The 65,088-nt window shown below is 36.8% G+C and overlaps 2 protein-coding genes across 3 annotated transcripts; one reads left to right on the top strand and one right to left on the bottom strand.

Moving 5' to 3' along the window:
- Positions 1-49,807: 49,807 nt before the first annotated feature.
- cuedc2 (CUE domain containing 2) lies at positions 49,808-55,054 on the top strand. 2 transcript variants are annotated; one of them, XM_077236806.1, is made up of 9 exons: positions 49,808-50,147; positions 50,729-50,819; positions 50,910-51,053; positions 51,165-51,226; positions 52,076-52,200; positions 52,289-52,459; positions 53,310-53,374; positions 53,490-53,550; positions 53,646-55,054. In XM_077236806.1, exons 2-9 carry the CDS (start codon positions 50,746-50,748, stop codon positions 53,790-53,792), a joined length of 849 nt encoding a protein of 282 aa, XP_077092921.1. In that variant the 5' UTR covers positions 49,808-50,147; positions 50,729-50,745; the 3' UTR covers positions 53,793-55,054. The 2 variants fall into 2 exon arrangements, with proteins under 2 accessions (XP_077092921.1, XP_077092922.1); XM_077236807.1 differs by having other exon boundaries at positions 50,064-50,147; positions 50,741-50,819.
- Positions 55,055-56,574: 1,520 nt separating this feature from the next.
- hif1an (hypoxia inducible factor 1 subunit alpha inhibitor) lies at positions 56,575-64,779 on the bottom strand. Its single transcript, XM_077236805.1, has 8 exons — positions 64,067-64,779; positions 62,345-62,595; positions 61,571-61,719; positions 61,261-61,406; positions 60,620-60,726; positions 57,995-58,058; positions 57,786-57,896; positions 56,575-57,495 (listed from the first exon to the last, which is right to left on the bottom strand). Exons 1-8 carry the CDS (start codon positions 64,232-64,234, stop codon positions 57,439-57,441), a joined length of 1,053 nt encoding a protein of 350 aa, XP_077092920.1. The 5' UTR covers positions 64,235-64,779; the 3' UTR covers positions 56,575-57,438.
- Positions 64,780-65,088: the final 309 nt, after the last annotated feature.

Below are 65,088 nucleotides of genomic sequence, written 5' to 3'. Positions count from 1 at the left end.
CGGTTAAGGGGTGTAACATGACAGGAAGAGGGACAAAACAACTTTCTGCATTTTGTCATGTGAAACCCCACAGGAATAGGTATGACAGAAACCATAGACCCCAGCACCATAGGGGTCTTTCCTTTGTTTGAGACAGATTATTTTTTTGGCAATTGGAAGTTTGCATAAGCGCAAGATTTTTCCCCCCTAATTATTCCAGCATATGCTCAGCACTGGTGGCGGCATAAATTTATCTTGCTCTCTCTGTCTCTCTCTCTCTTCTGCTGTAGTAGAGAATGGGTGAAGCATGTTCCCCTCTGGAGAACTTAAGTGAGATTTCATATTTAAAAATCAAGATGACAAGACTTTCTGCCTTCATTACATGCCCACCTGTACTCACCGAGACACAGCGTGCTTCCAGCGCACCTGAATATGGATATCATTCTTGTATAATATTAAAGTATGATTATTCTATTCTATTATATTCTATTATTTGTTGGATAATATTTAACATATATTATTTTATATTACAATTACCAAATCAACAATATGCACTGCTATATTCCCACTAAATATATCCAAACATTATTAAATCAAGATACATTTTCTTGAGAAGCAGCATAAGTTAACATAATAGCATAAAGTTAAGACTTGCTTTCAGTGACTATATCATATTTATTTTACATAATATATTATTTTATTTAGGCCAATTTATTATTTAAATGTTTTTAAAAATATGTATCTTATGCTCACCAAGGCTGTATTTTTTTATTGAAAACAAAACAACAGTAATATTGTGAAATATTGTTCCAAATTTAAAATAACTGTTTTTTATTTGATTATAAGATGTAATTTATTCCTGGGATGGCATATTCAACACATATATTCAGAATTTATATAATATTTAATTACAAAACAGTTATTTTACATTTTAACAATATTTCACAATATTACTGTTTCCTTTTTTTATCAAATAAATGCACCCTTGATGATCATAAGAGACGTATTTTAAAAACATTTTAAAAAGTCTTAATTTTGAACGACAGTTATATATATATATATATATGTGTGTGTGTGTGTGTGTGTGTGTGTGTGTGTGTGTGTGTGTGTGTGTGTGTGTGTGTGTGTGTGTGTGTGTGTGTGTATATGGATAATGCCATTTTTGGGGACATGTTTAACAGGACCACGTGTGTATGTGCGCGGACGTGTGTGTGTGTGTGTGTGTGTGTGTGTGTGTGTGTTTATTTATTTATTTATTTGCAAATGAGAATTTTTTATTCCGTTTAGATTTTTACTGGAAAAATTGTCATTAACAGGGCAATGACATGTTATGTGTAGTAAAATGTGTTATTTGAAGCTGTTAACTGAACGATGTACATGATACAATTTGGTAAAAACTAGTGCATTTATATAGTATAGTCTATTTATAATTATGGCCTGTATTCCTCTTGACATAAAGACTAACAGCACTGCACAATGTGACATAGGTTAAATCAACAAGAGAAGACTTGATAGCAGAAGTTGTATCCCTTGCCGAGAATAACTCTAGAGAATGCAGGTTAAAAAGTCATTTCTGCTGGAAACCAAATGAGTTCATTAAACAGACTTATCCATTCATGTTATCCGTTTACTACAGATGAGGTTCAGCACCTCCGACCACCCTCTCAAAATAAACGTCATATTCCTCATTTTGCTGCAAAGAAGATCAGCGAACTGCAGTTTTCCTCCAGACACAATGTATTCTGGTGTCAGGCTTTGAAATGTGTTAGATATAGCATCACGGCAGAGAATATAACGGGGCCAAAACCACCCAATTAACCCTGTGCTGCACTTCTCAGTGCGCAGAACATCTTCTCTGTGAGAGTGGGGATAAGCACGGGGCATCAGCTGATTTTAGCACAATTTACTCCCCTAACAGGTTACAAATGTGGCATGTGATGAATATAATGAGGCTTGATGTCACTTAGCCTGTGGTCATGTGTGAAATAGCAAAACACTTGCTGTGACAGAAAGAGAGATGGAGAGAGAGAGGGAAGATCGAGAGAGGTCTCACAAAAGTCTTCAGGAAAGGAAGACTTCTCTTTTTGTTCTCCTCCTCCTCTTTCTGGTTCGTCCCATAAAGGCCGGGACACACCAAGCCGACGGTCGGCCATCGGGTAATGTCAGGCCGTTTTTAAGTGTCGGTCGGCTTAGTTTCTTTGGTGTGTTCCACACCATTGGCTCTAGTCAGACACCATCTGGGTTTTTTGGGCCGATTCAGCATGTTGAATCTGCATAGGGCCGTTGGTGAGAGAGAGAACTCTGATTGGCTGTTCATCTTAGCGAATGAGTCAGTGCACGAGAATAAAAGCGAAAGTAATGAAAGCAAGCAAAGAAGTCAAGACGGTGCAGACAGAAGGCTGTTATAAATTTACGTCATCTTACCCAAGCAATATTTTCATAAATACATGAGCCGACCGGAATGAAGAAAGTGATCAGCGTGATTGATATTCAAAATTAAGCTAAGCTAAGCTGAGCTAAATAAGCGCTGCTTTGTTTACGGTTTGTATATCTGCAGTCCTAGTCTCGGTTTCCCTTTTTCAATTACAAAGGCTACTAATACCTGGCCGAGATGCAGCCGACGGGAGGCAATAACACAGTCAGCTTTCATCTCCGCTAGTTTTTTGACCAAATCGCATCACTTTATCACATTACTATGTTGTACTGTTGATGTCTCCAATCATGATTTTTTGTATTGTTTTTTGTACATTTTACTGTGGACTGTATTGGATTATTGTTTACTATACAAAATTTAGTTAATGTTGTTATAATGAAAAGTTAACAGTATGAAAATGTAATGTGTTTGGGGGAAAAAAGCTCTCAAGAAAGCATACAAAAGAAGAAGAAAAGTTTGAAAAGTTTGTCACAGTTTAGAGTGAAAAGCACACAACCGAACACCAGAGTGCATTTAAAAACTTCTGTCAGTCATGAGCAAAAGACCAGAGACCAATACGTTTTTTTTAGCTCTTGAAATAGCACAAGAGGCCATTTGAAGAACTCGATGCTGGCATTCAGGATGCTGCCAAGAGGACAGCTCAATATTTCGTTTGTGCTCAGCTGTCAATGGGCCAAAAGTAAAGGCTGAGAGAGAAAAGCAGAGCTTTTTCTTCTTCTTTTTTTTTAATTATCTCTGACCCAAGCCCACTGTGCATCATCATTAGAGAAACTAAAAGGCACTGGTCACTTACTCAGGTAGTGGTAAACGGCACAATTAATGGGCTGAGAGGGGAAAACTGTATTCAATTTGAAAGCCTTCTCTCCTAATCCATCTCCACTGATCATGGCCTGTGCTGAGCTACACGCTTTTACATTCAATTACAATATTCAGGTTAATTCTGAGTAAAAAGTCAACATTTTAATCAAGGGCTGACAATGGTTATCTAGTGCTGAGACAAAGAAGGTGATGGTAAATGAAGAGATTGGGTAATGAGTTCTGTTTAAATGTGAATTAAAAGCACAACAACCACAAGCTATAAATGAGTGAGTATATAAGAGACAAAATCTTATTTTGATTTAAAAAAAAATCTCTTTATAATTTAACTCTGCACAGAAGAAACTACAGAAGTATTTAGAGAGAGAGAGAGAGAGAGAGAGAGACAGAGAGAACCATTCAAAATAATACTTTAATAATACTAAGGATGCATTAAATTGGTTAATAATGAATGTAAATACATTTATAATGTTACAAAAAATATTTATTTCACATAAATGTTGTTAATTTCAAACCGAAGAATACCAAAGAAATATATATCATGGATTCCTCAAAAATATAAAGCAGCACAGCTTTTTTCAACATTGATAATAATAAGAAATGTTTCTCGAGTTCCAAATTATAGAATGATTTCTGAAGGATCATGTGACACTGAAGACTGGAGTAATGATGCTAAAAATTCAGATTTTCCATCACAGGAAAAAAAGAACCTTTAAAAATATATATTTAAATTAGAAAAAAAATATTTTAAATTGTAACAATATTTTAGCATATTACCGGTTTTTTTTACTGTATTTTTGATCAAAACTTTTATGCTTTTGTATTGCTGTAGCTTTATAAGTTAGCCAAGTGCAACTGGAGCTCACAAAGACAACAAGAGCTCAAATAAATAAATGAAAATCCGATACATATCACAAAAGTTATCACTGAGCACAACATCACGAGAGAGTGTTATTGCAATGCATTCTAATTACAACAAAACAGTAACCCCAAAAGTACAACTATAATAGAAATGGCAACCCGAACACTTTAACCAAAACTTTGAAAGGACTAATATTTGTTTTAACATGCATTCTGTCATTTACTGGCTTGTGCATTTTTGTTTTCGACAGTAAGTGACCCTGAAAACTGGTCCTGAATAACAAGAAAATTCACAGCGATCTGTTTAATTAGACCGGACAGAGGTTAGAACAGCTCAATATAAGAGATAACCACTCTTTGATTCAAACAGCCATGCAGAACCTAAAGGTAGCAGTGTCAGAAAATGTACTGTCAGGAATTTCGTATTTAAATTTAACCTTATTAGCTCCACAGGGATAAACGGAGAAGTAAGGGACTGCAGGATATAACCGATCGGACTCCATCTACATCTTATCGATTCTAAACAGCTACTCAGTGTATTCCTATTAGTTGGCTTTCAGCATATTAAAAATGTATAGTGTTTCTTGAGGAAAACAAAACAATATTGTTAACTTATCTTGTCCACATGTATGTTTACAAAGTATCATCACTCCCTAATACCTTTACCTGACTAGTCTACTAGCAAATACACTCACAGAAAAACTGTTCACTGGGGTTCTATTTAAAACCCTAGGGTTCTTGTCTCGATTTTACAGAACTCTTCAAGCCACAAAGGAGACATATCTTGAATAATTGCATAACACTTTCATGTTTAACAGGTAATTTAAAATAAAAAATCTAGTGATAAAGTGTTTTATGAACACTTTACATTTTACGACATTTCGAGTAATAGAAATAAAAAAGTAGGAACCTATTTTCCAGTAAACCCAAATGAAAAACATATGATATGATAATCCTTTTATTCTAAAGAAGCAACATGTCTCTATAATTAATATTTGCCTTTTAATCATACTGACATTCAAGACACTGTCATGTTTCCTCGTCCTCATACAGTCTGTGTTAATTGCTCGGATATCATTAGCTGTCCAAATCCCCCCGGTTCCTTCCGTTTATCCTCAGGCGACCAGTGTGAAGTTTTCCCTGCCTTCTCACCACTACACCGAAACAGGCCCTCACCAGTCATCTTCTTCTCAAGCACAGCGTCCTCCACTAACACGCACCTCAGGGGCAGTCGTCAGACACCGCTGTTGATTTTCATTAATTCACAGACACTAAATTTGCCAGTTTGGGTCTCACCCTACTCCACCCACCGTGCACCTGTGCTCCAGGGCAGGTAGAGAGCAGAGCGCGCACCATTGTCCCCTGGCAGCCGAATTAAATGAAAGCAACCTGATTGCTGGAAATCACAGGCCGGGTGATAAAGCAATTAAGGTTCTCTAATTCTTTTGCCAGCAAAGGGTTGGCCAGGGCCTGGGAGGTAATTAACTATATGTAATGAAATCCTTTTATACTACTTTTTTGATTCGATTTTTGTTTCTGACGCCGCTCACTGCATGGGAGCGGTGGTCTGTGTGGCAGGGGTCTCTCCTGTCCTAAGTTGTCCAGCAGATGAAAACAGATCTTTAGTTAATAGGCTCTCTGTGGACAGATGAGGTCTATTAGGAGGTTAATTTGAAAATGAATGGGGGGAATGAAAGAGAGAGACCACGGTCAGAGACAGCACAGGACGCTCATAAACAGTGTCCACTACAATCATTCTCATGCTCTCAAATGACAAAATACTAGTCTGTTTAGAAACTGAAAATTAATTTCGGAACATATGTTAGTTATTCGTTTCAGATTGAAACTATTTTATATGTATTATTATGAATGGAAAAAAAAGGATTATATTGAGAATCAAACCTTATTAAAAAAATTAAAATATGAATATTTAAATTCTAAGTTTTAAGTCTGCAAACATGAGACACAAACATTATATTTTACTTTGCATAATCACAGCCATTTTTACACTCTTTTCTGTGCTTTAAGATTTGGGGGCATAAAAACACTCCAAAAATACCAAAAATGCAAATGGAAATGTCGGTACGGTAACATGGGATCTGAACTTCTCCATGGAGTCATTTTAAAAAACAGCAAAGCATTGTTCAAATGCATGGCACCACCCTCCCACCCATTTCCATTTTTTCCCACTGCCCAGGAAAATATGATCCGAGTTCATTGGTGTGTGTATAATGAGGAGGTTACGGTGAGCTGAGAGAGGTCGTGTAATTCCCCGTACCGAGGGACAGGCTTTTTGGGGGAGTTGGCTGAGCACTCCTGCTCTCTGATGCATGCACTCATGTGCGCCGGCGACGACCCCTCCAAATCCAAGGTTCTTCTTAGGCGTTGCCTGCATAAAACTCGTACAGTTGGACTGTATCAATATCTGCTGCTATCCACACAATTTTTCAAATCAAAAAACAGAAACGAAACTAAAATGAATGATGTATGAATTGAGAAAATCAATGTACTATCTAGAACAGCAGTCAATGATCCTCTCAAAACCTGCCTTTGTTTCAGATTGCAGGCTTATTTTGGTATAATTTATATATACAGCATATTTGATATACACAGCTCACCATTAAATGTATCATATATTCATTCTAGATTTGGACTTGGATTTGGAAGGATTTTATCAACAACAAAAAAAATCCTGAACTACAAAAAGTAAGCTACGTTAATAAGTAAACTATATTTCAAACGGTATAGTCAATGATAAACAAAATACTGATAGCTTTCATTTTCCATATTAGACAAATTAACCACAAAAAATATTTTTTTTCCCTAAAATTCATTAAGTGGGCTCAGTTCATGAGAGTAACCTCTCAGATGTGGGAATAGCCCCTCGGAACCAGGGGTCACAACCATTAGCATTTCATTTGACAATATGGCCGGCTATTGTGGAAGAGCTTCCCTGAGGAGGCCTGCTCGTGCCTCCCAATGGACAAGAGGAACCACATCATTCCAGGGTTAAGTATCCCCACTTAATTATGATAAAGACATACGGCACCACGCTATTCAGACTCTGCGGCCTGTGTCAATACCCCGTATGGTCAATGCTCTTTTTCCTTTGACCTCTTAAGAAAGCTTCATCCATCATCAAACTCCTCTCCCACGATCATTGCAAATCATTACGCCCAGACACGGCTGGCCTCTGGTGGTTGCGGCCGGGATTGGGGGGGGGGGGGGGGGGGTGGTGAGATTTGGTGGGTCTGCCGGGGGTGATCAATCATGCCTGTGGCACCCTTACATCAGGACCTTGATGAAATCTTATTGGGCTCTAAAAGCAGGGGAGAAGTGAGCCATTCAACTCAACACATGCCAACACCGTTATACCTCAACTTAAGTCATTGATCTCACATTAAAACCTAGTTAATCACTGCAGTCTGCCAGGATGGAGTCTCCGTTGTGTATTCAAATAATTTCAGATGATTACAAACAAAAAAGACACTTCACTGTACACTTCAAAACATTTTTTTTAAATCTTACCTGTATAAAAGCTTGTTACTGGGGAAGTACCCTCAAAGCAAAACAATGGGAAAGTCAAAACATCACTAGGGTCCAAAACATCACTGGACCCCACTGACTTTCATTGTACGGACAAAAAAAGCTGAGACATCTTTTGTGTTCCACATATGAAAGTTAAGATTTGGAATGATATGACATAAACGATGACTTAATTTTCATTTTGGCTTAACAGTGAACTATCCCTTTAAAAAGACACTTTGTATCTGCTCATTTATCAAAAATGCATATTGGAGCCAAATACGAATGCAAGAAGGACGCCATCCTTCATCCACTCTTCTGTTTATGGAGGAACCCCTCCTCCTCGTCCTCCCCCTCGCGCCGAAGATGTGCTCCTGACCCCGCTTGCTTTGCAAAACTAGCTCAGTGCTCTAACCCGAGGGTATGTGTTGTCATGCAAGCAAGATAAGTTTATTCGGCGTGCGGCCGGCATTTGTTCCATCAGGCGGTGTGGGCTCTGGACCCTGAGTGCTAGCAGTGGGGAGCCCAGCTCAGCACCAGCAGTGCTAGCGAGGTGGCTATGGAGATGCTTTGGCCACAACCCAAATATCTGCCTCTACCTTCTGCGCCGAGCCCAGCCTAGGGAAAGCAGGAGGCAGCAATATTGTGGAACAAATGTCCTCTAATGTGAGCCTGCTGGTCGGAGGCTCCAGTGGGGCCCGCCGTCGCACGGCCTGAATTTACCCTTCACGCAGGCCGGCCGGCAGCATGACGGAGGAGGTGCTAAAGGCAGGTTAACGCTGTGGGGACTTCCAGATGCTCCACGGCCCAGGCACTTTGGCCCAGCAACAAACAGGTGCTGACAGGAAGAGCCAGGCTCGGAGTTTAGGCATGCCAACGACAACCGGGGGTAACTGAAGTCCTATAAATTGCAAGAATGATGTCCACTTGCTCTATTTACGTCTGCAGTGGGACAGGTTTGGAATGTACTTTTGAGACTTTTGAGATCAAAGTAACCCTCATCTAACCTATCAGTTTAAAATGCATCTAGCCAAGATCCGACTGTAATTGAGAAAGGGGAGCGCTTTGGGATCGGAATGGTTCTCCTTTAGTTTAAAGCACTAAACCAAGTCTTTGAAGTTCATCTTTACGACTCTCTGAAGAAAAAACACAATTACAAGCACAGCTGCATACGGAGCTGTTAATGTTCGCCCTGCAAGAGACGAGCCTCTCACTGGAGGAAATGTTTTTGTTTGTCTGCTTGTGTTGCTCTGTGATTTGAGAAGATTCTGAGATAAGGAGCGCAGTCTCTCTAAGGGTTTCTAACAAAAGGAGGGTGGATGTACTAATTTGGAGATAAAAGTGACAGCGTTGACAAAAACTAATCCATATGTGCATGTCCCCCTATTAGCAAAAAAAAAAAAAAAAAAAACGGTTTCTCTAGAAATAAACTGCCAGAACGAGTTAAAATCTACACATTTATTCATAGATCACAGTACAGAGCTCAGCACAGACTGGATTTTCATTATGCAAAATTACAAAATACAAAAACACATTGAGCTTGTGAAGTGAAAAAAATAAAAAATAAATAAAAGAAAAGAAAAAAATTTAATTTAAAACAAAATAAAAGTTAGAATTCGTTACAAGAGAAGCAGAAAGATAAGCCAAATTAAATGTCACTGTTCTTTTAAAACAAACTAATATATTATTATAAACCAGTATTATTCATATAAATTCCAAATTGAATTTTATATATTATAATATTTATGTTAAAAATGCACACAAAATAAAGTTTAATAATACAATTTTATTATTATTATTATTATTATATGGGATTTTAAGAGGCTAAATATTTCTACATTTACAATTATCTCAATAAATTCCCGTCGCAGAACTTCCATAAACATGCCATTCCTGCGGCATTACAAAGGCCAATGCTGTGGGGAGGGTAGTGGTGAAAACTATTTGAAATAATTTTCCTGATCAGTGGCCTCACTATCAATTGGAAAGCTTCCATCTGTAATACTGTGCTCTGTAAGAGAGAGCAATATAAACTGGAGGAAGGATGTCTCGAGTGAATGGAATTTACTTTTAGTGTTCCAAAAATGACTTTCCATTTTTATGCCGATTGCTTTAATTTGTGTGCAATTAAAAGTTGCAAATGCGTGAAAACAAAACAAGTACAGTTACAGCCAAATGCCATAAGCATAGCAGAGAGAGAGAGAGAGAGAGAGAGAGAGAGAGAGAGAGAGAGAGAGAGAGAGAGAGAGAGAGAGAGAGAGAGAGAGAGAGAGAGAGAGAGAGAGAAATGGCAGGAAATGGCAAGAAATGCACCTGCCTGGAAGTTTACAGATCTGCAGATCGCTGTTTCGTGTCTGGGTGGTGGACTGCTTCTGTCTCAAATGAGCAGTCTGGGGCACAGCAATGCAACAGAAGGAGTGATAACCATAGCAACGGCCTAGTCCCCAGCTGTCACGCAGGAGTGGAGATGGGTGCTGCGAGCACGGAGACCACTTAACCTCGGCCGCACTTCAACTTAGGGGAGTCAAGATGCTGTTCAAATCTTCACAGAACCCCACTTAATATGGAGACAATAAGCCCCGTGGTGTAGACAAAGGATGCTTTTGAAACAGCCAATGAATAAATGAGCTATGCAAGGGCTTCATGTACATTAAGTGCCTTATCAGAACATTGGATGTCACCTTTCAGAGCGACGGAGAGAAAGGAACCAGAGGCTGTGCTTGGTTAAGCTCTCAAAGATGTGCACATCACATGTTCATTATGATTCATGAAAATCACCAACATCCTTTTATTTGTCCCAGCCAAGAATAACCTTCATTTAGACGTGCTGTAAGCTATTCATTGGATGGCAATGACAGTACAGCTCATTCAGCAGCTGAGCTCCCTAAGAAATAGCAGCACGTCTGCTGCGGGTATTCAATTACTGACCTGCATCCAATATGGGTAACTAGGTAACTAAGGTCAAGCAATCCCATAATCGAAAGCATGCATAATGTCAGCAATAATAATGTTCATTTAAAAAAAGCAGATTGAGAACTGATCATGACAAAAACTTTTTTTTAAGCCTTATGGGAGTCATTTTCTCTACACTTATAGAGCCACTATGAGTACTGATTTAGACTGTTATGATGGATTTTTACTATTTTATATTTACAGGCTGCCACAATGAATGCAGACAAACATAAAAAGCCTTATGGGAAGATTAAAGAGACAAATTTTCAACGCACTTTGCACTATTTTATACTTACAGCTGGCTGATGGGTCTTTCACACAGCTTGTCTTACACATGTTTGTGTCAGCAAAGCAAGAAGCAGTTCCTAGCAAAACAAAATCTTTAAAAGGAAATCGAATCAAAAATAAAGTGTCTACACAGCGTATGAGCCATTCCACGGCCACGTCTTCGTTATTCTCGCCGTGTATTGAGCAAGCGAAACCAGCGCCAGACCTTTTTGAATCATTTCCAAAAAACACACAAGCCATTTGTTTTCCAAATGCATGTTTGCATGATTAATGCAGCGTAAACAATGCCACCAACCCAAATTCATAACATATGACTTTTTAGGGATCGCAAGGTTACGGGCACCAATTTGAATATGACACTATGATGCATAAGCATTTTGCGGCATATCATAAATAGCAATTGGTATTCATCATAATTTGCGGCTAAGCAAAGCCAGCCCCCTCCTGAGAAGGTCATCTCCATATTAATATGAGAGAACAATACTCAGATGAGTAACGATCCATTCCAAATGACAATGTTTGTTTCTAATGACCACTTCACCCAGGCCTGACTTGTGGAAACTTGCCATATTGCTGCACATCAGCAGGGTTAGTGAGGCAATCGGCTCAGCTATCAGTTGAATCTGATAAATGTACAAATGCCCTTTTTTATTTTTGGTTGTTTCATTTCATCTATGTTCTCGGTTTGAATGAATAATAGAATAAATCCCCCATCCTCACCTTAAAGGGTGGATTTTTGTGGCTAAAGCCCACACAGAGTGTGCATTAATATTCTGTTAGGTAGAGATGAAGGCTCATGGTTCTATCAGATATTTTTGCTCGGGGCTGAATACAGAGCGTCACTCCAAGACTCTCAGCCCGCGAAAGCCTCTTCAGCAGCGCTAGGGCTGCGTTTCCTATCTCTACCCAGCTCAGTGATATACTGCACACAACATGGATATTGAATTCCAAGCACATCTGTACAGAAGAGCTTTTAAGATGAACCCAGGCTGAGGCTTTTCCCTGAACTGCCACAAACCATTTCCCTCTGGTTACTACATGTATAGAAATTCAGCTTAAAAGCATATTGGGAGCTACTAAAATATGACTTGAGTGGAAAAGGGTTTTTATAACTGTGGCGATAGGGGAAAAAAATTTGTTTGAAAATAAAAAAATAAAAAAATAATTTTTATCAATTTTTAACAATAAGAAAATCATTTGGTAAAATTTTATTTTAAGGTGACAGTTACACGTTACTACATGTAGCCTACTTACTATAGCAATAACAGTTAATTCTGCATAATTACAAGTAGCTAACCTTAAATACACTAACTCTCTAGTAAGTACCTACATGTAAGTTCATTAATATTACTCAGAACTTATTTGAGGAAATACAATGTAACTATGTCACCCTAAAATAAAGTGTAACACTTTATTTTGCTGCATGTGTTTTTAATGATGTGAAGGAACAACAGAAATGCCACTATTTTTTTAAACATGATAGAACATCATAATTTAAAATAAATGGACTTTCTAGGAAATTCCTATTTAAACTATAGAGGTGAGAATAAGACCCCAAATGCCAGTAATTTTCCACCACAGTAAATTCAGTAATTCTGTCTGAAATGTGGTTTGTTACTAAAACAACGGAATGTTACTGAATGAAATCCATACCATATATTCCTCAACATTGTCACTTAAATGGCTGCAGATTAAATTAGAAAAAATGTTAAGATCAAATCAGACTTTGATTACGGTTTATATTGACTTAAGATAATTGATCGTATTTTCATTAATACTTTTTGAACTGCTAACTCTCATTTAATATTAGTTTAATATTATAAACTCTCTAATATTCATATCTAACACTCAGGAATGTGCACGAGATTTTGCTAACAAAATAATAAATCCAATATAACTAGATCTAAATCTGGAGGGTTATTTATACCACCGTTATATAATCACCATATCACCAAGAAAATATGCTCTATGTTAGTTAAAGCATTAAGGCAGACATATTAGCATGACTTTATGTAAAGCTACACAAATAAATTTGACTTGACTTGACAAAACAATTTATTAAATGGCAGAATTAGTCTGAGTAAGGTGAAATATTATAACAAATTAAAGATGGCAGAAGTGTACACATTGCCAGGTATAAAATGTGAGTATACATTTATGGCTCGTTTCCACTGAGCGGTACGGTACGGTACAGTTCGGTACGGTACGCAATTATTTGCGTTTCCACTGTCAAAAGTTGTGAATGGTACCAAAAAGCCGAACCGTACCGTACCACTTTTTGGGTACCCTTCCGTTGGGGTACCTAGCACAGTGGTACGGTACTAAAGGGAAGAGCTAGACTCACTGCAGAACGCTGATTGGTTGACAGAGTATCGTCACTTGCGCGAGCTACAAGGGGAATGACAACAAAAGCAGCGCCATTTTTTTAATATACAGTTGGAATATAATAGTATGGTTATTCTTTCACGAAATGTAGTTTTAAGAGTTTTTCAGACGAGAATGTAGTTGTTTAAAGCTCAAATCTGTGGTTTATTTATAATGTTTTATGATAATTTGATCCATTCCAGGCGATCACCGGGCGCTCGGCGCTCATGTTCCCCGCCTGGAACAGCCTTTCCTCGGCTAGTCGTTCTGACGTTTGCCGCTGACTCTGTAGTGGTAATTCGTCTTGTGTATATCTAACGGGTGATCTTTGGTCTCGTGAATCGATAATTCGTTCCCTGGCCAATCGTTTTGGCTGAGGGTTAAGTGAAGTTTCATATATTTAGGCTATTTAACTTTTCCGTTGTAACGTTAATGTTAGACCAGCGCTGAATTTGTATATTTGACTGAATTTTTTGCTTTATCTCTTATTGTATAGCTTCTTGTAACGTTACCTTTTACTTGTTGTGTTTTATATTTCGTTTTGTTATAAATAGGCTAACATTAAACATGCAGTAAATAATATAATCAGGTCTATACATTGCCTGAACCACATTTGTTTGCCTATAATGTTTAAAATGTATTTAAATGAAAACGAAAAGGGACAGAGTGGTGTTTTATAATATATTTCGTTTTATTGTTGCCTAAAATGTACATGCAGAGCTGAGTGACGCTTTCAAGAACGCGCTGTTCCATTTGGAGAATTACCGGACTCGCGTCCTCGGGAGTCATTCTGCTGAGAACTTTGCGTACTTGTTATTGAGAAATGCCTAATGTCGGCGCTTGTCTTCTTGTGACAAACATGCCGAGAAGCAAGGACAAGATCTGCTGTATGCCATCCATTAGTGTTTACTTTGTCGCTTTCTTCTTCGCGCGAAAATGACGTTGATCGCTTCTTTCCTGCAAACACCACGCCTATCAAGTAGGGTACTGTTGGCGGTGGAAACGCTAGCCGGATCATGGTTTACTGACCCGACCCGAACCGTACTGTACCGTACCGTACTGCTCAGTGGAAACGAGCCATTAATTACATGTTGTGACACGTAGGTAGATATTATTCCGCCAATTAAGCAACCCAAAATGTATACATAGATGAAACCTTATGAGGTGCCTTCCTACATAGTTTCAATATGCAAGGAAAAAAAACTCATAAATAATATTTTTTCATAAGGACAAAGAGGACATTATGTGTGAACCTTCAGACTGAGAGCTTCAAAAAACAATCAAACACTGTGTATCATGCAGAGAATGCTAAATAAAATGTGCAGGGTACATTTAGAAAACACATTTACATAATACAAAAACTATTGAGTAAGGTCTTCCTCTGCTTTGTTGTTTCTGACTATGTGTGTGCATGTGTCATCTTCACAGTGACACATTGGTGGTGACAGAGGTCAGACGGGCTGGCCTGTTGTTTAGAAATGGAAAATGCGGCATTGTCCTGCTGTAGTCTCCTCTGGCTGGGAGGCATGCTCTAATCAGGACGCTCCCCTTTTCACTTTGGCTACAGAGGAGTGAGAGGCGGCCTGCTGTCTCCGAAGAGACCTGCCTTCACCCATCCTCTGGGACCCCTCAATGGGCGTTAGAGGCCAAATGAGGTGTAAGTCTATTAAAAGGGGGTTTGTCTGCAGATTTCAAGCCCATTGAGGGTGTTTGCAATGTCAGTCAGGTGCAGTTAATTCAAAATGCATCGACTTTACCTTCACAGAGGAAAAGTGAAAAACAAAGCATTGACAGACTGAATCAAGGGGGGAAAAAATAATAAATTTGGTCGCTTGTTGAAACTTGTAGCCTTGTATTTAAATGAGTAGTAGTATAATTACACACACACACACACACACACAAAACAACTGAATGAATGAGCACTTCAGCGATTGTAGTCCGGACCATATGCCCTACAAAGAGATGAAGGAAAGATAGATTAAACATGCTCTGTTTATTCATATGGAGTATCGAGATGAAGAATGGTCTCCAGCAAGCAGTGCATTTTGGAGGACGCTGTCGTCACACTATTCATTATATAGGAGTGCCTGTGGGTCATCATGCTTTATCTAAATCAGGTTCTAGCCCATTTTCCCCCAATACCGCCAGGCAAGAGCCATGTGTTCTCTGATTAACCTACTTCAGGTAGAGTCTTCAAGACCTGCCCTTACAATGCGATCTCCTTGAGAATATAGTGCTAGCGTGATCATTCTGGGTCATGTGATATAACGATGAGAACAGTCTGCTTCAGTTCATCAAATCTCAAAGACATACACAGAAGCTCATGGTTTGATGTGCGGATACTTCTTACAGACGTGTTTCACCAAATATAAGTCGATTCTAAAGATCTCTATGGCAAATAAGCTGGCTTAGTGGGAGTACATTTCCATTTTGCTTTAATTAAGAGTCTACAGATGCTGATAGTTTTTGTCAGTATTTTCTTGGTTAGTTCCTTACATTGGGACAGATGTTCTAGCCTTGAAGCTATGATAAACAACACAGCCACGCCACAGTTTTCGTCGAGAGGCACTGAAATGCACCATAAAGCGTTGACGTGCCCCCATCCAAAGTAGACTTAAAAAACGGGTTACGTGACAAGAGGCAGCAATCTAATTCAGCCCGGGATGGACTGTCAGGGCTAATTACATGTGATTGTGAGAGTGTGCCTCAGAGCCGAAAAATTTAATTTGCTATTGATTTGCTACTTAAATGCCTCACGTCCATTCTTATCATTATTACATGGAAGCCACATTGCCAATATGCAGAGACCCAACACATCAAAGCACAAGTCCAGGCTCAAGGTGCTTTCCTTAGCAAAGGAAAAAGCATGAAACATTGGATTAATTCCTTTATATCAACTTGCCCCCAGAATATGAGACCTCAGTCTGTCAGTCATACATGTGTGGGACAAGAAAACAAGCTGACTGATATTCATGTAAATTAATTTGACTACATACACTCTGATCCTATTTCTCAGGGACCCCTCACCACCCTGCCATACCCAATTGAGCACAGCATATACAAAGAAAAAACGAGTTAGATAAACTGTTGCAAGAATTATGTATGTAAACTATGTAAGAATATTGTGTGCGGAATTCGTCCAATCAGTGACACTGACACCGCAAATATGCAAATAAGTTAACTACCCTGGGTTTAGGAATGTACAGTGTGAAACGGCAGCGTACAAATACCCAGGATTAATTGTTAACCTCGGGTGAATTGAGTAATGTGAAACATCAATCAAGATAACCCAGGATTCAGTTTACCTAGGGTTTAGAATGACCCAGGGTTAACTAGTTCAAGTGTGAAAATCCCTTATATGGTCAACGTGAATTTGCCAAGCAAGACATGTTCCTGGATCAACACTGATTCTGGAACATTCCTGTCAGAAAATTTAGTAAAACCAAACCCTAACGTATCCCTAAAACCAGAGAAAATTATAGGTGAAAAAGAATGATGCCGAAACCCTTAACCCTTGTTGTAAGCCTAAACTTGACATAAACTGTAAACTTGTCCCTTAAATCTGAGTGGTTGATTTGAATGTTGTTCCAGGATCAACAAAGTTGTTGATCCAGGAACATGTAGTAGTTGGGGAAATCACATTACACACACACACACAGACACACACACAGACACACACACACACACACACACACACACACACACACACACACACACACACACACACACACACACACACACAAAGTAAACACTGTGCCTCTGTGGTGTTATCCAAACTATATGTTTCAGTACCCCGAGCAGCTCAACAGCAACACTGGCTCAACCAATAGCATGACTTTGGGTGCGGGGCAATGCAACCAATGGCAGACAGGCGGAGTGTCAAGTATGTGTCAAGTATAATTTATAAACTTTTTGCACCATATTCTTCTGTTTGATGATGGAGCTTGAACAACTGAAACTACCGTTAATTACACAACTGAGTTTTAAAATGAGCTTAAATATAAACTAACAGTTTCTAATCACGCTCAGAGTTGCAGGTTGCTTTTAAATACTGTTAGTTTCTTCAATTCTTCAGTACTGTTAGTTTCTTCAATTCATACTTGCTGATGTTAAACTTGTAATAAAAAAAGGGATACTATCGCCAAAAATTGTGACTTGTTGGACTAGCATCATTGCTAGCTTGACAAGATGAGTAGTGTTAATTGTACAGCACTGGAGAGGACACAAGCAAGTATGTCAGACATGGGGATGTGTTTTAGAGAAGAGATGAGGTGGTGGGTGACGCTTGGGTGGCTGTGAATTAGAGGCATACATTGACTGGTATAAGAGTACTGGAATGATGTTCTACCTGTTATGAGCCTTAAAGATTTCCCTTAGGCAAGAATCTACCACAGCTCCTTCCAAGTCAACTCTTACCAGGTGAAAACGTTCCTTAAAGGATCAGTTCACCCAAAAAGTGTAATTTACTCACCCTAATGTCATTGTAAACCTTAGAATTTCTTCTGCAAACACAAAAGAAGATATTTTCAAAAATTCTGATAAACAAAATGTTTAGGTGCCAATTGACTTCCATTGTATGGACAAAAAAACACATTTCTCAAAAATCATCTATATGTTCCACAGAAAAAAGTCATACAGTCTACTAATACATATTACAATTTGTATACATTAATGTATTATGAATATTAATAAATTGAACAATAGAATATTTATAAACATTAACTTAGACTAATAAATGCTATAAAAAAGAAACATTCATTGTTAGCTCAAGTTAATGAAGTCATACTTAAAAATATTTTATATTACTTAAATGATCTGTGTAAAAAAGAAATCTGTAAAATAAAATGAGCGTTTTTGCTAATCTGCAGACACAGCTACTACTACAAGAAACATCCATTCAGGACACGTTCTTCTCTTCTAGACAGAAGCACAAAATAATATAACTACTTTTAACTTGACATGGTGTCTACAACTGTGGCACTCACGACAAAAAAAATAGCCAGCTTTGACAGCCAAAGACATCCTGCAGCATGTAGTCCAACAACTTGACCAAAAAGAAAGAAAATGCCCCAAGATGGCTTTGAACTAGATGCTTTTCTCAGAAAATAGTGATTAATTATGGAAATTACAGCCTTAAAATGGTCAAATTGATCTAAAAAAATAACCTACAGAGAACAATAATGATCATTGTCAACAGACTGTAATTAATTGTAATATGCACTACAGTGTGCATGATTTTTCCACCAAAAGTAAGGCTCAAAACATTGAGCTATTTTTGTTTGTGCGTGGTTGTGTTTACCCCTGAGACTGTGGCTGCAAGTGTAAAACCACTCCAGTCTTTGTAGCTGGGGCTGAGGTCACCAGACCAACATTGACCTTTGCAGTCCTATTTCAGTGATGGGCATTTGTCACTCTGTGGAGGCCGATGTGTGGTAATAGATTATTGACCATCGCACAAGTCTCATCTCGGCATGCGGCCAGAGCCCCACTGTTTCCTTTATCACCAGAACGGAAGCCTGCAGCCATGAAGAGAAGCACCTAATCCACATTTTACACTTCAAATGCCGAATTACACACATAATGCAGAGTAGCTGTAACATAGAGAGTGCTCTGCAGAAACACGGACATCATGTTTTAGTTATCAGGTAACGCTTCTTCCAGCATCACTGGAGACATCTACTTGCTGCATTTGACTAATTTAGCCTCATACTCTCAACCTGGCAATGGATTTTTTATGCAAACACAGCCAACCATTATTGGAAGTTGCAATTCAAATGTCTCATTACATTCTATAAATAAAGTAGGATTATGCTTTTTGACAAGCATTATTTATTGTTTGATATAAATAATTTTCAAAAACCTAAAGAAAATAAAACAAAGAAATTAAAAAGATGAACTCTATCATTCAGAATTTACTGAGAAAAGCATTCTCATGCTCATGAATTGAGCAGTCATTTATTACAAATAACGTGAGAAAGCAAGATTAATATTTCAGCAACATTTTTGTTTTTACATAATCTAACGAAACTTATCAAAGTTTCCACTCTCTTTTAGGAATGCATAAGTATGGAAATTTGAGCCAATAATAATAATTAATATTTTAAAGCAATAATGCATTTATTGGCCTATATTCGATTATCAATCTAGTTTTTGTAAGACTGATTAAAAATGGAAAACAGTCACATTAAAAGTCCAGATTGCTATACACTTAAAACTACAGCAAACGTCTACTATGAACCACCAATAAAGAAATGAAAAGAAATGAGAAATAATAATAAAACAAAGAATAAAGCAAAGTGCCAGTGTTCAGTGATGAATATAAACATGCTCTGAAAAAACAATGTGTGTTTAAAAAAAAAGACAAACTAGAAATATTATGGGATTGCATAGTTAATTGTCTAAATATTTATCGTTTTAAATATATCAGCCTATTTTACCGATATATATATATATATATATAAACATTTATCAGTCAATACCAACTCATTTCTAGTTTTTTAAACTTCTGTAAAGGTCAAACTGTACACATGCACACTGATAACATGAAAGTGTGCTTCCACATTCATAAAATAAGCTTTTGATGGGTTGTGATGTCTGTTTTTTTTATTCACTCAATTGTAACTTAGCAACAATGTTACAAGATTAACAAAAATTCTGAAAACAGCAATTCTGTGTGTAAATCACTTAGATTTTGTATGTAAATAAATACAACAAACAAAAAAATTAACTTACAATCTAAAAGTCACGAACAGAGCAATGAAACAGCGATGTGATTCGCTCTATGTTGTGTATTTTGTTTTTGGCGCAGTCTGGAATTTTGATTATATGATAATTCATCTCTGAGCTCCAATTTACCCCCTGCTGCACGCTTTCTATGTTGGACCATTTTGTGAACGGTCCCCCAGAATGCTAAATGAGCAACTCGTTAAAAAAAGCCTGTCTTCCAGCTAAACCACATATTTATGGACATATTTGTTAGCTTTTTATCAACATTAAACCTTTGGGCAAATGAGTGTCCATATGTGTTATTTTATGCTCAAAGAAAAGTTCTGTTCTGAACTTTGTCTTGGAGTTCTCTCACAATTTGGGTTTGCATTGTATCTAATGACTTTGAGTCATACATTATAAACAATTATACACTGAAGGTTTTGACTTTGGCCAGTGCTTTCTATAAGTGACCCCCTGCATTGTAATGGGTTTGACGTGGGCCTGAGGTCTGCAATATGTCCCTCTCTAGAACACTGTATAATAACTACCCGCTGTTCTGAGTCTCCGGCCCTGTCTGTCAAACAATCTGGGGACATTTAGTGTTATTTCACCACTGCTTATTTAGCCACAGGAAGCCTATTAATGTCAGCAGGCTCCATCCTCTCTGAAAGATATCAAAAAGAGAGCTTGTGTCCCATTGTTTTAATATACTGTATGTGCATTTGTGGCCACTACAACTGGTCATTAACTTTCTGTGCAAGTCATATTACATACATTAAAGATTTCAAACATGGATCCCCAATGCAAATACCAATAATGTAATGTATGACATCTAAATTGGCTCTTTTGCTTCTTCAGGGGTGTTTCTGGCACTATCCCAAACATTTACCCTTTAAGTGAACCGCATCCTCGACTGTAGTACGCAGGTAATGGAAGACTATATTCTATTGGATGATACAATCTGCTGGTACAAAACAAAACACTTTGACTGGTTGTGACAGCAGTGCCAACACAAAACATCATAGAATATTAACCCTTTTTGTTGTCTGGCATTAGTAGCAGATGGTGCCGCACATTGGAGCGAGATAACAGCTGTCAATTTCAAGGCACTGCCTCTAGTGGAGCAATTTTTTTTCTTTTTGTTGCCTCATAGGGAGCTGGAGATAATTTTTAAAAACATAATAACCAAAACCGATACACTTCTTCACCCTGACGAATTCCCTTCCCTGAAAAAAGTCAGATGTATCAGTGTACGCGCACAAATACACAAAAGCTGGACCGGAGGTGGTGCACTATGGGGAGAAGCCAGTAGTGGCTGCCCTAGTTGTCTTGAACATCACATAAGCAATGACTGTTCCCTTGAGTCGCCGACTCCTTTTAAATTAAAACTGAATACTCCTAATAAATTCCTCATTGTGGGTTCTCAAAGCACAGGAAAGTTGCATTTCACCCAAGTGGCGGCTTGGGAATTGTCCTCCTAACCCACTCCCGTTCTTCTGATTTACATGAGAAAGGCACAGGGGCTCGGAGAACTGGCCCCAGAGCGGAACTGCTCCTCATTTATTCATTTCTTTACCAACATCACTCGCTTTCCATCAGGGGCTACTGAGGAAATCATAGTAGCAATTTAGATTTAGTTTAACATACTCCGGGGGAAAGAGGACAGGGAATTGCCTCTGTATAGCGTGTCTGCTTCCCCACATTCAGCACAGGCGATATCAGTCGAAAAGGCAAGAGATCAGAGTGGTGTTCAGCCTCAGGTAAACAGAGAAAAACTACATTATTGCTGCTTTACAACTAGATTTAACTCCTCAAAGTACCTCAATACCCACATAATGACTTTAAAACCGAGTGACAACGTAGTTAGGCACATTGGCTGATAGCCGATCATACACGCTACGTGGCTCAATTGCACACCTGGTTTGAGAGCGCTTCGACACACCATAGTCAATTCTAATACAAGCTCTTGAAGCAGATATTCAATCACAATGGCAAAGTTTCCTGATCAAATGGAATGCATCAATTCAGCACTTGAAGGAAATCAATTTGGAATTGACCTCAGCTCTCTCATCATCCAGGGTGACATTCCCTCTTTATATGCCTTTCTGCTTTTGCACTCATCAGCAGCACAGCTCAGTACTGGAGTCAGGTTGGCCTTAAGATCATGCAGAATCAGTGTTTGTTACGCAATGGCTCTCTTTCAAAACCTAGTGAGCTGCCTTGCTATCTCCTGCCAACATAGGGAGCTGCCTTTTGAGAGTGCATCCTAACTGAAATGGAACCTCAAGCGATTCGGAACGCTCTACATAAGCACATACACCCCATAAAATACATTACATGCGCACATAGTAGATTCAACTTACCATTGAATGTATTTACATGCATGTTCTTATCCTTCTAAGAATCTGGACAAGAGGAGAATATGAGTCCATGCAAGATTCCAGCTAAAACTTTGCAATACCGTAGTATGGGGTTTTTAATGCTTTATTAAACATAACAACTAACATAATAAATCGAATACTCAGAGTCAGATACACAAATTATTACATTTTGACATCAGTAATGGAGAAAATCCTAATTTAAAAGAAAATCTTGTTACCTCAGTAACCTGTTTCCAGCATTTCCTTTGTTCCTAGTTTCCCGCCCGTCATTAGTTGTCATGGACACTCATTCAATCATCACAACTGTTCATTATTTTGTCATCATCACAGTGTATTTAAGTTCCTCTTTGTGCTCCATTTAGTTGTCCGGTATTGTTGTGTTCTACACGCTGTCAAGTTGCCTTTCTTCATTTGGATTGCTTGAGTTTGTTTACATACAGGCTCTAGCACTGCGCATCATCATATATATTGTCGACTGTATTATCAAATCCATCCTGATGAAAGAAATTATATGGTCTCTTCACTCCAATTGTAGTATTTTCTGCCACCATTTGTCACATTCGCCACAACTGTTTATACATAGTACAGTGTTTCCATGACTGTCCAAAGCATGTGAATATGAGGCACGCAACTGGTTGTCTTTTGCCAAAGTGGGGTTAACATTGTAAAAGATGAGCTGACCCTTCTCCGGAGCAGGGTTTCATTACGCTGGGTAAAAAGCGTTGCTAACCCCGCTTCTAAATTACAAGTGTGAAACATTCATTTACCCATGGTTAAAAAGCGAATGACGTTAACCCAGGGTTATACACAGTGTGTAAATCCCTAATTAGAACAGTCTTGATCTCATGCAAGTGTACATCATTCAGATGAATCTTAACAAAAACCCAATACTTTTCAAATTAACCCCAAACTAATGCACCATTAAAAAGCAGTATATAAATGGGCAGCTCACAAGGTTTTGTAACTGCTAATATTGAAAATATTCCCAGTGATGTATTTTTTTTTTTTATGTTTGAATACTGGTTACTATCAATTTGCTGAATGTTCAGGAACTTGATAAGCAATGTGACCAGACTGTACAAGAGTACATTATTATATACATACATTATCATAAGCTGACCTGGGTATAAATACTCCCTATGCGGAAGAGGGCTTTGGGCTACAAATATTTATTTGCTGCATAACAATGAAAAAATCTCTCTCTTTCTCTCGTACTTAGATGCACAGTACAGCTTAAAAGAAAAAGCATTTCATTTACATAAAAAAGGTTTTCATTTTCATAATTAGCATACTTTACTGTTCCGTTCCTCAATACATCCTCCTTAGCTCCCCCTGTTATTTATCTTAAATGGTATCCTCCCCCAGAAAGATTAATTGAAGCTGGAATAAAACAAAATGGCTCCCAGGGGGTGGACGACTGTTTGTTATTCATGTTGGTCTGAAAACGGCAACAGTAAATCCTCTAAGTTGTTGTTAAGCTGGGGTATTACCATATGTGTGCCATTTCCATAGAGTGACAGCCCCCTTGGATCAACTGGGGACTATTGATCCTACAGCACTCCATTTCAAGTTAATTGTGCTTGAAATGAGGTGCGCACTCTCGAGCATACCTTTGTTTGAAAGGTGGTTATTTATTTTTATTTGGCCGGATGTTGATATCTGCAAAACAGGAAATATTCTTTTCTCTCTCTCTATTTTTTTTTTAACCATGCAGTCCTGGAGCTGTGATTATCCTACTTCAATCTGTCAATACCTAAAATGCATCTGAAGCTCTTTGTTGCTTATCTACATCTGTAATAACGTAATTTGGCAAAACACTTGTCATAGCTAAACATTCACCCTCCACCAATGGCAAATTTAAAGACACTGTCTAAACAATCTACACATGAGTGAGGTAAAGTTAATTAAGCATAAATAAAAAACTGATTCAACTCATTTAACTTCCAAACTTTTACTGCTTTATTCAATTTTGTGAAAGTAAATGGATCAATTAAAGCTTAAACAGCATTTTAGGAAAAACATCCCCTTACTTTGCAATGCCTTAAAAACATGAGAAATCATTTTCCAGCCATGAGGAACAAATAAATTACACTTAAACCAGGCATTTCACTAAGAGGAAGATAATGTGCAGCCATTTATTGTATACCGTTTCTGGGGATTTTCCTTCTCCAGCCGAGTTAAACTTTAATTTCTGATCAGAGTATAATGTGTCTCATGCAGGTGGTATGAGACACCACCCAGAGACGGAAAGTCAAAGCTCTATACGCTGTATAATCTCCGTCATCATTAAGACCAAAGCCGATTAACGTATGCGCCGCATGTGAGGCTGCGTACCTTTGACTCCTAACAAGGCGTACAGTAACAGGATGCAAAGAAATAAGGCAAACTACACTCTCATTAGTTACAAAAAAGGAGGAGAGGAAAGGGGGGGGGGGGGGGTGGTGTAGGATAAGCTCAGTTACAGAGCAAACAGTGGCACTTGCTTGGATTAGAGTCCTAAGTGGCTGGCGTTTCCTAATCCCCACTGAGAGATGGTGGTGAATAGAAGGGAAATGAGAGTGGATCTAAGAAAAAGAAATGACAAAATATGACTCGCTCCTACATGATGATCAGGGCTCGTCCTCAGGCGTCCTGAGCCCCAAAACACACTTCATTTTCCTGAGCAATTACTGCTGCTCCTCGGGTTGGCTGAAGGTATCGGGGCCGTATTTGAAACAATATTACATCTAAACAAATAAAGGGGATGTAACAGACTACATTAAATAGACAAGCATATTGAGGTAGGATTTAATTTGCATGCTAGATTATAGTGATACTGGTGGCAGAGTGGCCTCAGGGGCGGCGGCGTTATTAATAGGATCTAGTCTCTTAAAATCCATTAAGGCAATTGAGCGGACCCATATATAATCTGATCTCAAATCCACCATGAAAATGCTTAACCAGTAGCCTCTGCCCCAGGCTGGCCTTATCGCCAGCTGAATTCCATGCCAAGCAAAGACGGGTGAGGCAAACCACCCACAGGCACAAGCCCACACAGAAAATATTCTCATTCGCATAAATCAGACAGACAGATAGACAGATAGACAGATAGATAGACAGACAGACAGACAGACAGACAGACAGACAGACAGACAGATAGACAGATAGACAGATAGACAGATAGATAGATAGATAGATAGATAGATAGATAGATAGATAGATAGATAGATAGATAGATAGATAGATAGATAGATAGATAGATATTCTTGAATTGACAAATCCCAGAAAACTATTCAGATAGTTAAGGACAATGACCAAAAGACTTATACGTTATCTGGTGTGAAAGGAGTAAAATAGTGAAAACTGACAAATTTTCACTAAATTAAGGTTTAGATGGCCCAAAGAAAACAATTATTAGCGAATAATGATGTACAATTAGAGCCCTATTTTAACGATCTGAAACGCAAGTATCAAACTCAAAACGCAAGTAACTTTGTGGGCGGATCTGGGTTATATATTATATTATACCGGCGGGATAAATTACTCTTGCACCGACGCAAATCTAAAATGAGTTGGTCTGAAGTAACTACACTACTTATAGGTGTGGTTTGGGCATAACGTGAAATAAACCAATCAGAGCGTCATCTCACATTCCCTTTAAAAGCAGGCACGCTTGTTCCAAGGCGGATTGCTATTATGATGTCAGATTTTCCAGGCACACGCCAGGATCGGTTCACAGCCGAGGAGACCGACGTTCTCGTCAGGGCCGTAAAAGACAGAGAAGTGACATTGTATGGGGATGGGAGAAACCCACCCAAATTAGCTTCGGTTAAACAGGCTTATAATAATTTGTAATAATGTGTAAGCTAGATTTATGCCTATATTTTCACATCTTCATGGACACCACAATGATTTCCCTAGTGTGGTAATATTTTTCCTTGTAATTATGTATGGTTTGCAAAAATGGGAACTGCTGTGTCTGTGGAAATGAGAGAAGCAAAGTGTATGTGTGTTGTGCACACACTACATTATGGCCAAGCATGCGCCCTTAAAATAGCATCTGAATAACGCGCCACTGACTTTAGACTAGGTTTTTCCTGGTCTGTGGCGGAATTGTTTTCTGAAACTGCAAAATAGCACCAGGGAACGTTTGTGCCTGAACACGCCTCCTCTTTTCGCTGATCCGCCCCCTGGAGCACAAGTTCATTCCCTAATTTACCGACATCCGTCTGTGGAGGGAAAAGTCTGCTGTGCCCGGGTGCAAAATAGGAATGATACATGCATCGGTGTACAAAGTCAATTGCGCTGGGTGCAAGATAGGGCCCAATATGTGTTCCACACATTAAGCTTTTGTACAGCTTCAGAAGATTTAAAATATAGTAAAATGAGTCATATGGACCACTTTTATGGTGTTTCCCCCCCTTTTTTGTAGTAGATAGTTTGCAGTATAAACTGCTATTTTACAGAAAAGACCTGTGTTTAAATTTCATTAAAAACATGAGGATGAGTTAAAGTATCAATTAAAAAAAATGTTAGAGAGATACTGGATTTACAACAGGCTCTGTTGTTGCTGTCGGTCACATCCCAAAGGCAAGAGATGCAAAGCTGTGTGAGAGATGGGCAGATCTCTCAGGGCTGTGTATGAAAGAAGGTAGAGAGGTTTCTACTGGCAACTAAATCCCTGTTTGTGAGCTTGGTAAAACACACCGCTGGAGGCACTCAGTTCTATGCCCCCAGCACACACGGCCTGACATGGTCAGGGTCATGCCTGAGTGCCTCGGCCTGCCGTCCTTTTGCAGCCACTCTCCTCTCTCACAGCTGGGGTGGCAGGGGGATAGACAGCTAGAGAGCAGAGCTTCACACCGGCCAGCTGCACAGGGCAGGAGGATGCACCCGCTTTGGGGAAAATTCATGTTGTTTATAATTGGGGGCACAACCAGAGGGGGATGAGAGAAAGGGGAAATGAACGTCAACCAGCAAGACAGTGAACATTAATGCATTGTATACATTCAGCCTAGCCCTAGACCAAACTGTTTTTATTATTAATAATAATATAATATAATATAAATGTATTATATTTTATGTTTTGAATATTAAGTGAAGTAAAACATTTAAATGTATTAAATATAAACACAAATATCTAATACATTATATATATATATATATATATATATATATATATATATGTGTGTGTGTGTGTGTGTGTGTGTGTGTGTGTGTGTGTGTGTGTGTGTGTGTGTGTGTGTGTGTGTGTGTGTGTGTGTGTGTGTGTGTGTGTGTGTGTGTGTGGTGTGTGTGTGTGTGTGTGTGTGTGTGTGTTACAAAAGATACAATTTACATAATAGTCAGTGTATCCCGTTGTATTTTTGTTTTTTTCTGTTTATTCATTGTGTGTACAGCCTTGAAAGTTCGCTTTATTATTATTAATCAAAGTTTTTAATGTTGTTTATATGTCTATGTGGTGTTTTTAATGTGCTTTAAGACAAACCATGTGCAAATGTATAAGTCAACACCATTGCAGAGTATTTTCTCCTTAAAACTGCAGTGAAAAAAAACAGTCTCAAAAACGCGGTTTGAAATCGCTGCGTTTCTGACGTCACAAACTACCTTGTAACCAATCACGTCAACGTGATGGTGTGCTTTCGCATAACATTAACACTGAACTAGCAGGAGAGTCTCAAGAGATGCCAGGTTATCCCGTACATTTTTGAAAAATATAGTAGATTTAGCAATATAGCTGGTGTATTATGTATAATGATGTTATGATGAACTGACGAACTATGCATTTCTCCACTGACGTTCTAAGTTTCTGATGATTGTTAGAAAGCAGCTGTCTGACTCTGAGTGGCGAACGGGAACATGGTTTGTGTAGCATTAGCAACACATTAGTATGCTGTTTGATAAGTCAAGCAAAAGGCTAATCGTATTAATTACCGTTATGTGTCCGACGTTGTTAAGAGCGATACCATTGTGCAGCATTTACCTCAGTAAGTTGACATATAGGCTAAGTGAATCTCTGAGCTGGTCTGAGCGAGAGGAGGCAGGTCTAATTAGCATATTCAAGGATCCTATACTAAATGAAGCAAGGGTGTAGAGTTGCATTCAAGCTATTTTTAAGGCATGAAAGTATTTTGTTTCACAGGACAAAACGTGTCATTTTTTGACAATATGTCATTTTGGTGATCAAAAGGGAGTTTTAAGGGATACAATTATTGACTACATCGGGACTTTAATTATTTTGTTTCTTATATTTTTTACCACAGTGCTGACTCTAAGATCTTTGCTTAAAACATTTCAATGCACTCGTACTGTGAGTGTACAAATGGCAAATAACATTTAAATCAACGAATCAATGATGGATGGATGGATGGATGGATGGATGGATGGCTCTAAACTCTTAACATTTTCAAACTCATGCAAAAAGTTTTTTTAAATGTCTACCAGGTGCTTCCCTCTCCAGTGACACATTTTGAACATAACAAAGACGGGCCTAAATTACAGTCATGTTCTTTTTTCTATCTGAATCTCATTATCCGATATTGCAAAAGCAAGGTTTGCCAACAGTTCATGCCTAAAAACACAAGGGAGAGACAGCGCGTAACCGCATTTCAAACACAAACGCTCCCGAGTGCCATGTTGTAGCAACAGTATCTTGAAAAATAAGAGCGGTTTTGTCTGCTTCCTGAAGGAAGCCCCCGCCAGACCCTGCCTCCTGACAGCTGACCGTGCTGCAGTTTGCCCATCACTGATTAATAAAATCTCCATTCTCCCAGCCGGCACCCAACCGGCACATACCTCGTCTGTGGATGTTGACAACAACATCACTGAGTGAACCGTTCAGCGTGGATACAATAGCATTAAATACCGAACAAGGCTCAACGGCGAACACAAGCGCAGATTTCATTTGTAAAACACAGACCACAAAAAAAAAACTTAATCGGACGAGGCAATTAGCAGCGTTCTTCCTGAGGATTTTGCTTTACCCCTAACCTTTACACAACAGTTTATGTCAAAGGATTTGTCACCTCCACTGTGAGGCCGTCTTGGCTTTTCAAAAATACATAATAGGAGGAAAGAAGGGGGGGGGGGGACTCTTCCAAGCCTCCGCTGAGGATTTGGAAACTTATATAACTCCCAATTATCAAAACTTCTCCAAGCAGCCTCACAGTCCTCTGCACTGTTTATATGACTCACAAAATATCTAATACTCAACTGTGTATAATGCCACTGTGGCCACATGACTGCAGAAAAGGCTCTTGCGCTTTCTGCCCCACTGAGTCAGGCATAATAGGTGTCTTGAAGGCTCCAGGCTCAGGCCAGCAATGCTAACAAAGCCTGGGTGGCTTGCAGGGAAGAGCATGTCTTCAAGCAACTTGCCAAAAACTCATTTTCAGGAGCACTCAGGGATTTCCTCAGGATGCTTTGGTGGCGTTACTACATGGCAGGCTTTAGATATCATGGCGCATGAGGGATCTAGGGATGCATCGCATGGAAATGACCAAAATAAAAGCTGAAAAGCGGAAATTTAACAAAAGAAATTTTCAAAAAGCCAAATTATTTAGAATGGAATGAAAAACAGACTTTTCTAAGTTTCTTAAATGTGTTTTGTGTGAATTCAACACAATCTCATGGCAATTTGCAACTACATGTATTTTACATTTTAGTGAATTGGTGGGTAATTCTCATATAGATCTCATTATACGTTTTCATACGATCTTCGTATGCCCCAGTGATAGGTATGTTTAGGGGTGGACCTTAATGCATACTTTTTTTTTCTAATAATTGTACATTTTTGTACAATTAACATCGTACAAATGTATACAAAATCGCCACCTTGTAACATTTTCCCATGAGATCAGGTTGTTGAATTCTACAAATCAGACAACATTTGCACCTGCCTCTGTAGGTCAAATAACACAGTAGATTAAAATATTCTGTAGAAATGAACAGGGGAAAAAATGGGTATTAACTTTTGATATCATTGCACATGAGGGATCTATAGGGGTGCACCACATAGAAATGGCCAAAACAAACACTGCAAAGTTGAAATTGAACTAAAGAAAGATCCAAAACTGCATAAATGTTTAGAATTTAATTTAAAAAAATTGACTTTTCTAAAATTTGTTTTGTGTGAATTCTACAAATCATTTGCACCTGCCTCTATAGGTCAAATAACACAGTCCCATTCTGTGGAAATCAACGGGGAAAGAAATGGGTATTATCTTCAATGGAGACCGCCCACCTATCACTGACCGAATCTTTCACTTTTCCTCTATCAATCGCTCTCTTTCCCCTTGACTCTTGCTCTCTCTCTCTTTAGGCCCACGTTAATGTACCTGTTTACCTGATGGGTGGTCTTGAGCCGGGCTCAAATAAAGCCCCTTTCCCTGCAGATCTAAGTGTAGAGTAGCTGCTAATCCGATTTCAGGAAACAACCAAGCCGCCCTCTAGCTTCCCAGCTTATTTCTACACCGCCAGGGGGAGGAGGTGAGGCGGGGGTGCGAGGGGGGTGCATCATTCAGCAAATATTCCGAGCCAGACTTTGGGACCACCTAACCTGTGGCTTTTATTGCCGACCCCGTAATGAGGAGGGGAATATTACCTTTTCACTGCCTGTGCTTTCTTAACTATGCTCTGCCCTCGTGGGGACATTACAGTGGCCAAATATAAAGCCGGTTTTCATGGAGCCTGGGCTTATCTGGCCTCAGAAAGTATGTGAGACATGCCAGTGAACAAAGGCCCGTCTCTCTGCCAGCAAGCAGGGTGAGGGGATCTCTTTCAGTGGCCACAGATTGCCCTGTGTTCCCTTAATTGACAGACCCTGGCTGGAATGGGACAAAAATGACATGCAGCTGCCCCTGGCCCAGCCTGCACAGGTAGACCACCTTTCAGCAGGGAAATTGTCTCCAATCCTCTATTCTGCATGGGGGTCCTCTAACCTAAACCTGTAAACCATGGCTGAGAATTTATGACTGACCAAAAATCATTCATTTAAAACAAACATAAATAAATAAAATCTAAAAATAAATCCACATAAAACTGATTCATGATTGACCAAAAAAAAAACATTAATTTCTAATGAACATTCAAAATAAAATATATATTTTTAAAAAATGATGCATGACTGACCAAAAAACAAAACAAACAAAAAAGCTAATTTCTATTAAACATCAAAATAAAATATTTAAAAATAAAAATAAAAATGATGCATGGCTGACCAAAAGCAAAACACATTAATTTATAATATCAAAGATTTAAAATAATAATAATAAGTAGAAGAAGAAGAAGAAATGTGCACAAATAATGTTGTTGTCCAGGTCTAACTGCAATAACACAGTGACTATGACAATGAGGAGGAAGGCTTTCTCTATTTAAGAAGAACAGATCCATTCCAGACTATCCATCCTCCGTTCTAACAGCGCCTGCCCAGTTTGGGGAAAGCATGGCCTCAACTGGTCAAACACAGGCAATGCAGTTCCTTAAACAATCCCCTCTAAAGCATTTACATTTATATCAAGCTATACTTATGCCTAAGCATTATTTTAAATTTCACTGGAAGATTTTTACAGTACACCTTGATTTGTTTACTGAAAATTAAAGAAAAAGTATTTTCACTCTTAAAACAAAAACTCCATTTCCAAACTGCCATGAATTACTTAAATCATGCATGCCATCATGCCTTAACATAATGTACCATGTGTTTCTATTCTGGTTAGAATCAAGCCTATCTCTGCTACTGACACATTACAGGTTTCAATCCACACCTCACAGCTCCAGAATAACACATCTTCAATGTTCACTAAACAGCTCAACACATCAGCAGACAGATGACACCAGCTCACGTGTGTTTCAGCATGGGCCGGTAACATGTGATCACTGACATACTGTATACGATGGCATCAGAACACGAGAGTGTCACTGCTGATCCCTGATGTACTGTCAGATGTCAACAGACCCCAGGGGCGTCTCTTTCTGCTGGGAATACCAGCGACCATACGGCATCTGTCGCTGCCGCTCAAATCGCCGAGTCTCACCCACACCACGCCAGACCTGAGCTACAACACACACACTGACGGACAGATTTAATAAGCTCTTCAGGCTCTCACAACCTTTACTTATTTTTGTTTGGTTTTTAAGATTGAAAGATTTTTTATAAAAAATTATATATTTCTTTATATTTCTTATAAAAACCATTATAACTTTCTAAAAAAAAAAATAATAATAATCCACATTTAGCATTTGAAATTAGAGAAACCGGATCTAGGTGTCACATGGGAAAGATCAAAAGATCTTGTGTTTAATGTCCAGTTGCACTAATCCTTGTTTTCTTTAGCAGTGATTTTGTATGTTTGTATTCAATTTTTAAAATTGAACACACTGGTCATAAAGTTAATATTCCAAATTGAAATCATTCTATTTTTGCTTTAGCTGTTGTTGGGTAAACAACTGAACACAAATCACACTGACATTCACTACTGTACAAAAGTTTGGGGTCAATAAGAATTTTTTTTTTGTTTTTGAAATGGCTGATTTATGACCAAAAATACAGTACAACTGGAATATTGTGGAATTCTATTACGGTTTTAACAAAAAAAAATTCTATTTTAAAATATTTTAAAATGTAACTTATTTCTGTGATGTAAAAAGCTGATTTTTTTTCAGTGTCATATGATCCATAAAAAATCATTCTAATATGCTGATATGGTACTCAAAGATTTGTTTATTATTATTACCATTATTATTATATTTTTCTGGAAATGGTGACATTTCTTCAATAGAAATCTATTTGTATCAGTGTCTTTTGTATCAGTGTCACTTTTGATCAATTTAATGTTTCCTTGCTGAATAAAAGTATTCAAATATCTAGATGAAATATCTTTCATTAACATCTAGATGAGGTAAGTTTAGCATTTTTAGGTAAATTTTTGTTTATAATAAACTAAATCTATTTTTCCAGAATAGTTTTTGTTATTGTCTTGTAAATATTTGCAGAATTTATGAATTGTTTTGTTTCATTAAAATGTTTTACTTGATTACATTTTGTTGAAAAGGTTTCGATTTTAACAACTTGGCCATTGTTTGACAACATTTACATTTAATAATTTAGCAGATGCTTTTATCCAAAGTGACTTGCAAATAAGGAGAAAAATCAACACGATTGCAACAATATGTAAGTGTTGTGACTTGTCCCAGTAGCCTTTAGCCATTTCTTGAAAACGGAGCAGCTCTACTGGAGTATGTCGTCACAAAAGGTCAATGTGAGTTCGATGAGCTATATTTTTTTTTCAGGGGCAATACTGGAAATAGCTTTTGTAGTCTTTATGATATGTGTCTATAACTGACTGTCACAAATAAGTCTGCCATAAGAAATAGTAATACTCACCATGTAAAAGTGTGATAACCTGCCCCAGTTTCCCCAATGCTAAAACCAAAAGTTATTTCTTTAGTTCAACACTCGACCAAATTCAACAATATTCAACACAAAAGTTCCTTGAGACAAACCATTCAAACACATGTGCATATCTTGTATATTGGGACCAGTGAGGGTAAAAAGGGCCACACAGCGGAGGTAACTCCAGATGGAGAGAGATAAAAGACTCCCATCTCGGTCCTGCCTCACTGTTACCTGAGGAACACCACTGAAGTCAATAAAAGCCCTCTTGTGTCTGTCAGAGCTCTTTCACTGCTCTCTTTGATGGCCCATCACTCTACTGTTGCTCAGAGATGACCTTGATCCCACACTTACTTCACTGCTGGGGAAAGAGTCTGTAAACACTCGCTATGCAGTCCCGCTCTCAGACGCTTAACAGCCCCACACATTACAAACAATGGTAAATAACACATGGCTTTGAATGTGAACGGCCCATTTTCTATGGTACCAGGGTGGGAGTCGTCTTTACCTGTGTCTGGATATTACAGCACCCTGATAAACACTCTGTAAATCAATAATTAACCATTTTACACAGTGGTCAGATGAGAAAACAAAACAACATATTGAATCCTGGAGTAAATGTTGTTGTTTGTTTGTGCACTTTTTAGATACATTGGCTTGCAATGACCCGAGTGCTTCTATTTTTCTTGGAAAATTTTCAATAAAATCAATTGTAATTTTTTTTAAATAAAATAAATAAATATGTTTATAATGTATATATATGTATAATATATATACATTATAATTATATATATTATACAAATATATATATTTATATAAATAAATATATATATAAATATAATGTATATATATATATATTTATTTATTTATATATATTATTTTATTTTTAACTATATTATTGGCAGTTGGATACAAGTATATATGTCCAACTTTACCGCATTCATACAGTATACTCACGTAGGGAAATATATATAGGGGTGTAACAATATATTTCTGTCATGCAACAATATGTATCATGGATAGTGACATGCAACAATATGTATCATGGATAGTGACAATACGTATTGGGTATAGTTCACCCAAAATGAAAATTACTGTGTGTGAGAAAATTCAAGTTAACAGAGTTTTAGTGTCAGTACTACATTAATCTACTATATATAATGTTGAATATAATGTATAATAATGCAATGGGGGAATATTTGTGGGTCCTGATAATGCCAAATGTCTTATGTTAACAGTAAAAAGTGGCCTACATTTATTTTAAATATATCTAGTCAGTGAAAGAGTGCAAACATATTCATCTAAAATAATTCTGTTTTCAGTTATTCTGGTGTCACTATTGTCCTGTACATTGGGTTACCAGCACCAAGTCCAAGCCTATTCATTTCCACACCTATATCTAATTTAGAATTTGAATCAAAAGTAAAAAAAAATTGTTAACCGTTTACCATATGTATCACAATAATATTGTATCATGAGTTCAGTATCGTGATATGTATCGAACCGTGACATGAGGGTATCATTGCACCCATATATATATATATATATATATATATATATATATATATATATATATATATATATATATATATATATATAAACTTTATTTACGCCCAGCTCTAATCTGCTAAATGCGACTATAAGGAATGAAGATATTAAGATTGTATAAACATCAACATCATGCTGTAAAGCTGCTTTGAACGTGTATTGTGAAAAGAGATATATAAATAAATTTGACTTGACAAATTTTTTTGTTATAACAAACAAAACAAACAAAAACCAAGAATAAAATAACAAATCTAATTTTGCGTCATTCAAAGGACTGAGCCTTCAGCTTAAGATATTGTCTGAGGACCATGTCTATTTTAAAATAACATGTTTTCTTTGCCTTTGTTCGAGAAAATGCTCAGGTAGGCTGAGATGGAGAGGCACAGATCTCCAGACTGACCACTGGGTATAAATGACCTCTCCACTGGCTCCTGTGGAACACTCAAAGAAGCGAGTCTCGTCTCAAGCACATAAAATGTTATTGCGTGCTCAGTGAAGCTCTAACCAGGGCACCAACAATAGCCATCACCACTAAAGAGCTTTCTGGCTCCAGTGGGGAGCTAATGAATCTAAAAGAAAACAGCTCTAATACTGGCGCTGCTGGAACCCAAAATGGCTTTGACAATTAGGAGTCGTCTTGACTCAAAAATGTTTCAGGGCAAATTCTGCTTTAGGTATAACAAATTTTGCTTTGTAAGATGACAAATTTTCAATCCAAATGACATACTCTGCTTTAATACAACTATATGACATATTTCCAACGTAAACCTGTACAGAAACTGTATTTTCACGCACTGTAAAACATTAATATATCATGTACACTAAAAAATGCTGGGCTGTTTCGTGCCATGTTTGGGTCAAATATGGACAAACCCAAAAATTGGTTTAAATTTTTTATTTTCATTTTTAAATCCAATGGCTGGGCTTGTCCATACTTGGATTAAACAACCCAGTATTTTTTAGTTTGGTATGTTTGAATCTATATTATAGATTTATTTAATTTAATCTATATTATATCCATATAAATAGTATATTCTTATATTTCCTTTATATTTCTATAACCCATACTTTAAAAAAACATACATTCTATATATAGGTACATAAACAATGGATTAGACATATTGAGGAAGTATATCAATTGCTGATATTGTCAATTAATAATATTTTAAAATAAATTTCCTCTAAAATAGCTGTCATTTGGTTTTTTTCATCATGAAAGTGTAAGACAGATAAAGATAGTAAAATGATTAATATAAAGATATAGCCTTTATATATATATATATATATATATATATATATATATATATTAGCATCTTTATACACATATACTTCTTAAATTTAAGCAAAGTCCCCTAAAGGACACAAAAGACTGAGTGTTAACAGTGAACAAAAAGCTGAATATATTATGCATTAAAAAACTAGTATAGAGTCCATGTGCTTGGCTGGCATTGCAATTTTCACACAAGACCTTAAAACACAGCAAGTGTTTCACACTTCTCATTTACACTCTCAATTCACTCCAAGGTTTGTGTGATAAGCAGCAACATACTGACAGCCCATATACACTGAGCTATGTCCAAAACTCAGATGCAGAAATCCAAAATCATTTTTAAAAACCTGTTCCTCAAAGAATGCTGCATTTATTCCCATTATTGAGCAGCCAGTTTTATCACGCCTTGAAATAAAAACCATGAAGCGCAAGAACTCATTCACAGTATATCTATAAGTACAGAACTTACTATACAACCAACATCCACACTCATGCGTTTCAGAGCTCATCGCTGTAATTTCCCAACTGCTAGCCACTGATTGCCTTTCAGCCCAGAGGTGAATATTACATGCTCACTTAACACCTGAGATCAGACAGTCTTCCCCTCCACTGGGTACTTGGCAAAGCAAAACTCTGTGAACATAGTACAAACTACACCTCATCCACATCTGTGATCAGAACAGATAAGCAAGTATGTTTGTGCAGTATGTATGAGTGGAGGTGTGTGCCTTGCATTTTGATTGTATGTAGTAAAATTATACATAACTTTAATTTCTATAGAGCTTTCAGACTATTTTATTTTAAACAAATGTACACTTCCGTTCAAAGGTTTGAGGTAAGTAATATTTTTTAAAGAAATAAATTAATTGTTTCATTATGCATTAAATTGATCAAAAGTTAAAATCATCAAATAATCCTGAAAAAAACTTTCACAGAATGTTTCTTGAGCACCAGAACAGCATATTAGAATGATTTCTAAAGGATCATATGACACTGAAGACTGAAGTAATGAATAAATTCTGTTTTAAAATATATTGCAATAGAAACAGTTGCTATATTTATCAAATAAACCCCCAAATTAAAATAATTCAGTAGGTTAATGTACCGATTAAATAATTGAAGAGAAAAATTCATTTGTTGTTACTTTTATTTCTATACAATTCATTTCTAGTAGAAAAAAAAAAGTTAGGTTAACCAACTGTTGATTTACACATACAGATTAACAAATTTGTCTGTTGCATCTCATCATTTTGCTTTATGGGGCCATATTTTTAAGATGCCATGTCAAATTAAAAGTAGAAAAAAACTTCTCAAGAGCCCTGTTTTCTGTTTTTTTTTTATAGCAGCATCGGGGCTGCGCTGACTGAGGACTTGCAAAATCATTGGTGGCACTTGAGGATTGAACCACGTATTAACATAAATAATTGTGAACATTTCATGAACACGTTATTTCTTATAATTAACTCTAAATTGACAACCCTACATGCAATTGCCCTCTTTGACCATCAACATTAGCAAAATATTTTGAAATGAACACAAAAGGAGACCAATATTAAGACTTACATTTATGTCATTTAACTCCAGGATAAATAAGAGCAACAATCACTTCGCCCTTCAGTGCGAGTTGAATGCATTATAATGCAGTCAATGTGGCTGAGAGGTGTTTTGTGTATTCACAAGCAGCGCAGGACTTAACCCTGCTATAGAGGGGTGAGAATACAATAGCTAAGGCACCAGGGGTCTGAAACTATACACTTTAATAAAGTCACCAACGGCTAAATGAGGAGCTGCTATCGCACTCACGTTACCAACAACAAGGGCCGCACTATGCCTCAAGGGGTTTTGTTTTCCACAAATATGCTAAGCTAATGCAGACCCAAAAACACAGAAACCTGATCACAACTCAAGGCTAAGGTTGTTCGGGTTTTAGCTGGTGTAAAGGGGTTTTGTACAAACAACACCAAGAGCTTAGTTGTGGACCGAAGTTGAGGAACTTGAGCTTTTAAAAAAATATATATATCTCAGCATGCTAAAACATGAAACGAAGCAAGCCGCTCGGCTCTGCTCTTAGCTCTGCATCGATGGCCTTCTTGCTCCGTGTTGGCGCTGGGTGGCACGCTACCTGATGGCTATCCCCAGGCCTGTGTTTGAGCGCTAAATAAATTGTTATCTAGTGTGGTTTTTGTCATTTCTGGTTTGGTGCCAGGAACATCCCTCCCAGCCACCTGTCTTTAGATAGAGAGAAACAGAGAGGGAGAGAGAGCAGGGCGAGGGAGAGAGGCAAACTTTGGAGAGAATCTCTTTTGGGCCTCCCATTTGGACACGGGAGAGGTCGTAACCTCCCTCTTTATTTTTCCCAAGGCTGTTGGGCTAATGAAGTAACAACAAACTGGGCCGGCGGCTAATTTGGAGTGGCATTTCCTGGCCCCTCTTGGCCCACGGAGATGTGTTTCATTTTCTCTTATCAGTGCTTCAGTCATGTGGCTTTCCGCATGGACGCCCCTGTCTCCCCCCATCGCTGGCCTAATGGAAACTTCGTTAATGTCATTAATCTGCCGACTAGGACATGCACTAAACACACATCAGCCTGTTTGTACCAGAAAGCACCAGAGGGCTGTTTAGACTCGGAGCTTCACACCCGAGAAATGACAATAAGAGAATTTCATCATCTTTATTTGTTTGTGCAGCAAGCCGTTTTGGGAAGATGAGTGGGTTCACGAGTCACATTTGGTGCCCTGTGTAAGATTTTCCAAAAGACCGCAGTTCAACCTGAGAAAAATCCTCAGAGAAGTTAAAATACACACTAAATGTAATGTATAAAGATTTCATTCACAAATTTCCTCAGCTTTAGAGTTGCTTAAAGGGATAGTTCACTCAAAAATGTACCTTTATTCACCCTCATGTTGTTCCAAACCAGTATGGGAACACAAAAGAAGATATTGTATAGATAAATAATTATTGCTCATACACTCAGAAAAAAGTACCAGTACCATTTAGGTAATAATATGTACATTTAAAGGTACTAATATGCACGCTTTAGGGGTAAATAAGGTACACAGGTGTACCTTTTGTTCCTTTTTGTCTGAGAGTGTCCATTGTATGGACAGAAAAACTGAGACATTTTTCAAAATATCTTCCTATGCGTTCACAGAAGAAAAAAAAAGCTTAAAGCAACATGAATGTGAGAAATTGACAGAATAAGGTGTACTATACCTTTAACGTCTGTGCGAGCGCTTCACTGTCATGCCCGACTCATGCACAGAGAGACGCTCCCTCCCCTGGTCGAATTAAAACAGAGGGCTCGCTTAATACCACCTTAATGACGAGTCAGGTGACTCGCCGAGGCCGCTCTAATTAAGAGGCTTCATTCACACATTCCCTCAACTCCATGAATGGACACTCTAAGACTGACATGTCATATAGTTCCATTCATCGTGAGCAAAAACACAAGGGGGAGCAGAGCTCAGCTGGGAGGGATGGGTAACCGAGGGGACATTTTCTTTTGTGTGGCTCTAAGCTTCTGGGGCCAAATGCCAGCGGGCTAACCCCTGCGCTGGCTGCCCATGTGTTTCTCCTTCCTCCCAAACGGAGTAATTAGGAAGATCTTAATGGGTTTCCAGGTTTATTAGTGGCCAAGAAAAGCTTCAAATGTCACTTTAATTAAAGGGGATTCCACAGACAGCTTGTGTGGCAATGTCAACCGCTCGAAAAAATCCTTGTTTGGGCAGGAGGAGTAGAACGGGCCAAGTCTTGAATGCACACAAAGAAACGTGAAGTTCTAAATGGCAGCTGTCTAGACGTGTGGTCAGAGACAAAATAGATCATTTGACCTCGACCAAACATTAAACTGACAGCGTTTATCTGCTTATAAATGCCACACATGCGTATACGAGTCCCTTCCTTTCATATCAGCGGCGGCAATCCGACTCCCCAAAAACCGTCCCATTGAAAACGCGCCCTCCCAAATTATTTTGGGGGATGAATTTATTCCTGGCATATCCTATGCTCGTTCATGCAGGATATAAAATCCTAGATTATTTCTTGCTTGGTTAACCTGCATCCGGTCGCCTCGTTCACAAAACCACTCTAATGTTGCCATTAGTTATGCTTCTATGGTGGCCAAAAGATGAATCCTGAGGTCTCCACATTCAATAAATGTGTACATGAATGGTGGAGGAAGATAAAATATATCTCTGAGATAGAGAAGGGGCCAGTTCATTGCTGGAACGTCAGAGGGGGAGATAATTAATCAATATGAAAATGACATGGGCTCCACTGAAAATCAGAAGCATGTAAAAGCCTCTCTGATCTGCCTTTTTCACCTTGAGGAAGCTTCAATATTAATTATCGTGAGGGGGGAAAAAACATAAATGGCAACATGGCAAGTTTTTTGCACCACAATACAACACTTCAATATCAGAAAAAGGATAATTGTAAAAATATATACATCATTTAAATATCTATAATAAATACAAATATTTATATTATTATGACTTTATTATTTAAAGATCCATCCCAGTATATCCCAGATACAATTAAAATAATAATTACACTCACAAAGTAAAATCTTAAAAAATAAAATAGCCTATAAAAACATACCTCTAAACAAAAACTGCAAATAACAATAAAAACTATAAAGGTCAATAAAAGTGAGGCTAAAACAACTATGCCTCTTAAAACAGCTTGCAGGACAAACACACTTTAACCTTTACACTACAGCTGCTTTTGTGGACGGGGAAGCTAAGTTCAGTAACCGGTGTTGTCTCGCTGTGTTTTATAGCACAGGTGTGGAATCGTACGTACCAGGAGCCTGGAAAGGTGATCTGGTAATTGGCCATGGGAAAATGACTGTGTGTCAAGGTATTGTCTGTGGTAGATAAGAAACAGGAACTTTCAATCAGGGCTTTATTATTATTATTATTATTATTATTATTATTATTATTATTATTATTATGTGCCAATCTGCAACAACAATGGACAGACATATACAAGTAAACTTCAGAACCCCCAAAAGATGCAATATCATCTTCATTCATTCTATATTTGGATGACAAAATCCATTATATTGTATCTTTAACTAGGAGCACAAAGTTGGGATGAAATTATTAAAGAATAATTTTCTTTAACATTTTGAAATTATCTCACACTTTCATAGTAAAATACAAACAATAATAAATTCATGAAATCAGATTACGTGTACCTACAGTCTGATCTTCACAATGAGAATGAGACGAAAAAACCAAAAAAAAACATGACTACATCTTTGTATCATTTGAAAATGAAAACGGTGGGTTTTGAGTTGAAAGCGCCCGGCAATTTTTTTTGCAAAAAGCGCAGAGACCAGAGACTACCGCCCGTATTTCATGCTGCGAATTGCATCGGGTGGCAGCAAAGCGAAACAGCAAGCTTTATTTTCTTCAGACAGTAATGCTAGCGTACCTTTGGCACAGAAAGCCAGCGTCTCTCATAGCTCACTCGGGGCAACTCAGTCAATGGAACAAAGTTAGAAGAATGGAATACAGTCTCTGAACAAAACACACACATTGGCGAGAGAGCGGGGCAGACCAGGGCTGGAATTCCACTCGCTGTGCAAGATGAGCAATATGGTGACAGGCAAGAGTGGCACAGGGCCCTTACACTGAAGCCAAGCATGTTTTCGTCCTGAAATAACCTGTATTTTCATAAGCAAGACAATCTTTACAGAGGGCAGGTGAACCCAGTAACCACCTGTTCATCCAACTGCAAAGGTCTGGCTGAGCTTGCCCGGAGTTCAACTGAATGTGAAAGGTGTATTTTGCCAGGACACTTCTTGTGCTGAAAAAAAAAATGTTTGAACCAAAGCAGCATTTACAATGACAATAAACAAAGGAGCAAAAAATCTAATCCAATTATAGCAACTCAAACTAAAACTGTGGAGCGATAGCCATGAGCTATTAATAAAGTAACTGTTAAAGTGTCAATAATAGTTGTACCAATGAAATCTTTGTCAATATCTTATTGAAGAAAAAAAAATGTTCCCAACAGAAATCAGATGCCTGTTTGACCTATGTAGAAATACAAAAGGCTCGTTAGATATATCATATGAGAGATAATGAGATCAAGTATAAAATAAGAAATAAAGTTATGTTGTGAGAAATAAAAGTCACAATTATTATAAATAGTTGCAATTGTGATATATAAACTTGTTTTTAAGAGAAATAATTTAGTTTCTTGTAAATATGGCTATATCTCACAGTTGCAAATGTATTTATTGTAGTTATGACTTTATAGTACAGTTGTGACTATCGTAATTGCACTTTTTTTATCTTGTAATTGTTACTTTTTTCTAGTAATTGCAACTTTATATCTCACTATTGTAATTTATAGTCACATTAATGAAAAATTTAATTACAATTTCGAAATATAAAGTTTCAACTAAAGCATACATTTACAAAAACTGAAGTTACAATTGTAAACTTAGTTAACTGAAAAGTTAACTGCAAATAGTCAAAACACCGAGATATAAAGTTGTAATTACAATAGTCACAACTTTGAACATCACATTTACAAAAAATAAATGACAATAGTGAAATATAAAGTTGCAATTACTAGAAAAAAGTAATAATTGCAATCACGATAAAGTCACAACTGTGCTATAAAGTCATAATTACAATAAAAAAAATTGCAATTGTGAGATATAATTTATATTTACAAGAAACTAAATCTGCAACTGTGAGATATAAAGAGTTAAATACAAGAAAAAAGTTACTTCATACACTGTAAAAAGTGATCAGTTGACAACTTAATGCGTAATTGAAAAAATTTAAGTTATGTGGCATTGTCAAGTTCATATAACTTGTTTTTTTTTCAATTATGCATGAAGTTTATTCATTTAAAATGTTTAAATCAATGGGTTACCTCAATTATTTGTTTAAGTTAAGTCAACTGATCACTTTTTACAGTGTAACAAACAGTGAGCAACCTTATACAAAACTTTTTCGGTACCTAGTTAAGAAAATAGTGATGCAGAGGGATGATTTCCATTCCAAGCTAAATATTCATGAATTTTTTGAAACTATCCAAAAACATTTTCAAACTTAAATCATTTCACCATAAACAGCGATGGCAGCACCTTAGTATATTAATAAATGCAGATGAAGGTTGAACCTGTTTTGCTCAGGTTTGCTCATTTTCGCCTTTATTTATGGATTCCCTCCAGTGGCATGGACATCATGTTTTGACGCGGCTCTAATGTCAAGATAAGATGAAGAATCACTTCAAGGGTCTCTCTCTGACACAAGATAAATGACAGTTGACCTGAAGACACCGGGAGGTGAGGAGCTTTGTGGCACTGTTTTGGTGCTGCTCTAAAAACATTTCCTGTCTGCCTTGAGAGACACAACACCTTTAGGCCATTTTAGACATGAGTATATCTCATCTATGAAAACTTTCAGATAAGGCTGAATGAATGAGTGCAATGTATTTCCCCGTCCGTGCAAAAAGCTTAAGTCCATCACATCTATTATTTCTCAAATTAATGCCAGAACATAAAAAAACAAATGCAACCAAAAATTAAGGATTAAGTTTAAACTTGTTGGCTTCTCCAAGTCATTACAAACACAAACAAATAATGTCAGAACTAGTAACAAATGACAACATTTAAGATTTAAAGATTTCAAAAAGGGGGGAAAAAAATCCTTTCTTTTTGTCTCGCTCTTCAAATTTTGTTTTAAGTGACAAAAACAACATCTCCTCTCGAAACGGAATCCGAAGGAGAAAAAACGTATACGCAGGGAGTTACTCAACTGCATGAACGCATGCCCAATTCTGCTACATTATTCTCTGAGCCGCGTAAATGATCAAACCTGATGACAGTCTCAGTCTGAGGAAGAGACAGAGCCTACAAAAGGGAAAGTGACAGGCCCTTCTACAACAGATGTTTCTACCGAGGGGAGTCTACTCTCCACTGAGCAGTCTCACACATGAGAGACACCCGAAAGCTCTGGAAACAGTCCTGAAAATGTATGTTCACTTGGTAAAAACACTTTCCCCCCATACGGACTACCCACCACTGAATATTCAAAGCTTGTTCAAAAACACAGAGGGGTATTAACACATAAAAACCAAAGTACCATTGCCAAAGTTTGTACAAAAGGCAAAAAAGAAACTGTTAAACAGCCATCTTAAAGGGATAAGTTTACCCAAAAATGAAAATTCTCTCATTTACGCACCTTCATGTCATTCCAAACCTGTTTTACTTCCTTTCTTCCATGGAAAACAAAAGATGTTAATTAGAAAGACGTTTTTCCCCCCCACAGGAACAATCATGGTCATCATTCACTTTCATTATATGGAAAAAAGAAGCTTGAAAATTCGGCTAAATCACTCTTTTTGTGGTTCACTCACATACAAAAGAAAGTCATGCAGGTTTAGCATGACCTGAAGTGAGTAAATAATGAAATAATTTTCACTTTTGGCTGAACTATCCCTTTAAATCCTACCACACAGAGCGTTTGCCTCTATTGATCCACAATCCATAGAAGAGCCACACTATTGACGGAAAACAAAACACATTAGAAAGGCCATTTGTCAGAAATGTTGCTTTCCAGATCTATCACAGAAAGAAAAATTTTCCCACTGTAAAAGACAACACACGTCTGTTCTTCATTTCCAACAGATCAATGTTAATATGCAGGGGGTCCTGAAGATGGATTGCGGACACACTTTAACCAGTTAAGTGCCGGGTCATATAAGAAGTATGAGCCAGAAACAAGGTCTTCATTTGATATGAAGCACTTCATACATCATAAGCCATAAGATCTGTAGCATGCACACTGCATGCTCTATTCGTGTGGAGATTTTCAGAAGAAAGACGAGTTTACAGCACGACCTTTCAAATGATTTATATCATATAACTAAACCTCTTATAGTGGTTTGACCATGTTAGCCATAAAACTGCCATTAATATGATCATTTGATATGAAACTACAGCATCAAACATTAAAAGCAACATGCTACATGGATGCTAAATATAATTTGAGAATCAACGAATTCCAACGTGCTTGTTTGTGGTATATTTCCCGTAAGTTCAGTGGTCTATTCAAGCATTAAAACTCATCTACATTAGAGTAGGACGGCGTCCACTGCACAAAACCGCATTATGCCTCTCGTTCGCAGTGGGTCTTAAAGAGCAGTGGCCAGTCTGGTGCCTATTTCCTTGAGACAGGATCTAAGCAGGAGCCAGACGGGAAGGCAAGCATTGCCTTGCAGGAGTCCGGATAAGCCAGCTCTGATGGCTTGATACAGCTCCAGACCCCCAAGCCTGATACCCTGGCCACAGAAGCGGGTCTAAATAATGTTTGCCATGCCTGCAGAATACATGCTACTGTTTGACATTGAGTTTCCTGCTACTAGTCTTTCAGAACAGATAAGAGTCCGAGATCACCACCTGGCATCAAACAAGCGAAAAAATGCATAAAAAATAATTGATTATTATTACATAAACATAAAATCGTAGTGTGGCATTTAGTCTAAATGGCATATTAGTTAAGTGAAAGACTGTTTAAAATTGTTTAAATTAAAAATACATTAAACTGCATGTTATTCTAAAATATATATTTTTTAAAAAAAAACTGAATCTAAATTCTTCCCCCACTCATATAAGTGATGATGAACTTTAAAGCACAATTTCATGCAGTGTGCTTGTGTGATTCAATTCTATTCATTTATTTCACCATTTGAGGCTTAGGAGGCAAATTGCAAAAGCTTGAAAAATCTCATTAATAAAACTTGGTGGCTTCAATTACACAATAGATTTGTTAAATTTTTAACAATATCTGTGAGACGAAAACAAAAATCTGTTGATTTGATTTTGGCACTTGGGTAATTCAATTCAAGATCATTTAATATATAATAATGCACATTCACTTCAAAGCATAATAAAGTTAATAAAAAATGTGAAACCGCTGTACCTGAACTGTGAATCAAACATTAATAAAATAATTAGAGATGTGTTCCGACAGACAGCTTCTGGTATTATTGTCTAAAGTTGGGGAAAAGGTAATTAATTTGGCAGTAAATTTATTCACACCGTGTTTGGCTCCTCTAACGAAGGAGAGGAAATTGCAAAACGGAGATCAAGTCTTCCTCTATTGTGTCTGATCAAATGGAAATCTTTCTTTTTTTAACACAATATGCATATTGTGGATCCTGGCCTTCCATTGCTGGATGACATGCTTGAGCATACCAGTAACTATGAGTGAAAAACCCTTTAATTACTTTTATTTTAATGTTATAAATGCAAAATGTTTTAGATGTAGTTATTCATTTATAACAGATAAATAAAATAATACCATTAAAAAATATTAAATAAATAAGTACATTTAAAAGTTAGAAGTTAAGGTAAGCTAAAATAGATTTATACTAATAAAAAGACGCAAAACTACACCATAATAATTATATAGGTGTCATCATATTGTAATTTAAAGGATTAGCTGGAATGCATGGAAAAAGTAAAAAAAAAATAAAAAAATATTTACAACAATGACATCTATCAATCAGTAATGACATCTATTTATCTAAATAAAAAATATATTAACAATAACAAACATAATTATATTTCGTAGGAAACTTCTCTATACTAACTACCAAATTAATCTGGCAAAACGCTTAGTTGAATTTAAGATTCCTTATAAAAATAATGTATACAGATTTTCACGATACGTCTGTATGCTCTTGATTTCTCATTTGGTTTCTGAGCGCACAGAGCAACAACCGGGTGTGTAAAACAAACATCAGGGCTGTTAATAACATTTGAACATATGTAAGTGCATTGTTTCTCATACAGTATGTTAAAGCTCTGTTACGGGATGTGCTTCATGACACAGTGGTCCCTGCAGGTTCAGTACAGGGCCTCAGTGGCCCACCTTGAGCTCAAGGGTTCTGGCACACTGGCAGATGGGACACATCGTGCCTTCAACTGGAAAATAGTTCTCTTGTGTCAGTAATGGCAAATAAGAGAATGCAGAGTGAGACTGGGCGAACTTTAACAGTGCCTCCAGCACTAACACATACTGTTTTGTCTTGCCGTTTTAGGAAATTAAATAACAATTGTGTATATCCATAGCTCAAACTCCATTTTGGTATTCAAGAAAGTAGTTAAGTAACATTATAATAAATAGAATTTTTTTTTCATTTCCTAAATGTTTGCTATAATCCTCAAACAGCAAACTATATTAAACTAAAAATGAACATCCAGAAACTAGAATTTAACGACTTCCTGTAAACCCCATACATATACATGTATTCTTTTTTTCTTTTTTTTACAACTGCTGCAATGTTTTTGTTCAAGTCAGATGTGAAAGTGTAACATGACTCAATGCAGCCACCTAGTGTTCACAACGTGAATCTCACCAAACATTATCTCCAAATGTATATCACAATTTATCCTCCAAACTTAAATTCAAGCACCATCTATAGCTGTTGGGTAACAACAGACCACAATAAAACTAAGTCGAATTTAACTGAAAATAATTTAACTGTTAAAAGATTTTAACTGTTCTTAATGACAAATGTCATACAGGTCAGACCAGAAATTTAAAATTTGTTTTTATTTCAACTATTCATTACTACAATGTCTGTTAGCAAAACAATAGTTTTATATTTTCAGATGTTCAATTCACGGTTTCATGAAATGCCCTGATGACAACTTATTCCACTTTGCTTACCATACCCAGTAAAAAAACACAAACGTACTGCTTTAGATAGATAGATAGATAGATAGATAGATAGATAGATAGATAGATAGATAGATAGATAGATAGATAGATAGATAGATAGATAGATAGATAGATAGATAGATAGATAGATAGATAGATAGATAGATAGATTTATTTAATGCCATGTCAGCATCTAAGGCTATTTTCATAGCAAAATTTCAATTACAAAAATACAAATATCATATAAATACAATAAAACCAAACAAACACAACAAGTCATATTTTTTTTAATTAACATATGATACAAAATACATAACCTTTTCAGGCATAATCTTACTAAATAAGTCCTTCAGTGAAATACGCACTGCTTTTATTCACTTCTACAATCATCATTCATCTTAACCCATAACATATGATTTTTTTTTCCTATGAATAAGTCAAATGCAATTAAAATTACGAATGCATATTATCTGGTTCATATTAAAAGCTAGCAACTACTATCTATCCAAGTAGGCTGTGTTTTTGTAGTCAACATCATTAACAAGTGAAGTGTTATGCTTAAATGAACACACTGCTAAATTCTTAATACAAACTATACCTACAGTATACGTATATAAGGAATAGAGATCGGTTTCATTTATGCATTCAGTTTCTAAGACAATTCTACATGCAACTGACCCAAGAAGGTAAATAGAGTCCAGCCAAGATGAGACGTCCTCTCCTAGACTCATTATCAGCCTCATGTACTGTATTTCCAGTACTAATAATGAAACAGTGCAGCTGGATAAAACACACACGCGTGATGAAGCATTAATTATGCAGCGCTAAACATCTATGAAACCAATTTGTAATCAAGAGGCGTGACAGCATACACTAGTGTAATAACACTGAACCACCAGAAACCGCTGGAGCTCTCTTTATCCCTTATAAGTGCGCTAACAGATGCTGACCTGACGTATGTAAGGGCATTAGAAAAGATCAGAAAAACACCAGACACTGCTAGCTATTAGAGGCAGACAATAACTTTTCTAATTAATCAATATTGGTTCTCCCTAAGTGACATTCTTTGCTAGATCATTAAAAACATCACCCAACCATTTATTGTCATTTCACCACATAGCATTAAACAGAAAACAACTGCATTTCACATATAAATGAATTAATTCAATGTAATATTTGCATAAATTATTCAATTCACATAACAGCCATACATTATTAATGATATTCTTTGTAATTTTTATTATAGTAGTTATAGTTATGTATTTCTTTCAACAATAAAAAATATAACTAATAAATAACACTAATAAAAATGTGTCTAAATATTGTACATTTATTTACATTGATTTGTATTGCTATAGTCAAGTTTTTATTTATTATTAAATAAAAATTATTATTGAAACAGATGATAATAAAATAATAAGCGGTTAAAACTGTACTGTAAACCTAAAAGGGAGAACAATTTTGCTTATGGTGACTTGGCCTTTGTTTGTGAATGAGATCATGACATTAAACAATGTTCTATCAAATTATATTCCAATTAAAACTTATAGCAAGCAATTATACTCAAGCACATTCAACAACAGAAAAACAAAACAAAGCAAAACACATCCAAGTAATGCATCAGCAGGTAGAGTCAAGATTTGAATTCCAAGCGTAAAACTCTATTATGGGACAACTCTATACACGTAATGCTAAATAAGAGAAGAATAGTGTATAAAGAGAATAAAATGCGATTGCGCAATTCTTTAAATGCAACCAAAACAGTGACACGAGGGTGTGTTTACATTAAAGCGGACGTGACGTCTTAGGTTTTGAACCTGAGCGACCGCGCGCAGGGCTAACGAATTAGCTAAACATTTTACGCTTTATTGCCTTCTTGGCAACAAAAGTAAACAATCTTTACGAAAATATTTTTTTATTTTTTGTTCTTTCAGCTGTGAGATTTTATCCAAAGGTGAGACTGACATCTAAAGGCCTTTGCGCATGTTATGGGATAATGCTAGTTAGCCATCGGCTACCCCTGAGCACAGATAAACAACTCATAATATCGGTATCAAATGTGTCTATTTGACAGCTAATGGATGCATTATTTGTCTGCCTTATTCCTAAAATGTAAACCATAAGATTGATTCTTCAATTGTGTAATTAACGCCGGCTGCCAAAATAGTTTAATGAAATCGCTTGCAAACATGTTTTCCAACACATGTAACGTTAACTTAATAATTTAGAAAAGTGCATGAAAACTGCGCTGAATCTGTATCCACGTCGAATCCCTTAAACAATCGGTTTTTTCGGCTATTTATGCATTGCAAAAGAAAATAGTTTGTTACGACTTTTGCTGTGTTTGAAACTGACGTTTTATTCAATTTGATATCAGTTTTTGTTATTGTCTATTCACAAATGCACAATCTACAACACGCTGCCACAGTAATGTCGTATTTGTTTTCTGCGACATACTTGCCTTATATTACTTATCATGATGTGCTTCTCTGACAAGTTGCTATTGCTTCTGTTGTCTTCTTTGTTTTATTGCAGATAAAATTGCAGATAGGATGGAACTCCAAAAAATAATCCACGACGCGCTGTACGACTTCATTTTGTCATATATTCCTCACGCCGATCTGAGGTGAGGGCGTGTCAGTTCATAAATTAAATTACTTTTTCCCCCCAGTTCAATCGTGCAAATCTGTAAATAACGTAATTTTATTTTGATCAGTACGTTAGATGACGTGCTTTTGTCCTATATCACTGGGGTGCTAGAAGATTTGGGATCTCAAGAAAGTGAGGAGGAAAACTTTGATGTCGAGGTGTTTGTTGAAATGTTGGAGGCCTACATTCCTGGTTTCTCAGATATTGACAGGTAATTTTGGACAGATGTCTTGCAAGTTATATCCTAACTGATATTTACAAATATTTAATATTAAACGTTTTATCATATTTGAATAAATACCTTTTCGACTTTTTCATGCAGTGTCAAAGTTTGTGAGATGATGTTTAATCTGGCATCAAAGTTGGCCTCAGCCCGGGACACAGGTAACTTTCTTTTCAAAAAAGAAGTAAACTTTTTGTTTTTTGTAATATTATAATATATTTTGTCATAGCAGATAAAAAAGTCCTCACACCTGAACGACTAATAGCAGTTGTACAGGACAATCCAGTTGCAGCGCCACATTTCAGGACACACAGAGCGAATCATCGCGCCAATTTTTTTGCGTAATTTCCTTTTGTCTTATGCAGCTATTTTCGCATGGACTAAAACATTTTTCGCATGAATTTGATTGGATTTATATTTATGTACATGTTTTATAGTTTTATATTGTTTATAGCAATTACTAAAAATACATGGTCTGATTATTTATTGATATTCATTTTGATCAATATAGTTAACTAATGTAACATTATAGTGTTTTCCATTTGGCTGTAGGCTATTATAAGATAATATTCACTTTATATTCATTTTGTAACAAAAACTTAAAGAGACAGAGTATGGATATTTAATGTCAAATATTCATCGCAAAGCACATTTACTACACCCAATCTAAAAAGTAATCAAACTGCCCGACAAACGCTGAAAACGATAAAGGATGAAAACAATTTTAAGCTTTCCACAGTGCGCGAGTAATAAAATGTGAAATACATGCACATAATCGGTATTTAGAAGATAAACACTTAATATATAAATAAATTAACCACATAATAACAAAAACATTACAGACAACTCACCTTGCTCTCTACCATGTTATGTTTTAATAACTCCGCCCCTTCACTTCCAGCCTGAGACGTGTGGCCTGCCTTGTGTGTCCTGAAACGTGTGGCGTTGGGGCTGAATATAGGCAAGAAAATATCCCCCACACTTAACTGTGATTCGTGTGTGTCTTTAAGAATCTGGAGAGATAAAATTAGAGGAAGTTAAATTTCCTCTCTCAGAAAGTTCTGTTTTAACCCACGGAGTGTCAAGAGAGAAGACACACAACCTCACGTTACAAGCAGAGGGAGCCACAGCTCAGGTATTGGGCATTTCAGGCACATTCATAATGTACCAGATTCTGGCAAGCTGGTTTATAAATGAATATGTGTCTGGAAATATGTTTTCAGGTTAGTGAATCTTCGTGGGATAACCATGAGCAGCATCTTCTCGAGATGTTTCCCAAATGCAGTGTGACTGAGGCCAGAAGTGCATTGTCTATTGCTAAAGGAGACATGGAGGAAGCTGTTCGTCTCATTATTGAGGGAGATGTCCAGCTTGCATGCCCAACGTCTCTCCACGTGAGTTCATTTCAAAAGTTTCATTCTCACTGATCATAGATAAAATGATAGAATATTTGCCAGTTATCACTTTAATTTAATTAAAGATGGATGTTTTTTATATTTTAAAGATGTTAGTGATTTTTGTTGTTGTTTGTGTGCATCAAACTAAAACTTAGGCTATTAAAAATCATTTTCATTAATTGAAATAAGGCTGAAATAAAATGTAACTATTAGATGAAAAACTTCAACAAAAAAAAACGAAAATTAAGTACCGATATTACTAAAACTGAAATAAGAAATGAAAAAAAATCACATAACAAAAATCAAAATATTAATAACAGGGTTCCTATGCCATTTGGAAAAGTATGGAAAAATCAAACAGATTATGGATTTTTTGTTTTGTTTCCAGAATATTGCCCTTATTCAGTTTTCTAAAATATAAAATGATCATACAAGCAGAGTGTTTTCATGACAGAAGTTTAGTGATTGTCAAACACGACTGAATGAATTTAAGGTGCACATTTTCATTTCGCAAGACCTCTGGTAAATTCGACTTGCTAAACCTCTGGATTTTCTTTACCATAAGCAAGTCTCTTTTGAACTTCACTAAACAAGTGTGCGTGTGCCACTCAAACCAGCAACAGATAAAGGAACAAACGATAATCTAAATCAGACTGTACTTTGCTTTTTTGTGACCATGCAACATTAAACCATATTTACAGTATTAAATGATGTGTCAGAGGTGAATCTATGCAGGTTATAAAGCGTTTTAGGTTCTTCCCATCATGTTATCACGTCAAGAAAACCACTGAAATGCTAACTAAAATGCTAAAATAACACTGATGCCTTTAAAATGTTATATTTTCAGGCTAACCAAGGGAAGACCATTTCGGCTGAAGTTGATCAGAAACTGAAAGCAAGCATTTTAGAAAAGTGAGTTATCTTGATCTCAAATTCTTTAAAACTATTGCACAAACCTGTTATATCGGATGTCACTGCATGCAGAACAAAAACTTCTCATTTAAATGTTTGGACCCCCCCATCCCAGGTACATGCTGGTTGATAGTGAAGAAGACAAGAAAGTACACAGACCAGTCACTCCAAAAGATGTGAGTTTTTGCTGTCATTTTAGTGACTGCATTGCATAACATTGATGAATTGCATAGATGTTCATTTTTTCTGCATTCCACTTGGTCATCTACAGGCTCCTAAGAAACTGGTGCGCTATCATGGCAGTCAGGTGGTCACTACAAAGGGAGAGCGCTACCATCTAGTCAAGAAAGAAGAAGCAGAAGACATGAAGAAGACTTATGTTAGTCTCAAACCAGCACGCAAATATCGCTTTCATTGATGAAAGGCATCTTGTTGATGGACCATTCAGAGTCAACCCCTCTTCTTTTTGATATCTGTGTCTGGTTATCTGTGACTGGAAACAAATGATTTAGTTTTTATTGGTCCAAATGTGTGTCCACTTAGATATATGGTGCTGGAGATTTGGTTTCTCGGGTGTTTTATGGGTTTTGATGTTTGAATTGGTTGCTGTTCTGTAAAATCTCCCAGCAGGTCTCTTTTTTTCGAGCCCTTATAAGTTACTGTATTTATTTTTTTAACTACTTTTTACTAAAACATTAAGCTATACCTAAAACATTAAAGTGTTTACATTTTACTGTTTTTTTTTAAGGCCAAACCCTATTTTACACATCATTTCAATGAAAGTCTTTGACATGTTCAGCTAAGTGGTTGTTTTGTTATAAAATCAGCCAATTTAGCTCATTTTCGGTGGCAGGAACATCAGTCTTTGTATTTTGCACTGTTAAATTAAAACGCAGAAATAAAAAGACTCCATATATGTTCCTGAGACTAAATAATAGCAGGGTTTGTGGGACATTTGATTTTTGGGTAACACTTTACAATAAAGTCCCATTTGTTAATATTAGTTAATATATTAAAAAACAATGAACAATACATTTGTTACAGTATTTATTAATCTTTAATGTTAGTTAATAAAAAAATACTGTCGTTCATTTTAGTTCAGTGCATTAACTAATGTTAACAAATACAACTTTTGATTTTAGGAATGTATTAGTAAATGATGAATTACCTAAGATGAATAAATGCTGTAGAAGTATTGTTCATTTATGTCCACTAAAGCAGTTAACTAATGAAACCTTATCGTGAAGTGTTAGTGATTTTTGTTGCAGTTTACAAACAAGGTCTGCCTGTTAATTTGGGATTCAACTGAAGGTGAATCTTCCCATACACTGGACAAGCTTTGGATATACCGAACCTCCACCTGCATATTTACTAGTTAGTTTCTCTGTGTTGTCTGGCTTTGCATAGTTTTAGTAATGGATGTGCTTTTTGTTTACTATAAACAATTGTATTGTCATATCCATATTATCACACCAGTATGTTTTAAGATTGTTTGTTTGTGCGTGATGTTCTCTGTTTACATGTTGTCTTTGGCATAGAATCAAAGGGTCACATTACCATTCAACCCCACCATGGGCCTGATACTTAAGTGCAGTGGCTAGATTCAAATATATTAACAGTATTTTTCAAGGACTGGTGATGTTTTTGAGAGTAACTAGTAAAGAATTAATGTTTTATGAATTCTGTGTCTTTCCTCAGTTCTGTACTTAAATACTAAATACTTCTTAAAACTGGTTTCAACATTTTTTTTGTTCGAGATTTACGTACTTTGAAGAGCGTAATTAAATTGTGTCGAAAAATGCATGAATTTTAGAGTGGGTGAATATACACATCTAAAGACATAAAGGTGAGAAAAGAAAACATTTTATGTTTAAATGAAAATAATTTAAATAATATCTGTCAGTGACATTATTCTGTCTCAAGATACACACCAGTAATATTTTTTCTAAGGCACATTTATAAAAGCTACTTAAATGTCCTAATTGAACTAAGACCTAATCCTGGCTTAATCAAAGCCCTGTATGTGAAACCAGGCCTATGCCACTACAGTGATCAAGGGACCATGCAAATACTTTGAAGTAACAGGTTTTGTTACATTTCTACATGACTAAGGTTGTCCTCTAATGCATAAAACTACAGCTATGCTTGAACACCTGTGCAATAATTCTTTATAGAGACAAAAGACATGTCAAACACTTCAAAATATTTTTTAAGAATTTCTCCAGTATGTTTTATTCCTTCAAGATCTTTGTAACAACTTAAATGCTTGTAACAAGACAAATGTTCCCAGAGTTGATTTATTTGATATTGTTTCTGTAATAGGGATTTATATGATAGATGAGTGCCATCATTGTCAGTACACTGTTTAACATCAAGTTTTGGCAGTATATAAAGTCAGCTACAAGCCCATGATATATCCAAGATCACAACTTTATGATACAAAAACATACACATTGCATATATTTAAAGGATTAAAATGGCCAGTTGGGATCTTGCTTATTTTAGATCTTGACACATTAAATTGATCAAAAGTGACAGTGAAGTCAGAGGATACTTTGTCTTTGTATGCATTTGTCCCTCAAATGTCATGTTGTCTCGTCATAGGTTTTTTGTTTTGTTTTTTTTATCTCGTCTTTTTTTCTTTTCCTCGTTGTCGTTTGTTCTGTGAAAAAGCAAAAACACTAAAATAAATGTGTAAACAAAAAGAGACAGTAAATATATTTATAATGTTACAAAATATTTCTGTTTCAAATAAATGCTGTTCTTGTAAATTTTCCACTAATCAAAGGCAAGATTTATCATGGTTTCCTCAAAAACAATAAACAGCACAACTGTTTTCAGCTCTGATAATAATAAGAAATGTTTGAGCACAAAATCATATTAGAATGATTTCTGAAGGATCATGTGACACTGAAGACTGGAGTAATGATGCTGAAAATACAGCTTTGTCATCACAGGAATAAATTACATTTTAAAATATATAGAATAGAATAGTTATTTTAAATTGTAATATTTCGCCATATTATTGCATTTTTGATCATATAAATGCAGCCTTGGTGGGCATAAGAAACTTTAGTGACCCCAAAAATTTGAATGGTAGTATAGATAAAAATTGATTAATTTCAGCTTTTAGCATGCTCACATTAACAAAAACTGTAATAATGACAATCGTAGTTGCAATAAAAAAAAAATACAGATCAAACCATTCAAAAACTTTTATTTCCTTACAATTCATGGAGACAGTTAACACTTGGCAAGTGTAGTTTGTTCTGAATTACAAACCTTACTGAAATGGTACCATATAACGTTACATTAAAAAAATATAACACCAAGAAACTAAAACGTTCGCCTTAATGTACACATGGCTAAAAAAGAACGAAAGAAAATGCATTTACAAATGCAAAATTTAATTCAGTGAGTCGGCTACGAAAGGACAAGAAATCCCTTGTTTTAAAAACATTTTGTGGCTGAAACATTGAAACATTGTTGTCATGAGATCAAATTCAAAAGCAAACACACAAAACACCATCAGTGATAACATCAACAGTTTAAACCCGTCAATGAACCGATGGTAAGTTTCAAGTTGTAAATCCTCCTCCTCCGTGGATATGCTCGAGGCACTCTGCCAGTTTTACTTTGCGGAATCAGAACCACAGGAGTTAAGTCATGACATATGGCACTCTCTTTGTCCCAACATGGGACAAAACCTGACAACAGGCGCTCTGGGTGGTGTAAAAGTGCTTTACAGGCTCTGCTAATGCATTAGTCTATTTTTTTCTAACATGTAATGCTGCACACATATGGATTTAAGGACTCTTTTTAAGGAGAAATCAAATCAATCAATTCCTCACCAGTGGTTTTCTTCTTATACCAACACAGCACTAGCAATATTGGGTCCAGTAAATGGAAGCAGATAAAAGGCGGAAGTCTTTATACTGCCAAAATACTGCCATGCACTGGCATTTCAACAGTCCGAAAGTTACACACAAGCATATACTCAAATCCACACATACATGTTAACAGACCGTCTTAGCAGCACAATAAAGAGGCTTCAGCTCAGGCCATTAACTCAGTCCATTATCATATCTGCCCTTGATCATCATGTTCAGTAATGGACCAACCTGTTGGAAACAGAGAATAACCAATATAAAATGTATTAAGTGAACAAATATATGCTAAACAATTAATTAAATACTGGAAAGAGGAAAAAGGTTTTTCATGTTCTGCTCTAGTCACAGTCGAATGTAGGCATGCACAATTTGATTCAGGTTTAAAGCAGGTTAGCCACAAATATACTTGTAATTGGGTTATTGTCAAGGTCAAAATACACAGGGAATTCCTTAATGCATTATTCATATCTGAGGACCTAAAAACGGAAAAGGCTATGATTGACTGTTCTACTTTTCTGTACCTCGTGTGGGTCCCCCAAGGCCTCTCCCAACATCTTCTCTATGTTCCTCATTATGGCCACCTTCTGATGAGCTTTCAAAGGGTACTCTATCCTCTTTGGAGTGGGTGTCCCCTTGAAATATTTTGTTTAATACTGGTTGATTTGTGCATAGATATATCATGCATGTAAACTAGACAGTGCACGACTGAGATGGTGCTGCAAAAGCATACCTTGTACCAGAAGTTCACTGTCATGGTCACTCCTCCATTTAACAGGGATTCGATGTGATGCCACCTTTACAAAAGAAAAAAATGCAGACAATTATTTAACAATTAAATAAATGTATACATTACCATGTAAAATTTTAGAACCACTAACATTTTTTTAAAGAAATTAACACTTTTATGTAGCAAGGCCACATTCTATTTCAAATAAATGCTGTTCTTTTGAACTTTCCACTTATCAAAGATATTAAATAAAAATATTAGGCAGCACAACTGTTTTCAACATTGATAATATGAAATGTTTCAACAAGAATATTAATAATAAAGGGATAATCCACGGCTAGCTGTGCAGAGATTACATTCATTTGAATGAATTATAGCATTTATTTGAATTAATTATCGAGAGAGATTAGTACCTGCATCTTTTCCGCATCTCTCTCTCTATTAACAATGAAGCTGTGAGTTTAATTACTTCATTATAGCGATGTAACCCCTTCATTGCTGCTGAGAAATAAAATGCAGCGATTCAGTAGCGAAGCTATTTTATTAAAGTCGCGGGGTAGCGTTGTTTGCGTGTGACGTATGTGTGCTTCAGTAAAAACAGGACATTAATATATAACTTACTATGAACAGTTCTGTGCATTAAACGGTTTTATTGCACACCTTCCAGCCAATCAGAATCCAGTATTCAGACAGACCATGGTATAATAATTATTTAATGCATTAATGGCAAAACGAGCCAATTATTGTCTTGATTTCTTCAAAGGCATCAGCCATCTGCAATATCTCGAACTATAATTGCTACATAATACTATTGCCTATAAGCAGAAGCCTAATCTCTCCTTTAAAGCTATTCTAAAATTAATGAACACATAAAAAAGTTTAGATAAAATAACATTCAATAGCTATGCATGACAGGCAATTTAGAAACAAGCACCCAGCCTGGAGGAATGTTAAACTAAAAAAAGTTCAGCTCTCAACGTAAACATTCTCAGGCACACCTGCAACTTTACCCGTAGATGAAGTCACTTATGCAAATCACATAGAACAAGACTAAAGCTTGTTGCCCTGCACACAATTAAAGACTCCTGTCTTCTGTAGTGCCAATAAGCACTTTACACAAATAAACTGCACTTTACAGAGCTAATGAAAACCTGTCTTTTAGAGTCTTAAACCTTTACAGAGCAACAAGCACAACTTTTGTAGCATGTGCTTGATTTTAAACACCATATGCACCACGACGCCCAGTGCACCACTCTTTGCCTATGTGCCAGGTCAGAGTACATATAGACAGACAAGGAAATTTGGAGAACATTTGGAAATTTGTACAACATTCTAAGTTTTTCCCCTAATTCAAATGGAGGACCTTCTCTGACACTAGGTTCAAAGACGAGGAGAGATGTTCACACTCATGGGCAGCCATGGGCAAAATGTATGGACTGTAGAATTACACAGCTGGTTGGCATCATTTTGCCCTCCAGTGACTAGGGGGAGCAAGGAGTTGGAAGAGGAAGCCGTCATGGCTGATTCACTTTCACAGACTTGAAACTAAGTCAGCAGCCCATGGAAGCAGAAGCTTGCCGAACGAACCACGCAAAACTTAAAGGGGTGGTAAAATGGCATTTTCACAAGATGTAAACTCTCTGATGTCCCTCCCCAGAGTGTGTGTGTGTGTGTGTGTGTGTGTGTGTGTGTGTGTGTGTGTGTGTGTGTGTGTGTGAGTTTTAGCACAAAATACCCCACAGATATTTTTATATAGCATGTTAAAGTTGTCACATTTTGAGGGTTTGCAAAAACGCACCGTTTTGTGCCTGGCCCTTTAAATGCAAATGAGCTGCTGCAGAGGGCGGGGCTTCAAGAGCTCTTGTGTGTTAGCAGAGCACGCAGACACACTAAAATGACAGAAACTGTTCTGCCTTTAATGTTAAAATGGAGTCAGACAAAGATGGAGAGACTCAAGAAGAAGTGACAACATGTAGAATGCAACAGGACGTCTCTGAATGGTTAGTTGATGAATTTATGTTGCTGATGTGGAGTTAACTATCTTCAATTAGGATATTCTGTCATGTTAATCTATAAATCGCTCATATAGGAACTGTTGTGAGATGCACACAGAGTGACTTTCTGTTGCATGTGAAAAGAAGGATGCTAAAGTTTGAGCTGACTCGCAAAAACAGTCTTATACAACAACTTTTCCTCTTCTCAACATGGACTGCGTGTTTATGCACATTTTAGGGTTGCAGATGTCACTAAACCCAGGAGGAATATCATGTAGTCCCTACCAGCCGTTTTTGAAGTCCTTTTATTTAAAAGCAAATATCTCCCTTTGCGTTGAACTTTGAGCGTTGTAGCTTTGCAGATGTTGTTTATGTTCAAACAGCAACATTTCACACTAGCTAAAGTAAGAAAAGTGAAATCATACTTTACCACCCCTTTAAGGGTGTCATTTCTGCACCAATAGCACCACTGAACAGAAACGCAAAAAAAAAAATTCCTAACAGCGTTTCCAAACACTCTCCCCTTCTGCCTTTGGTTGGCCAAACAAATAGTGCCAGCCTGGTGTAACTACACGCTTCAGAATAAAGTAATAATGGTAATCAACCTTTTCTATGTATTTGAAAACAATCTTACCAATACATTGGGATGTATAAGACATCACCTGGTCCCACAACAGCCTCATATCCAACAGCATTTTTGAATTTAGGAAACTTGTCATAATCAGGATTTTCAAAATCAACCTATGAATGCAAAGAAAAAAATTAACATTTCGCTTATTTGTTCACGTTATTGTTAGTCTAAAAGAGTTTAATAAAGTTTCTCAGCAAGTGGTTCTCAAACTTTTCAGGCCAAGTACAACATTTAATCTTCAATCATAGTATAACAGCACTATATACGGACAAAGATTGTGGATTAAATATATACAAATGTCAGTTAATGTTGCATTTCGTAGGGTGTGTTAACTTGACATCTGTAAAGATAACGAAAAAGGTTGGATTGAACCCAATGAGCAACATTTTTCTTGATATCTCTGTTTGTCTAATGATTTTGTTATCACTACCATCACTTTGCCCCACTGTTGGTCATAAATATGGTGGATGAGGGGAAAATGTCATGTGACTAAAACTATGCAATAGAGCAGTAGACACATAAAGCTATATTAATATTGCAACAATATTATTATTTTTTAACAATTTATATGCAAACTTGTGGAGTCGTGTCACATACCAAAATTTGAGAACAATTGGTCTAGGGCGTCATTAAACATATAATACCTGACTCTGTCTGTCACATGGATGATGAACTGGGTAAGGATAAAGGCAGTCAAACTGATCCGGAGGAAAGAGGATGCATCTCTTATGTCCTTTGATTTGTGCAAAGAAATTTTGTTGCTCATCATAGTGTGCTGGTGTCACATTGCCTGGCGTGATATTTTAAGAGGAGAAACAAACAAACAAAACTGATATGACAGTCATCCCACCACCAATTTTAGAATGACAAATCTTTTTTGTTTTATTTTATTTTACTATTTTAAATAATAATCCTAAAAATTTGGATACAGCAAAAGGTGCACTGAAACTGTACCTTCCATGCCTATGAGCAGCAAATTCGAGGTCAGCGGTCCCCAGTTTCGTTTAGATTGCTGTTTGTTAATCCAGTTCCAATTGAATCCAAGGAAATCCACCACAATTTTTCGGCCTACTGTATCATTCAGCGTTTGTTGCAAGTACACTCTACAAATTAAACAACAAAGTCATTTCACATCTTAAAATGTCAAATTTAAGCAAGTGATACTTTAGAATGCAATTCTATCCTCTTTAGAAGATTTTTAAGTTAATATCTACCTGAACTTGCTTAATATTTATCTAGTATTGTCAACAGTTTAAAGGTCTAGAACCAGAAACAAGATGATCACAAATGATATAGCAATAAAGCCACCAAAGTGGAGTATCAAATGGTCGCGTTATGGACTGGACACCAGTTGGCAGAATAAACTGCTTAGTCATACAGCCGAGCAATTTCATTTCCTCGATTGGGTTTCATGCATCTCAACACTTTTCCACAGTATCACACTCCAACTGTTTATGTTATTATAAATAGCTCAAAACTTTGTAGTCATGCTAAATTTTAAATATAAACTAACTATATACAAATGTACACAAATATACACCTATTCAATGCTAAAGGGATGTTTTAACTTTGAAAGGATAACAGAAAGCAAGCAATCTTTTTATAATGACAAAACCAGTTATAAATCATTGTCTATACTTTTGTATAATTTTTTTTTTACTTCAGCCAGCTATAGTTAGCTATAGAGCATGAATGTCAGGTACAATAATGTAAATCACATTAACATACCGCTCTGTTCCACCTTGTTCTTCTGTTTGATGCATCTTGTCCACAAACTCAGAAAATTTCATCTCCAGTCGATGAGATTTGGGCACAAAGTCCTGAAAGTTTGCCATTTTCTTCTCATCATAATACAAGAATTTGTGATTTTCTGCTGTGTAAACAGAGAAGTCCCCATTTCCAATGTTCTCTTGCAAGTAGGGTATGTCCCATTTTAGAGCTGGATATACTAAACTGGTGTCTGTTAATACAACAGGTTCCTACAAAAGAAAAAAAATCATAAAAAAGTCTTTACACAATACATCATATTTAAAACAATTCTTGTAAACAACAGATCAATGAAGCGATTTTCTCAGTTGGTTGGGTGACGTGGGCCATTAGCAATTTTATTATTCTGTAGGCACAATCACCAAACACACTTCCACACTCATGTTAACATTTAAGTGCAAATATTTAGTCTAGATCTTAAATAATCATTTAAACAGAACTGCAAAAAAAAAATGCTGTCCGGGTCGTGCAGCGACCCCCGCCAACGCTCGGCGTTTATTTGACACAGAATTACACTGTTGCCGCAGCATAAAAAAGTGACAAGTGCTACGTGACTAGAAGAACGTACACTGTTCCAGCACGCGCGCGGGTAGGCTGCTCTCGCGCGCGGCTGCAATTACACCAGACGACCGCTAAACTAACGAAACCACCATGCATCGACATCGACTTTTATCTATAAACTCCTATCTACTATGTACATTATATGAAATATTATTAAACAACTTATTATTTGACTAATGATTAAGTCAGAGAAGAACCTGATCTGATTAAAAAGTATATATATATATATATATATATATATATATATATATATATATATATATATATATATATATACACACACACAATTTATATAAAAGATGATAGAAAGTTAATTAAATCATTCTAAACGTTTTAACGTACGGACTCGTGCACAGCTACAATAGTCCAATGACACTGTTTACACGAGACAGCCGTCAACACAACATGAACAACGTGCTTTGACTGGTCTCGTTTTAACAGACTGCCACAGTAGTTCTTAGTGTACAGAGTAAGACTTTGATTATACAATAATTTATATAAGGGATTTTTTCACCCTCATACTTTTCCTTTCTGTTTGGTGCAAGAACCCCTCCCTAGGCCATGTAAAAAACATTATGCTCTTCCTATAAAATGTTATTATATTTTTGCTCATTGCTCATTTTGCTCAAGTCATTGGAACAATTGTGTTATATGGTCACAACTTGTAATATTATTATATAATATAATTAAAATGTTAAGAAGTTATTTACATTTACTGCAACAAATTAAAATAAATGTATCTTATCACTTTAACAAACATTATATATAACGATCCGCTTATTAATTTTCTACATTTAAAACCTAATATACTATGGCAGTTTTATAATAACGTTAATCTATGCAAACTTAGATTATAACTGATCAGATTTGTCCGCTTATGGGAATGTTGAGTAACGTTACTGAACGGATATCTTAGAAAACTCATCAAAGAGTTTCAGCACAACGTAGGTTAAGACTTTATGTTAGACAAGGACGTTTAATACTCTACTGCTCGATTTTGGATAACGTTACGTTAGATCACCCTTTCGTATTGTGCACCTTGCACCCACAAAATGAGTTGCAGCTCTCCGTTCCTACATCTGCCGCTTTTTAACTCAAAGCAGGATAAATCTGCAAACATACCTCGTTATTGATGAGGACCTCGGCACGCGGATCCGTATGGGATAGTCGCGGTATCGGTCGGGTTGGGAAAGTATATTGTCGAAGCTGCGATTCATTCCAGCCTGGGTCACGTAGATCCGTGAAGGAGGCGGCAGCTCCATCGGTCTCCGCTGGGTCCGCTCCAGCCATGTCCTCCGCCTGAGGATTGCGGTTACTTCACAATGAAGCTTCGCGAGGCTAGCCGGCACAGCCGTTGAGAGGTAAGAGGAGCAGCGAGCGCGAGAACCGCTCCTGGGCTTTCACACACCCCGCCGAAGCACGAACAAACGAGAGCGACCCGAGCAGTCATACAAGCAGCGTGAAAACAGAAATATTGGTGATAGTTTCAAATACACCCACCGGAAGTGTGTGGTTTTTTCCCTTTTTTTTTCAAAGTAAAAGTCGCTGAACCGTTGGACGCCGGGTGTCCATAAATGAACGAATGAGCGAGCAATAAGGAAACATGTTACTAAAATGTCAATCATTACAAAAATCTAACTCAAAATACCACCGTGTTTCCAACAGTTGTTGTCTTGTTTTAGAACCAGAATCAAGTAGTCCTGAAAGCTGTATGCTAATAGAAATAGAAGCTCTGTGAAATGTCTTTTCATTCATTTGATCCTTTAAACAAAACAATAAATAAATCAAATGTCTCGCTGTCCCATATAAGACGGGCCATCTAAATCAAAGATTACACTAATCTCTCGTGCGCACACAACTAGTGGGAAAGAGAAAAGTGCAGAGCTGCAAATCGAACAGTAGATGGGGATATTTGACAGCTGCTATTCGTGGTGCTCGGTCATGGGAAAGAGGAATATCCTAGATTCATTCTGGTTAGCTGGATGCGCTTCTTTTTATCTCAACAGATGCATCACATAAAGAGAAACACTTTCTTATTAAGCTACAGAAAAATACCTCCAGTTGATTCAGTAAAACTTGTTGAACGTTACATGACTTGGATAACTGAGAAATTTGCAGGCCCAAATATGCTATTAGTCCTGGAT

This window comes from Siphateles boraxobius, unplaced genomic scaffold (assembly GCF_051911475.1).
Source record: "Siphateles boraxobius isolate OS27281-9 unplaced genomic scaffold, OSU_SipBor_1 20, whole genome shotgun sequence".
Classification (NCBI taxonomy): domain Eukaryota; kingdom Metazoa; phylum Chordata; class Actinopteri; order Cypriniformes; family Leuciscidae; genus Siphateles; species Siphateles boraxobius.
Note: the sequence above shows the minus strand (reverse complement) of the source record. Positions and strands in the feature narration are given on the sequence as shown.

What these genes read in the sequence shown, in the direction of transcription:
- cuedc2 (XM_077236806.1), top strand. Translation starts at nt 50,746, where the DNA reads ATGGAACTCCAAAAAATAATCCACGACGCGCTGTACGACTTCATTTTG. An exon ending in CAGAGGGAGCCACAGCTCAG is followed by an intron (nt 52,201 to 52,288) that starts GTATTGGGCATT and finishes ATATGTTTTCAG; the next exon opens with GTTAGTGAATCTTCGTGGGA. An exon ending in AAAGCAAGCATTTTAGAAAA is followed by an intron (nt 53,375 to 53,489) that starts GTGAGTTATCTT and finishes CCCCCATCCCAG; the next exon opens with GTACATGCTGGTTGATAGTG.
- hif1an (XM_077236805.1), bottom strand. Translation starts at nt 64,234, where the DNA reads ATGGCTGGAGCGGACCCAGCGGAGACCGATGGAGCTGCCGCCTCCTTC. An exon ending in GAACAAGGTGGAACAGAGCG is followed by an intron (nt 61,720 to 62,344) that starts GTATGTTAATGT and finishes TTTAATTTGTAG; the next exon opens with AGTGTACTTGCAACAAACGC. An exon ending in CCTTGGGGGACCCACACGAG is followed by an intron (nt 57,496 to 57,785) that starts GTACAGAAAAGT and finishes TGTTTCCAACAG; the next exon opens with GTTGGTCCATTACTGAACAT.